The 64,546-nt window shown below is 36.2% G+C and overlaps 3 protein-coding genes across 3 annotated transcripts; 2 read left to right on the forward strand and 1 right to left on the reverse strand.

Annotated features, from left to right (window-relative positions):
* The first annotated feature begins 10,688 nt into the window (after positions 1-10,688).
* On the forward strand, positions 10,689-12,924 carry LOC117906417 (cytochrome P450 714C2-like). The gene is made up of 5 exons (XM_034819433.1): positions 10,689-11,115; positions 11,253-11,479; positions 11,558-11,802; positions 11,898-12,255; positions 12,365-12,924. The coding sequence occupies exons 1-5, from the start codon at positions 10,761-10,763 to the stop codon at positions 12,788-12,790; spliced, it is 1,611 nt and encodes a 536-aa protein (XP_034675324.1). The 5' UTR covers positions 10,689-10,760; the 3' UTR covers positions 12,791-12,924.
* A 7,840-nt stretch (positions 12,925-20,764) lies between these two features.
* On the reverse strand, positions 20,765-23,201 carry LOC117906358 (potassium channel SKOR-like). The gene is made up of 2 exons (XM_034819354.1): positions 22,672-23,201; positions 20,765-21,419 (listed from the first exon to the last, which is right to left on the reverse strand). Exons 1-2 carry the CDS (start codon positions 22,836-22,838, stop codon positions 21,251-21,253), a joined length of 336 nt encoding a protein of 111 aa, XP_034675245.1. The 5' UTR covers positions 22,839-23,201; the 3' UTR covers positions 20,765-21,250.
* Positions 23,202-32,950: 9,749 nt separating this feature from the next.
* LOC117905870 lies at positions 32,951-33,916 on the forward strand. Its single transcript, XM_034818728.1, has one exon. The coding sequence runs from the start codon at positions 32,951-32,953 to the stop codon at positions 33,914-33,916; it is 966 nt and encodes a 321-aa protein (XP_034674619.1).
* The last annotated feature ends 30,630 nt before the right edge of the window (positions 33,917-64,546 follow it).

A 64,546-nucleotide genomic window follows, 5' to 3' on the forward strand; every position in this document is an offset into this window, starting at 1 on the left:
ACCACATGGCTTTGTAAAAAAATATAAGATAAGGTTGGTTGCTAAAGAAAAAAAAATGGAAGAAACATATGTATTAAGGATTTCCTCCATTAGCATATTAATAGCTTTTTTAATAGGGAAAATCATCTAACCATAGATCAACTACAAAAAATATGAGATTTTGGAACTTTACTTTTTTCTTTTTAATTTTGATGTAAAATGGGAAAAAATATTGTCTATTCATGCACTCCAATAGTGCTTTCAAATTTGTTCCACAATTACCCTTAAAAGTAAAGGACAAAGTACACACCAATTTAATACCACTTGTTAACAAGTACATGTGTAATTTATTTTTATTATTTTTCTTACATCAATATATCTCCCTTGTCATGTTTCCATTTTTTTCTTTTTTTTTTCCTTTCCTGCCACCATAATCCATTGTCACCTATTATAGTTTTTATTATTATTATTATTTTTCCTTTATATTCTTTTTAATATGCTCGTGCATTTTCTCATAAAACTTCTTTAATTTAAATTTATTTTTACTCTATAATTTGTCTATATTTATTGATTTTAATTATTTTTTGACATATTAAACTTAAAATGATAATATATAATAAATAATTAATATAACAAATTAAATAAAAACAAAATATATAATGGACAAAAATGAAAATATTATCCCACAAATAATAATAATTTTAAATATTAATTATAATAATATATTTTATAAATTAAGGTTTAAATTTAAAAATTCTATTTTATTATTTAGAAGTTTATGATATAAGATTTTTTATATTAATACTAAACAAAAGATTTATTTATTTTGTAAATTCTATCACATGTAAAAGTAAAAATATCACTGTAATACTATTTTATTATTTACATTATTTTTCTTTTAATTTTCATTTTAAATTTATCGTATCAAAATCACAATAAGTGATGGTGCTTTTATCATTTTTCTTATGATTTTAAATTGATTATGGATCTAACTTTTTTTGGTTAAAATCTTTAATTTTTAATTAAAATAAAATATAAAAGAAAATATATTTTTCTTAAAAAAATTGTATTTAACCTTCTATATTAATTTCATAAAAAATAGGTGCATCCTTAAAAAAAAGGGTAAATTAATGCTTAGGAGAACCGAAAACACTATCATACTTATCATGGTGTATATATTCCTTTGGGACCCTCGATAAGTAATTGGATGTTTTTGCCTACCCCAAAAAGAACTTTGGGATCCTAGGTATATCCATTCTTAGAGGAACCAAGACCCCTATTTCATTTTCATGGTTCATATATTCCTTTGGGGACCCTTGAGAAGAAATTATAGGTTATTCCCCACCCTAAAACGGACATTGTAACCCAAGGTACATCCTACAGACAATTTGGTACATCATTTACAAAATTTGGTACATATTTCATAAAATTTGGCACATCCTTAAAACAATTTTATACATTCAATCCATGAGCTACCAGGACCTCTATATTATTACCTGTGGTTCGTTTATTTCTTTAAGGATCTTTAGGAACTAATTAGAGGTTGTTCCTTACTCCGAAAGGACTTTGGAACCCTAGGTACACCCTTAAGGAAATTTGGTACATTGTTAAGAAATTTTGGTACATCCAATCCCCGGGCTATCGAGACCCATATCTATCTTCCTATGGTTCATATTATCCTTTGAGGACCCTTAGGTAGTGATTGAAGGTCATTCCCCACATCGGAACGAACTTTGTCACTCTTGGTACATCCTTTAAAAAAATTGGTACATCCTTAAAAATATTTGGAACATACTTGAGCTATTGAAACCTTTATCTTATTGCCCATGGTTTGTTTATTCCTTTAGGGGTCTTTGGGTAGTGATTGGAGATCGTTCCCTATTCCGAAATGGACTTTGGAACTCTAGGTATATCATTGATAAAATTTGATACATCCAATCATTAAGCTAACGGAACACTTACTTCCATTTCCATAGTCCATTTCTTCCTTTGGAAACCCTTGGGAAGTTATTGAAGGTCATTCCCCACCTCATAACTGACTTTGGCAACATTGGTACATCCTTTACAAAATTTGGTACATTATGAAGGATGTACCAAATTTTGTGAAGGATGTACCAAGGGTTCCAAAGTGCATTCCGAGGGGGATTGACCCCCAATCACTTCCTTATGGGTTCCAAAATGAAATCATGTGTCATCCATGTTTAGATGGGGGACCCAGAAATAATAGGATCAAATGTACCAAATTTAATGAAGGATGTACCAAATTTTGTGAAGGATGCACCAAACGTTCCAAAGTGCATTCTAAGGTGGAGATCGGCCCCTAATCACTTTCTTATGGGTTCCAAAATGAAATCATGGACCATCCATGTTCAGATGGGGGTCCCATAAACAATAGGATCGGATGTACCATTTCTCTCATCTCCCCGCTCTCTCTCAATTGCTTTGGGAAGAATGATGTCTAAACTCTTCCTCTTTTGTTTTCTTTTCTTCCTCTCGTCATCTCAATTTCTTTCCTCATATTTCTCTTTCTCTAATTCCACCAAACTATGCCCGCATCACCAGGCCCTTGCTCTGCTCCACCTTAAGCAATCATTTTCTATTGATAATTCCAGTTCTTGGTATTGCGATTTCAATGGTGTCACTTCTTATCCCAAAATGGAGTCTTGGAAGAAGGGTAGTGATTGCTACTCATGGGATGGGGTCACATGTGATTGGGTGACAGACCATGTAATTGAGTTAGACCTTAGTTGTAGTTGGCTCTTTGACACCATCCATTCCAACACTACCATTTTCCTCGTTCCTCATCTACAAAGGCTCAACCTGGCTTTCAACAACTTCAATGGGCCCTCTATTTCAGCTAGGTTTGGTCGGTTCTCAAGCTTGATGCATCTCAATCTCTCTTGCTCTAGATTTTCAAGCCTAATTTCACCAGAAATCTCTCACCTCTCCAACTTGGTTTTCACTTGATCTCTCTTGGAATATTGACACATAATTTGCCCCGCATGGCTTCAATTCTCTGGTTCAAATTTTAACCAAATTGCAAAAGCTTCACCTTTGAGGTATTTCAATCTCTTCAGTTTTTCCTAATTCCTTGCTAAATTGTTCTTCTTTGATATCATTAGTTTTCTATGATTTTGGATTGCATGGGAGATTCCCTAACCATGGCATTCATCTTCCGAAACTTGAGGTTCTCGACTTATTGGAAAATAATGATCTCAGTGGGAACTTCCCACGATTCAGTGAGAACAATTCCCTTACCAAGTTGTATTTATCATCCAAAAATTTCAGTGGAGGGTTTCCTGCTTCAATTGACAATCTAAACTCTTTATAGACTTTGGATCTCGTCGATTGCGAATTCTCAAGGTCCATTCCTGCTTCGCTAGAGAACCTTACACAAATCACTTTCTCGTACCTCGGTTGGAATCATTTTAATGGTAAAATTCCAAATGTTTTTAATAACCTTAGAAATTTAGTTTCATTATACCTTTCTGGCAACAATTTCAGCAGTCAGCTTCTACCATCAATTGGAAATCTAACCAACCTTCAAGATTTAGACTTCTCTAATAATCAGCTAGAAGGAGTCATTCATTCTCATGTAAATGGGTTTTTAAGTCTATCATTTGTCAACTTAGGGTATAACTTGTTCAATGGGACAATACCATCTTGGTTGTGTACTCTACCATCATTGGTACAGTTAGATCTCAATCATAACAAACTCACTGGTCATATTGGTAAATTCCAATTTGATTCATTAAAGAAGATTGATTTGATTATGAATGAGTTACATGGGTCAATTCCAAGTTCGAGATTTAAGCTTGTAAACCTTGAAGTTCTTTCTCTTTATTCAAATAACTTTAGTGGCATTTTGGAGACAAACAAGTTTGGAAATCTTAGAAATCTTACTCAACTTGATCTCTCTAACAACATGCTCTCATTCACCACCTCCGACAATTCCAAGTCCATGTTACCGAACATTCAAAGACTAGACCTTTCAAACAATAAGATTAGTGGAGTGTGGTCATGGAATATGGGAAATGATGCAATGTGGTACTTGAATCTCTCTTATAACTTCATAAGTGTGTTTGAGATGCTTCCATGGAAAAATATAGAAATTCTAGATCTTCATTCCAACTTGCTGCAAGGACCACTTCTAACTTCCCCAAATTCAACATATTTCTTTTCAGTCTCCAATAATAAATTGAGTGGAGAAATCTCACCATTGATTTGCAAAGTGAGTTCCATGGAAATTCTTGATTTGTCTAGTAACAACTTGAGTGGCATGCTTCCTCATTGTTTGGGAAATTTTAGTAAAGATCTCTCTGTTTTGAATTTATGAAGAAATTGATTTCATGACACCATTCCTCAAACATTTTTAAAGGGTAATGTTATCAAGAATCTTGACTTCAATGGTAATCAATTGGAAGGCCTGGTACCTCGATCTTTGATCATTTGTAGAAAACTTGAAGTTCTAGACCTTAGGAATAATAAGATAAATGATACATTTCCCCATTGGTTGGGAACTCTTCTAGAGTTGCAAGTTCTTGTTTTACGCTCTAATAGTTTCCATGGTCGTATAGGGTGTTCCAAGATCAAATCCCCATTCATGAGCCTAAGAATCATTGATCTTGCTCACAATGATTTCGATGGTGACTTGCCTGAAATGTATTTGAGAAGTTTGAAAGTTATAATGAATATAGATGAACGCAACATGACAAGAAAATATATGGGGGACAGTTATTATCAAGATTCCATAATAGTGACAACAAAAGGGTTGGAGGTTGAACCTTTGAAAATCTTGAACACTTTCACAACAGTTGATTTATCAAGCAACAAATTCCAAGGAGAGATTCTAAAGTCCATTGGAAATCTTAATTCACTTTGAGGGCTTAATTTGTCTCATAATAACCTTACATGACATATTCCATCATCTTTAAGAAATTTGAAGTTGCTTGAATCATTAGACCTTTGTTCAAACAAGCTCATTAGGAGAATTCCTCGAAAATTAACAAGATTGATATTTCTTGAAGTTTTGAATCTTTCTGAAAACCATCTTACTAGATTTATACCTTGAGGTAATCAATTTGACACTTTTGGAAATGATTCATACAATGAGAACTCAAGGTTGTGTGGATTTCCATTGTCAAAGAAATGCATAGCTAATGAAACACCGGAGTCTTCAAAGGAAGCAGATGCAGAGTTTGATGGTGGATTTGATTGGAAAATCACATTGATGGGATATGGATGTGGATTGGTTATTGGGTTGTCTCTAGGGTGTCTCATTTTTTTAATTGGCAAAGCTAAACGGTTTGTCTGGCTTATTGAAAAGAACATTCACAAAAAGATCATAAGGTTTAAAAGGAGCACTTGCAGGCAAGGAACAAGAAGAAATTAATTTGTTCCACTCCCATTTTATTATGTGTTACATATTAAAAATGACTTTTACATTCTTATGTTAGCAAATAATCTACATTGTCATTATAGAAGTGCAATCTTGTTTATGAAGTTAAAATAATATCTTATTATTATTATTATTATTATTATTATTATTATTATTATTATTATTATTATTATTTTGGTTTTGTGATAATGCAATAGTCATTTGTTTAGTATTTTTCCAATCAACATGGTAACTTTAAACTCAACAAGCAATAGTCATATCTTGGAAACCATACACTAACAAATAAATATTAAAGAGTTATGAGGCATTTGGATACATTTCAATTTTTTATAAAATAGGCGTTAACATCATATGTTCTACTTTTAGTTGCCCTTGATCACTTTTTGGGATGACGGTCAGTCTTCTCACCATGGGTCTTCTCACCATAGGGATCTGGATGAGTGAGACCTCAAGTTCAAACCAATAAATGATTCAATTCCTCCAATTGATCCACTTGTTGTTTCTACCTTCCAATCCCTAACCAATGTAAGACAAAGATAAGGAGTGCCTTTTTTCTCAAGCCAACACTTGAATGTGATAATCCATAGGAAAGAAAGACTGATTTTTCTTATATGCCTAATCATGAACCCTTCTCTCTCTTTCTTTAATTAAATCCTTTGGTTCCTTCTTTTAAAAAGAGTTGTCCTCCATCCTTTTGCAAACAACTATACAACTATTTAGTCTTTTCATTGCATCCCAATTTATTTAAGAACCTTAATTAGGAAAAGAACAATAATCTTGTTTATATTTCAATATGTATAGAATGGATTATTTTCAACTAGTATTTGTTTTATTAAAACATGTATGGGAACCAATTTGTTCACGGCCCAAGTTTAGGCCACAACAAGATAGAATCAATGTTGCAATCAAAGAGCTGAAGCTAGCTTTAACTTTAGATCCATGAGTCAGGGCCCAAGCCCAATTGGTATTTTCTTTGGAAATCATTTTTTTAACTCCATCCTTAATTCAAAGGTGTTTTCTTTAAAACAGCTCTCTTCAAATTGAGAAATCTCAACTATTAGATCATTGAAAAAAGTAAAAAAGAATTAACTAGAACCAATTGTTTCATGGGCTACATTTGAAATCTTTTAATTTGAAAAGAAATTGAATGTACAATGTTAGCCCATGAAAGGTATTTGAAATAATAATAATAATAATAATTTAAAATATTTTTAAAATTATAGAAGGTATTTGAGAGCTATAATTTTAAAATATATTTTTTTAAATAATAATAATAATAATTTGGTGCATGGTATTTGAAAAAACAGTTAATGCAAATGTTTATCATTATATTATGCAAAGAAAATTGCACCCATTTTAATTGGTAAATAACTCTATTTTTCTAAGCTAGCAAAATATTTGATGGTATAGTGATGAAATAAAAAATATTAAAATTATTATTATTCTCCTTAGGAGGTGTAGCACAGGATGACAATTTCAATCAACAACTTTCTTAAATTTTTAAAAAAATTATTTTTATATATCAAAGTAATATTAATATTTCTTGAAAAGGAAAACTAATGATTTAAAAAATTAAAATTAAATACTAAAACCTATTTTAATAATATAAACATTCTGTTTTATCATGAAGTCTAACTCTTCTTTCAACATATATGTAAACATTTAAAATATTTGTGAATGATTATAATTGACAAATCATTGTACCTTATATTTCTCACATGAACATCATAGAAAATCATCCTTCTAATCAATTAGTTAATCAAGTTAATATAATTATAGTATTTTTATCCTTTTAGACATCTCAATCAAAGTTTGCATTCTTAAAACCTTTTGAATTATGCTAGAAGATAGGTTATTGAACTTTTTTCTCCTAAATTATATTTTTATTTATTTATTTATTTATCATTACTATTATAACAATCTATCTAACAAATTCTTTTTTTTTTTTATGTACATAAAAAGAAAATAAAATTAGTCACATAGTCTAGGCTACTTGTAGTTCCTAAAAAATTTCAAAGAAATAAAAGAAAAGAATAAATTTTTCTCTTATTTAATTATTTAAAGAAAAGTTCAAGATAAAAACAAAATTTAAAAAAATGTATTTATATATATATATATATATATAAAATTATGTATATGTACAAGTATGTAGTTGGAATTAGGAATGTGGATTTGGATTTGAAGACTCGGTCAAAAAGATCTGAGGTGGAAAATAGAAGTGGAAAACAAACTCATAAAGGGGTGAGGATTAAAAAAATTCTGTATGGTATATAAAAATCCAGTCAATGAAAATTGCAGCCACAAGCTCGTGTGACATCACACGCATGAAATGGAAAATGGAAAATGGAATGGTTTGAAATTCTCTAGAAGAAGAGGAAAATTTTGGCAAATGATTCCATTTTTCTAAGTCAGCAAAAATATTCTATGGCAAGTGGAATGAAAATTATTATAATATTAATTATTCTCCATATAGTGTAAGTGGAATGAAAAATATTAATTATCCTCCCTGGATGGGAATAGGAGGTATAAAATGACCATTTTAATCAAAAACATTCTACAAATTCTTCAGAGAAAAAAAATTATATATCATTATATAGAAATATTTATATTTAACAGTTTAAAAATTGAAATTGAATAGTCAAAATTCATAATTATAATATTAGCATTTTTTTTTCTATTATGAAGTTTGATCCTTTTTCCAAAAAAAACTATTTTTTGAGTCAATTAGTCAATCAAATTAATATAATTATTGTATTTTTATGGTGAGTCAAAGACACCGTAGTCAATATTATAATCCTAGAGGAAATGCTATAAACTATAATAATTAACATCTATATTTTTTTAAAAAAAATTATTAATAAATAATGATATTCTCAATTTTATATTTTAAACTAAGCTTAGAAATTCTAGTATTCTTGGGTGGTATACAATGAATTCCGTAGGAACTTCGACATTAAAAAACATATATTAGATTTGTTGGATCCTTTTAAATTGTGTTTGAAGATGGTAATTTTATTTTTATTTTTTTTTCTTTTAAGTCAATATTCTTAAATCTTTTTATTTATTTAGGGTCGTTTGATAGTAATTTTAGGAAATATTTTTAATTTAAAAATTATTTTTGAAGAAAAAAAAAGGTATATTATGTTTTCTAAAAAAGCATTTCATATATGATTTTTTTTTAAAAAAAAAAAAACCTTCCAAAGAAAACACTTCTATTAAAAACATTGTCAAACACACTCTTAGTTAATTAGTTATTTAGTCATATCATCTATCAAATTCTTTTTCTATTTTATTTCAAATTCACTAATGTCTAATATAATTTTTTATAATATTATTAAAAAAAATCATCCAAAGATGTAACATTACTCTTTTACTTGAAAAATCAATAAAATATTTATAAAATCAATTATTCTTTTATTAATTATAAAGTCTTACATTAATAATCTCATTAATTTTTTCAACATGCCATATATTTTCAATCTCCTTTTCGCTATATTTTTTTTTAAATGTTTATTTTTCTTCTTTCATTAAATAGTTAGGGCAGGAGCATGCAAAGTACCTAAGATTTGGATAAATTTTTCTTTCGTATGATCTTTAAGTGTCTCATTTTATATGGTGTTACACTATTTTGACAAGAACTCACAGATATAATAGGGTTATTTGATTAAAGAAAACAAAATAACCCCCCTATTTACAAGAATAACCCATCCCTTAAAATGTACAAAAAAAAAAAAAAAAAAAAAAAAAAAAAAAAAAAAAAGACAACAAAAGTATCCCTCATTTTTCCCTCCAAAACACCTTTACTTTTCCCTCTATTTTATTAAGGGTTATTTTGAGCCATTTAACCAAATAACCCAATATAATACTTTACAAGTCTAAGCCTATTTCAATCATTCACCCCCAAATATTTAAGTTTATTTTCAATCATTTATTTTAACAACTGAATTGACCAGGTTATTCCAAATTATTCCTAAATATTAACATCTCAAACCTCTGCATAATCAAGTGGCAATATGGTTTGTCTTTGACATGGGCAACCCACTAATCCCAATTCAGACAAAAATAAAATATGTCATGTCATACTTCCAATATGATTTTTCTCATGAGAATTTAATTGATTGCGGTCACTTTGGTTAAAATCTAGATGGCAAATTCAATTTAGACAACAACCATTATATATATACACACAGATCATATGATATGGTTCACTTGAAGAAAGGGGACAAAAGGATAGATTAATTTAAAGTCTTTGATTGGCTTATGTTGTCAATATGCATGGCACCAGCCAAAATACATATGGCATTTTCAAATACAAAAACAATGCTAAAAATGAACTAAATTTTATTTTTGTAATTCTTTACAGAAGTTGATGAAATAAGACTTTTTTTTTTAAAAAAAAAAAAAATAGAAACTCTTGTAAATTAACCTTATATCATTGAAAATTATTTTTAAAATATGAGGTAGTAAAAATTTTAATTCTGTAATTTTTTAATCAATTTTTAAACATTATTACATTTTTGTGTAGTCATTACTCTACATTTACTAGTTATATAATTTGCAATTTCCTAAATCTCGAGAACTTTTTGAATGAGAAATAGATTTTCTCAATGAGAATTTGTTCTTGTACAAACACAAAAAGAAATTGGGGATTTTTTTTTAAAAAAATATTATTAAAAGTAATTATTTTAAAAATAAATAAATAAGGTATTTTTCATTACTTATTTTATTTTTATATTTAATTTATTTTTTTAAAAGATGAATTCATTTTTTATAGTTTAAATTCACTTTTTGAAAAAATGAATTTGCTTGTAAATTTTTACATTGAATTAAGCAAAATAATTAATTTAGAATCAATTTTTATGCGTTTTTTAAAAAGCCCAAGAAAATGGCTAGTACCCATTGTAACAACCATGAGACAGAAAGTTGTAATGTCACCAAATCACATCTGTCACCAAAAGATTGAGAGGAATGATTAAGCTTAAAATAAAGTGTGTTAAAAAGCAAATAATATATCTCTAAACCCAGGAATGACAATTTGAACACAGTATTGTCATTACCGCAGTCCTATAGATCAGTCAGAAAAAGGAGGAAGATTCTATGAAAGAAACCCTAATTAGTTTGTTCAACTTCCGAACGTGACATCCACTTCATAGCTCTGTGCACTTTAATTTAAGTCGCACCAATAATTCATCTACTAGACCAAAAGTCACTACACATTTTTTCTCAATGTTTTCTATGTATAGAGGAAATTTAAGAAAAAAAAAATGCTAATTATCTGCTTTCCATGGTGACTGGAGTGGGCTGGTAGGCTCTCGCATGGAGTTGCCCTAGTCTTCAAGTCTTTATTGTTATGCCCAAAAAGTCCCACAGAATCCCTATATAAATGGCCTCCTTACTGAATGAAGAGGACACTCATATCCCCAAGGAAGCAGTAGGGAAGAGGAGAGTTGGGGTTTGGGAAATGGAGGGTTTTACAGTTAAGCCGTTTATATCTATAGCTTTGGTAGGTGTTCTTGGACTGTTCTTTCGCCTGTATAATGCCCTGGTGGTGAAGCCGAAGAAGCTGAGATCTATTCTGAGGAACCAAGGGATCAGTGGCCCGCCACCGTCTTTTCTGCTCGGTAACATAAGGGAGATCAAGGAGTCACAGTCCACGGCAGTGAAGGACTCCTGCACCGACACCCACAACTGTGCTGCTGCTCTATTCCCCTTTTTCGAGAAGTGGCGAAATAAATATGGTAGGATTCAAATTTCATCTTTCTTCATCATCCATCCATCATCTCCATTGTCGCACAAAGTTAATTATCGATAGCAAATTGATGACTATGGTCATCAACTTTGAACTTTGTTTGTCAAATAATGTGGTTTTTTACAGGTCAAGTGTTCATGTTTTCACTTGGTAACACACAAATATTACATGTGAATCAACCTGATATTGTTAAAGAAATTACTACATGCACATCCTTGGACTTTGGGAAGCCCTCATACCAACACAGAGAGCTCGGTCCTTTGCTCGGCCAGGGCATTCTAACCTCGAATGGAGCCGTCTGGGCTCATAATAGAAAAATCCTTGCTCCTGAATTGTACATGGATAAGGTCAAGGTATGATTATGTGATAATTTCTAGATCTTATAACTGTGTTGTTGCTTGATGGAAGCCTAATATGTGGATCGCTTGCAGGGAATGATAGGCCTAATTACCGAGTCGGTTGACACATTGTTGAAGACATGGAGGAGCATGATCGAGGCAGAGGGTGGAATTGCAGACATAAGAATCGACGAGCACATGAGAAGCTTCTCAGGAGATGTGATCTCAAGGGCTTGTTTTGGTAGCAGTTACACAAAAGGGGAAGAGATTTTCTTGAGGCTTAGAGCTCTCCAAGAGGCTATGTCCAAGAAAATTTTTTTGGATATTCCCGGAATGAGGTACCAAGCTTTCTCCTATATAACTTCATGGCTAAAATCATACCAAATTTTTCAAAAAAAAAAAAAAAAAGGCTGATTTTACGATATGATTACAGATATGTTCCCACCAAGCACAACAGAGATGTTTGGGAGCTAGAAAAGGATGTCCGGAATTTGATTCTAAAGGTGGTGAGCCGGAGAGAGGAGTTAGCTGCCCATGAAAAAGATCTACTGCAGATGGTCCTTGAGGGAGCTAAGAACAGCGACCTAAGCCAAGAAGCAATAGACAATTTCATTGTCGATAACTGCAAGAACATCTACTTGGCTGGCTATGAGACCACTGCAGTGTCTGCTGAGTGGTGCCTCATGCTCCTGGCTGCAAATCCAGATTGGCAGGCTCGGGTTCGCGAAGAAGTAGTCGAAATCTGTAAAGGTAGAACTCCAGATGTGGATATGATCCGCAAAATGAAACAGGTACTATAATTAAGTATACACCATTAGGTCACCAACCTAAACTCATTAGTTTATATGTTTTAAGTGTTTGGTTAATGAGTCAACAGTATATTTTAATTTGGATTTGCAGATGACGATGGTGATCCACGAGTCACTGCGACTCTACCCGCCAGTAGCGGTGGTGTCGAGGGAGGCCCTAGCGGACATGAAATTCGGAGGCATCCATGTGCCAAAGGGGGTGAATGTATGGAGCCTGGTGGTGACACTGCACACAGACCCTGAAAATTGGGGACCGGACGCGCTTAAGTTCAACCCTGAGAGGTTCGCAAATGGGATCACAGGTGCCTGCAAGCTCCCACACTTGTACATGCCGTTCGGGGTCGGTCCAAGGGTGTGCCTTGGCCAGAATTTGGCCATGGTTGAGCTCAAGATACTTATAAGTCTGATACTGTCCAATTTTTCATTCTCCCTTTCTCCTAATTATAAACACTCACCTGCACTCAGGCTGGTGATAGAGCCTGAGAATGGAGTCGATCTCTTGGTAAAGAAGTTGTGAAGGAGGTAGATGGGGTTGAGATGTGAAAAATAAGGGAGGAGATATTTACACTTACTATCATTATAATGTAGTTTAATGTTTATTTGGCTGGCTTCCTTGGTGTTTCAACCTAGAAGAGAAGCTTCTTTTTCCTACTTTTTTTCTTCTGTATTCAAGGTCGACCATTGGCCCTACATATGTAATAAAAAAATTTACTTCTTTTTTCAAAAATGAATCAAAGATTAAGTTGGGGAAAAATCATTCATTTTCCTTTGGGAAAAGTACTAACAGGTGGACTCATAATTCAAATGATGAGTCTATTTTTTTTAGTAAGAGTATGGTTTGGACGATTGAGAAAGAAAATGTTCTTATATTGGCAATGAGTTCACACCTTTAATTTTATGTCAATGGGTTAACTTTATTGGCTATCTTTTAATAACCCTTTTCTAACCCATTCTTTTAAGCTACTTCTTTTCAAGTTTTGTTGTTGTTTTATTCATTTATTTATTTATTAACTTTTCTTCCAAAATGATGCCATGAATGAGATATTGAAGTTCGAATCTATGGAGGAAGTGTTTTTTAAAATAGTCTGAAAAAAGTTTTTGATATTTTATAAAATAAATGCCCGTTTGTAACCTAAAATGTTCTTAATTTTTTTTATTTTTTTTTATGTTTCAAAACCTAAACTGTTCTTAAATTTTTTTTATGTTTTAAAAATAATTTTATATGTAGTATTTTATTTTTAATCTTTTTTTATTTTTATATAATTATTTTTAAAATAATTTTTAGAAAATAAATAAAAATAATTAAAAGTTATTCTCTCAAAACACTATGTACCTATTTGGGAATTGTTTTTTAAAACGGTTTTTTATTTTTCAGAACAAAAAGCATAGAAAATCTATTTGATAATAAAAAACTATTTTTTATTTTTTATTCTTATGAATAGAAAATAAGATATTTTTAGATAACATTTATTAATTATTTTCTTATGATTGTTTTAAGAAATAATTGTACAAACATATAAAATGATTAAAAATAAAATACTAGATATAAAATTATTTTTAAAACATATTTAAAAATATTAAAAACAAGTAAAAAAATATTTGGTTTCAAATAGACTTTTATTCTATAAAAATCATAAAACTATTTTCAAAAACTATTTTTCGTAATTGTTAAAAAATAATTACCAAATAGACCTTATATTTCCTATTTTTAAGAACAATTTTTTTTTTCTTCTAATAATTAAACATGTTTTTTTATTTATTTTAAAGAATAAAAAATTATTTTAAAAAATAGTTACCAAGACTTTAAATTTTTGTTAATTGAGAATTATTAAAAAAAGGAAATAGAAAAAAAAAAAATATATATATATATATATATATATATATATATATATATGTTATTCCAGTTATAATCTCATAATTACAAGAGTTTGATCATACTCCAAATAAATTAATATTTTTCCCAATTAAAGTAATCTCAAATTAATTTGTACATTGATGAGATCATAAAATGATAAAAAAAAAAAAACAATAATAATATAATAAAATAAAATACTAGGATTAACAAATGGAATACTAATACAATGTGAGCAACTTTGTCTCTGAAAACAACCAGCGTGATTTATCATGTGACCCTGAATAAAATTAAAGGTGGATTAATTTTCTTATCGCAATAATTAATTGAGTTAGATTAACCTAACTATGAATATTGGAAGACGGATGATGTAACCATGTGATGTGATTTTATATATCATTTACATGTAATTTTTTAATTAAAACCATGTGATGTGATTATCACTGACCTATAATTATTTATGATGAAACTTTACGAATACTAAAACTTAGAAAATATTTGTTAAAATATAGGCATGTAATGTCTTTTTGTTGTATTAATTATACTTTTTAATAAAATAATTATGTAATGGATTAAAGGTTAATATTATATAAATTTAACATTTGTATGTGATTTTTTTAATTAAAAAACATGCCCATGTGATTAACACCGGCCTATGATTAATTATAGTGATGCTTTATGAATACTAAAACTTTAAAACTATTTGGTAATTAAAAATTGGACATTATGACTATGTTTAGTTTTCAAAAAATTTAAGGAAAAATACAAGAGAAAGAAAATAAAGAGAAAAAATAGAAGAAAAGAAAAAAAAATGAAAGAAAAAAATAAATTTAAAGTTAATAAATTATTTTTATTTGCTATTTCAAACTAATTTCACTTATCTTAACTCATCGAAATAAAAATTAAATAATTTAAAAATGTATAAATTTTTAATCACTTTTAATTATATTTGATTTTCTTTATCATTTTTTATAGGACTATCAAACATAAAAAAATTATTTTTTTTAATATTTTTTTTCTTTAATATTTTTCAAAAACCAAACATATCCTATAACTTTTTATAAAATAGTTGAAAATTATTTGTAGGGATTAAAAGAAGTTACTTTCTATGTAAAGTAATTTTCATTTCTAAAATCTCTTTTTTGAAGACTCTTTCTCCAAAAGTCATTCACATTTAACTTTAATAGAAGTAGCTTTCACATTTAACTTTAATATAAGTAGCTTTTGATTTAAGTTTTAGTGCAAAATAAAATAATGGTATAGATATAATAATCTTTTTCTTTTTCCCACTTTTTTTTCTTAATGGGTTTTTGTTGTCACCTAATTTTGTCTAGAACAAACATTTTACTTTGGACGGGAGTTGAGAGCTTCAAACAAAGACTGGCAGTCAAAGATTAGGACTACCTAGAGTTTTGGTTTCTTCATATAATACCCTTCATTATTGTTCAACTTGACCAAGGGTTAGTATTTTCTATTGAATTCTCAACTATTTTATACCTCTAATATAAAATTAAAAAAACTGAAAATAAAAATAAAATAAAACTCTATTTGAAGAGTATTTTCAAACAATTTTGAAAAATATTTTTTAAAAGTAATTTTTGGTGTTTCGTAAAACATAAGTTTGTTTGGAAATTTAAAATATTATTAACCTATTTCCTATATTTTTAAATATGTTTTAAAATAATTTGAATATATGATGTTTTATTTTTTAATCATTCTTTATATCTATGTAATTATTTTTAAAAATAATCTTTAAAAAATAAATAGAAACAATTAAAAATATTCCTTAAAAACATCTTTTTTTTTTTATTTTTTTAAAGAATTTATTTTTTATTTTTAATATTAAATGTGTTTCACTATTTATTGTTTCGAATAATAAAAAAATGTTTTAAGAAACAATTGTTAAGGATATAACATGTCATTATATTCTCAAAATTGGATCATTTAATATACAATAGCTTCCAAAAACTATTTTAAAACTATTTTTGAAAACATTTTTCAAATCCTTAATTCATATAGCTTGGGAGTTTTTTTAATGGCTCATTTCTACAACCAACAAATGCCTATTTGTTCTTGTGTCTATATGGTTGTCCCATATGCCCCACTACCTCTTGACCGGGAACTTAAAATGTTCTTATGGTTCGCCCACATTTTATGCCTCATTAGTGGCCATGCCACCTTTGTCAAACTAGGCTAGCTAGCCAGATGAATTTGTGACCAGACATTTATACCACAAGTCTTGGTCCACCCATGCTTTGATAGGGTCATATCTCTATATATCTTGGTGTTTGCAATTGTCTAGGGGAAAATTGTGGGTGGACCCATTGATAATTATTTCCCTTGAAGTGATGAGATATATTAATATATTCTTTATACCTCTTGAGGGGCTTTAATTTCTTTCTCAAAGTACAATAAATTTCAAAACTCAAAAGGTGATTATCCATAAAGGAAGGAGGATTGTCAAAAGAGGGAATACGCTCATCCTAACTTATTAAAGTAGCCATTCATATGGCTTGTTTATATTGTGAACACAAATTCCTTGGACTATCTACATATGCAGTATACTTTTTTTAAGTCATCGTCAACGTAATAAATATTTGATATTCAAAGCTTTTGTGCAACACATGCCACAGATTCCACCATTAAATTTGTATCATCCAATAAAAACATACTTTATGATCATGAAGTTGAACCAAAACCTTTTATTCTTTATCCTTTAATATATATTTCTCAATATTTATCTCACACCTTGCTCACTAATTTAGAATAAAAATAAATGAGTTTGAATCAAATTTGAAAAATATTTTTAAAACTGATACTGTACCCTTATACCATACACCCCTCCCCCAATTATATATAATATTACATTAAAAAAGTATTTTAATTGATTTTATTTTTATTTTACCCTTTCAAATTATATAAAATAAGAGTTTTCTCTTTTTACAAAAATAAATTATAAAATTTTATAATATTTATTTATTTATAAATAATATTATTTAAATTTTAAAAAAACAAAAAATAAAAGGACATATATAAGAAAATTGCATAATAGATTATTTTATTTTATTTTTAATAAACATAAAAAAAAATATAAATAAACAAGATAGGGTGAAAATAAAAGTTACCTATCCTAAATATATTATATATTTTTGTTTCATTGCAATCCTTTTTTCGTTACTATTACCACGATTCATATCACTTATCTAAAACGATGTACATTCAAATCTTATTCTTCCCTTCAAAAATCAATGTCGGCCATATATAGCTAACTAGTTGGTGAAGATGCATGGAGCCCATGCTTATAAAAGTTGGTCAGTTTCGTCACCGTTCACTTCTATCGAGAGTGATCTCTCTTAAATTCAAGACCATTTATCTATCTTACCTACTTCCATCACTAATATTAGTCAAATCACTCATCTAAAATTCTATGTGTACATATATATATATATATATATATATATATATATGAGGGGCAAGGGGCCCTCCACTTGACTTCTCTTTCGTTTTCCACATCCATTGCCTCATCCACTAATATACCATTTCCCCATGCCACCTTACTTAGTCAAATTTGGTAATTAAGCAGCAGATTTGGATGCAAGTGTGGAATCTAGGGGAACCAGATGATAATTATGCCAGGTTCTATTCCATGGGGTTTCATTTCCACTATAATGTGAACAATCTTCCATGCTTTCTCAAAGGTGATTAGCCATTTAAAAGAAAGTTTTGTTTGAAAAATATTGAAGCACTTGAGAATTAGAAGTGTTAGGGTCGTGGGTTGTAAATTTAAGTTAAATATAATTATATTTAGATCAAATTTATGTCGATTTGTATAATTTTATTTAATAAATATATTTATTTTTTAGGTGAATCTATATAATATAAATTTGACTAAAATTAAACAATGATATAAATAAATGAGATTAAAATATAAAGGTATAATAAACAAATGTAAGAAGGATAGAAATAATAGGACTTGAAGGGAAAATTAAAGAGTTTCTCTTGTAAGTTGTAACACAAAGGAAGCCAGCCAAGTAAATATAATAGTACAGTACACATGATACGTGTGACCATCTCCTCCATTATTTAATTTATTTTCCAATCTCAACCCCATGTGGTTCCATCACAACTCATTTATCAAGAGATTGACTCCATGCTCAGGCTCTATCACCACCCCGAATGCAGCTGAGTGTTTATAATTGGGAGAGAGGGAGAATGAGAAATTGGACAGTATCAGACTTATCAGGATCTTGAGCTCAACCATGGCCAAGTTCTGGCCAAGGCACACCCTTGGACCGACCCCGAACGGCATGTACAAGTGTGGGAGCTTGCAGGCACCTGTGATCCCATTTGTGAACCTCTCAGGGTTGAACTTATGTGCGTCGGGTCCCTAGTTTTCACGGTCTGTGTGCAGTGTCACCACCAGGCTCCATACCTTCACCCCACTTTGGCACATGGATGCCTCCAATTTCGTGTCTGTTATGGCCTCCCTCGACACCACTTGTACTGGTGGGTAGAGCCGCAGTGATTCATGGATGACCACCATCAGCTGCAAATCCAAATCAAAATTTGCAGATACTTAGCAATAATTTGATATATATCGTTGACTCATGCACGAACCTAACACTTTGACATATAAACTAATAATTTAGGTTATTATCTGTTTCATCTTGAGGATCATATCAGCATTTGTTTTCCCAACTTAATGAGATCATGAGATGATAAAAAAAATAAAATAAAATAAAATATAATAATTAATCACTAAAAGAATACTTGGAACTATTATTAGGAGTTAAAATATGATTAAAGGATACTCGAACTCTTATATTATATTAAAAAAATTATTTATAATTACATAACCTAATATTTATCATTATTTTGATTTTTGGGATAATTTTTTTCTCACTCTTTTGACTTAATTTTGAATCATTCTACAATGAAATAGTTAGAAGTTCAAGGCACATGGGTACCATATTATAATAATCGCATTACCTTCCCATAGATGAGATTATTGATCCCAAAGTCAAATAATTTTTAATATTCGCAAATCATTGTCAAAATAATATGCAAGACAAATATTTGATGAATAAAATATTAAAGAATGATATTATATATTAGTTACTCTTAATTTTTTAATTACAACCGTGTGATGTGATTATGATTGAGCTATAATTAAGTATAATAATACTTTATGAACACTAAAACTTAAAAAACATTTGTTAAAATATACACATGTCATGTCTGTATGCTATAATTATAATTTTTAATAAAATAATTATGCATTGGATTACAGGTTAATATTATATAAATTCACTTGGAATGAACTCGCGATGAAGAGCTTGAAAGCGGCTTGACTGACACTCATTCATACTCAAAGAGATTGGACTTCAACCTTGCTACTAGGTTGTCATTCCCTCTTCTCGCGGGTGTACTAAGATTCTCTTTTTCATAAGCTTTTCCTTGTCGTTCTTCCCCTAGTTTAACTTCGGTGGTATTTTTTTTTTTACTTAATTCTAAATAAAACTTTAATACTTAATAGTGTTAAATATTAGGTTGTTTGTTTTTGTAATATTTTATTTCTATTAAATATTAAAAAGTAAAAAAAAACCAATATATAATTTTTTTTCTATTTAAAAAAAATTACAAGTCATAAAAAATTAGAAAAATAAACAATCTAAATTCTGAAAACAAATTACTTTCAGCAAAAAAACCAAAAAAACAAATATCACCTTCATCTTCCTTCATGGGTTGACTTACAAGATGTAGAGTTATTTAACATATATAAATGATTTTTTAATTAAAAACATGCCCATGTGATTATCACCGGCTTTCAATTAATTATAGTGATGCTTCATGAACACTAAAACTTTATAATTATTTGGTAATTAAAATTCAAAATTATAACTTTTTACAAAATGATTGAAAATTATGTGTAGGGTTCAAAGAAGTTACTTTAAAAGTAATTTTCATTTCTAAAATCTCTTCTTTTAAGATTCTTTCTACAAAAGCCGTTCGCATTTAACTTTAGTAGGACTAGCTTTTAATTTAAACTTCAAATTAATGGTTAAAGTTTTAATGCAAAATAAAAATAATGGTATAGATATATATATTTTTTTATCATTTTTTTCTTAATGGGTTTTTGTTGTCACCTAATTTCATCTAGAAACACATATTTTACTTTGGATGGGCAATTGAGAGCTTCAAACAAAGACTATGGCAGTCAAAGATGAGGACTACCTATAATTTCTATTTAAGATTTTTGGTTTCTTAATTGTCTTTCATACTGGTTCATTCACATGCCTAAGATGACTTCTATGTCATGTATTACCCTTCATTATTGTTCGACTTGATCAGGAGAGCATTTTCTGCTGAATTCTCAACTATTTGGTACATCTAACATGAATACAAAACAATTGAAATAAATAAATAAATAAAATTAAACCTCTTCTCTAATTTTGATGTTTTATAAAATAAAAATCTATTTAAGAATTTAAAATATTATTAAATTATTTTCTATACTTATAAATATATTTTTAAAATAACTTTTATATGTATTTTTAACTATTTTCCATATCTGTATAATTATTTTTTCAAAACTGTTCTTAGAAAATAAATAAAAATAACTTAAAACGATGAAAAAGATGTTCTTTAAATTTTTTTTTTCGTTGCCAAACCTGTTTTTGCAGAAAAATGAAGAATGATATAAAATAAAGAGGTAATCCAAGATAACGATCTCCACATCTATTGTCCTTTACAGTGCTGTGAAAGCATCCCATTCATATATTGCTTTCTGGTCTTCTTGTACTTCTCAAGCACCATCCCATAGCTGTCTATTACATCCTCAAATACCACCTCACACCAGAATTTTGACTTAGTGTGCATGAAAGCAACTTTTGCCTTGTCTTTGTGTAGACTAAATATAGAGCACGAATTTTCAAATCCTACTGAAGGAATGTCCCCACATTGTTCTTCAATCATTTCTCCCTCCCAGTTGAGAAGCTGGAGCCAGCTCATCAGTTGAAAGGGCTTCATTTTTCTGAATGACAGCTTTTACCAACCTGAGAGCTTCCAAGAACCCTGATTCACAATAAATCTTATCAATTAAATAGCTAAAAATGGTTTTCTGGTTCAAATCAAGCCAGCATTTGGAATCTGATGAGAAGGTAATTGCGGCCTTGCAGCAACCAAGCCAGACATAACACTCAGAATTTCAGACAAAAGATCAACATAAGAGTAGGGGATTGGTGTCAAGTTCTGGTTCCAACAATGGAGTGCAACATGAGCAAATCCCTCCCACCTGTGTTTCAAAATATAACATTCCTATATGAGAAATTAAGAACGCTAAAATGGTAAAGGTTTTCAAATTCATCAGTGTTTTAAATTTCAACAAACAGAGAAGTCTAGACATTTCATTTGATTTCAGATTTCAACTGACTTCTTTCACATACACTGGTATTTCACTAAAATTGCAAAATACTGTCAGATCATGAAGCCTGAATTAGCTTTATTGTGCTTCTGCAGGGGATGCCGGGGGTTGAGCTTAAAGGGGGCAATACCCTGGGGAATTTTTTTATTTTTTTATTTTTTTATGTAATGAATGATGAGTTTGCCCATATTATGTATTTAATGCCCAGGCTATGTGGTATTAACATCTTGTCCTTTCTCAATAAAGCCTTCCTTGGAAAATGGTATTGAAGATTTGTTTTGGAGAGGGGGTTACTTTGGAAATTGGTTATAGTGGGAAAGTTTGGGGGAGAACCTAGAGGATGGTGCTCTTTTGCAGGAAGGGAGGGGCCTTGGTGTTGGCTTGTGGAAGGCGATAAGAGGAGGTTTGGAAGCCTTTAAGGCAAGAACAAGTTGTAGGCAATGGAAGAAAAATGAAATTTTTGTATGATGTTTGGTGTGGAGTTGCTCCTTTAAAGGAGTCTTTTCTCTCCCTTTCCTCTTTTGCTTCTAATAAAGAGGTTTGGATGGTGAATGCTTGGGAGGTCGTAGGCAGGCAGGTTGTATGGAACCCAGGTTTCACGAGATAGTTTCAAGATTGGGAGCTACATGGCATTAAGGAGTAACTTAGGAGGCTTCAAGTCCTTAAAAAAAATAGCCCCATCTCTCAACAAATATGAATGTTTTGTCATCCATTACATTACATTTGTCAGCTTAGTCCTTAAAAAAAGACTCCATTTGGGACTCTTTCTCTAGTATTTTCATTCTTTATAAATGCTCTTTCTCTCTGCTTATTCCTAAGCTCTAGTGTGGTTCATTAATTCTATCATGAATAATAAGTAGTAAAACATTGCTAAACTGAGCACTACTAAATGTATGAATGCATTTAGATAGCAAATGGTAGAACCCACACATTTAAACAATGTCAACTGTCATTTGATGGAATGTTGGTAAACTGCACCATCTCTTCTCAATTTTAATTGCCAATTCTCCCAACAAGTAGTCTTTAGAACTTCGATCTCCCTTCATTTTCAAATCATCAGAATAAATTCTAAAATGTAGGATTTAAGACAAACAGAGCCCATTATAGGAGGGAATAAAAATACCTGTCTTTGGATAGAACATCTGCTCCAAATTTGATCAAGATATTTGCCACAAGGTGCAAACCTTCTGCTGCTGCAAAATGTAGAGGTGTTTGTAGGTCATAGTTCCTTGAGTTTGGGTTAACTCCATTCTCCAACAAACACTTTAACAAATCAATGTTGCTATCCATTACAGCCTTACAAAGGTACCATCCAGCATCTTCCAAATTCAAGGTTGAGCCATGTTTGATGAGAAGCAAAGCAATGCTATCATGCCCAGCCTTGACAGCCTCAAAAAGAGTTGAATTTTCAAAAATTATCTGCAATGCATGGGAACTGAACAAATGGGCAGCAAGAAACCAGAGCTTTCACTTTGAAGGGATTATCTAGTCGATCACCTATGCAGTTAGTGTTGGCTCTGTGTTGAATGAGAAACCTCATAATTTCTTCATTACGTTTCGCTGTAGCCAAGTGCTGTAAGAAACAATAAATTTGGGCAAAATATGCATTTTCTTGACGGTAGAAGAACTGTTAGATAGTGTACAGTTATTTAGGTTATTTACTTTTCCTTTTCCTTTTCTTTCCTTATTGTATTGTGGGTCTCACTAACATGTATATATATACCCAAGTCCAATGTGTATTATTTACAGTTTTTCAATAACAATAATTAGGGATTCTCCATTTTCTCTCTTTTCATATGGTATCAGAGCCTAGGGAGAAAAAAAACCCTAATTATTTTCGGTTTATCCGTGAATCCATTCTGGGAAATCTTTCATTGACCGTGTTTCATTCCGATCACCCTTCCCATCTCCTAAAGTTTTCCGATCAACCCTATCGCCGTTAGAAAACCTCACCGCCGTTAGAAAACTCTCACCGCCGATGACTTTTCCGGCGACCTTTTTCCAACGAAGTCCTTTTCCGACACCGACCATACCATCAGGTGCACAAAGAGGAAATCTTCAAGTTTTCTCAAAGCACCAGAGGGAGAATCTCAGCCACGCGCCAGCCACACGTGTTTCTTCTCCGGCGGCCTGAATCTCACGCACCGGTGCGTGAGGGCGCGTGGAGCATTTTTCGGCCATGCGCTTCCACTTCCAGCCTCGCCTGACGCCGTCTAGCCACCCTCCATCTGTGCTCGTGTCATCCGAGCCTTGAAAGTGCATTTTTTAGGGTTTTTTTGTCTCCGCCGACCCTTTAAACAGCCTTTCCGGCGACCTCCGGTGACTTCCTCTCCACCCCGAGCCCTGCACGTGTCTTAGGAAGTGTTCTTCTACCCTTCCAGTAGTGCCACATTTGTTTTTCTTTACTATTTGGTCTCTCACAGCCGCGGATCCTCGGTTTTTCTTCTTTCAGCCGCAATCTGAAGCCGTATTAGGGCTCTCTTCGATCCAAACATATTTCGTTCTCCAGATAAGTAGATATGGCTACTAAAAGTTCCACCTTTTCCTCTGTCATATCTGGATCTCCTATGATTACTTCGGAGAAATTGGTTGGCAGTGAAAATTATTTGTCCTGGTCTGCCTCTATGGAGCTTTGGTTTATGGGTCAAGGTTATGAGGATCACCTTGTTACACAGGAGGCGGATATCCCTTAGGTTGATAGAGTACAATGGAGGAAGATAGATGCACAGTTATGTAGTGTGTTACGGCAATCAGTTGATCCTAAGATTCTGCTTCATCTTCGGGCCTACAAAACATGCTTTAAATTTTGGAATCAGGCGAAAGGGTTATACACGAATGATATCCAACATCTTTATAAGGTGGCTTCTTCTATTGTCAATGTCAGACAACTAGACATGGATTTATCTACTTATATTGGCCAGATTGCCTCTCTTAAGGAGGAATTCTTGACCGTGATGCCTCTTACTACTAATGTTGGGGATCAACGAACACAGATTGACAAGTTCTTCATGGTTCTTACGCCTATTGGCCTCCGTCTAGATCTCGAGACCGTCTGCGATCAGATTCTTGGCAGTTCCTCCGTTCCATCCTTGGATGATGTGTTTGCTCGCCTTCTCCGTATCTCCTCCACTCAGACTTTGCCATCTGATAACACTTCAGATTCTTCTGTGTTAGTTTCTCAAACTAACTCTCGAGGAGGACACAGTGGTAACCGAGGTAGAGGCCAATGTCTTCATTGCACCTATTGCAATAAGCTTGGCCACACTCGTGATCGGTGTTATCAGTTACATGGGTGGCCTCCCCGCACTGCCCACGTGGCCCAGTCATCTGATCCTCAGTCGCCTCAGCCTCCCAGTTCCTCCACATCTCAGGGTATTTCCCTCACTGATAGTGAGTATGATGACTATCTCCGCTATCAGGCCACCAAGTCAGCTTCTGTTGCCCAGACTGGTAATGTTTTTGCTTGTCTTACCCACACATCTTCTCTTGGACCTTGGATTCTAGATTTTGGCGCTTCTAATCACATATCTGGTAATAAGGATCTTTTCTCTTCTATTACTACTATCTTTGCCTTACCTACTGTTACTTTAGCTAATGGTTCCCAAACTATGGCTAAAGGTTTTGGTTTCGCTCATCCTCTCTCTTCCCTACCTCTCCATTCTGTCCTTTATGCCCTTGAGTGTCCTTTTAATCTTATTTCCATCAGCAAAATAACTCACACTCTTAACTGTTCTATCACTTTCTCTGATAAATTTGTGACCTTGCAGGACCGGATTACGGGGAAGACGATTGGCATAGGATGTAAGTCTCAAGGCCTCTATCACCTCACCTCGCCTTCAACTCCTACAGTTTGCATTTCCACTGATGTTCCCCTCCTCATCCACAGTCGCCTGGGCCACCCTAGTCTATCCAAGTTCCAGAAAATGGTCCCTAGTTTTTCATCTTTGTCGTCGCTTGCGTGTGAGTCCTGTCAGCTTGGGAAACATACTCGTGTCTCATTCCCAAAGTGTTTGAATAATCGGGCAAAGTCTCATTTTGAACTTGTCCACACTGATGTTTGGGGTCCTTGTCGGACCGCGTCTACTTTAGGATTTTAGTATTTTGTCACTTTCATTGATGACTATTCTCGATGTACTTGGTTATTTTTAATGAAAAATCGAGTTGAGTTAGTCTCTATTTTTCAGAAATTTTATACTGAAATCCAAACCCAGTTCAATATTTCTATTTGTGTGTTGCGCAGTGACAATGCCAGAGAATATTTTTCTGCACCATTTACTTCATTTATGTCCCAACATGGGATCATTCATCAGTCTTTTTGTGCTCATACTCCTCAACAAAATGGGGTAGTTGAACGTAAGAATCGACATCTTGTTTAGACAGCTCATACTCTCCTTCTCCATAGTCATGTTCCTTTTCGTTTTTGGGGGGACGCTGTTCTTACAACATGTTATTTGATTAATCGTATGCCCTTATCTGTATTACACGATCAGATTCCTCATTCCCTTCTTTTCCCTGACCAACCACTTTATTTCCTTCCTCCTCGTGTTTTTGGTTGTACTTGCTTTGTTCATATTCTCACTCCTGGACAGGACAAACTTTCTGTCAAAGCCACAAAATGCATCTTCTTGGGATATTCCAGACTTCAAAAGGGTTATCGTTGTTATTCCTCTGAGACTCATTGCTATTTTCTCTCCACTGATGTCATTTTCTTTGAGGACTCACCGTTCTTCTCCACCTCTGAGTCTCTTCCTGTTTCTGAAGTCTTACCCCTTCCCATTATCTCCCCACCTGATGCAGTGCCTTCTCGCCCACTTCAGGTTTATCATCGCCGTCATCGTGTCGCTGTTCCTCCTTCTTTGGCCGAGGTACCTGCTCACTCACTTCCTATCATTTCGGCTTCTCCTGCCCCGGCTCTGCCTCCTTTTGCTGACTTACCCATTGCTCTTCGGAAATGTAAATGATCTACTCGTAATTCTCATCCCATTTACAATTTTTTGAGTTACCATCGATTATGTTCACCCTATTCTGCATTTGTTTCTGCTATATCTTCTATTTTTCTTCCCAAGAGCACCCGTGAGGCTCTTTCCCATCCAGGCTAGCGACAGACAATGGTAGATGAAATGGCTGCTTTACACTCCAATGGCACTTGGGATCTTGTTGTTTTACCCTCTGGTAAATCTACAGTTGGTTGTTGTTGGGTTTACACAGTTAAGGTTGGCCCTGATGGTCAGGTTGATCGCCTTAAGGCTCACTTAGTTGCTAAAGGCTATACTCAGGTTTATGGTTCTGATTATGGTGACACTTTCTCTCATGTTACCAAGATAGCTTCTGTTCGTCTATTGCTCTCCATGGCTACTATGCGTTCTTGGCCTCTTTATCAGTTAGATATTAAAAATGTTTTCCTTCATGGGGATCTTGCTGAGGAAGTTTATATGGAGCAACCACCTGGTTTTGTTGCTTAGGGGGAGTCTGGTTTAATGTGCAGGTTACGTCGTTCTTTATATGGCTTGAAACAATCTCCTCGAGCATGGTTTAGCCGTTTTAGTTCTGTTATTCAGGAGTTTGGCATGTTCCGTAGCACAGTAGACCATTCTGTTTTCTATCATCATAACTTTTCGGGGCAGTGTATTTATCTGGTAGTTTATGTGGACGACATCGTCATTACAGGCAGTGATCATAATGGTATTTAGAAACTAAGACAACACCTTTTCACCCACTTTCAGACTAAAGACTTGGGGAAACTCAAGTATTGGATTGAGATAGCTCAATCCAGTTCCGGTGTGGTTCTTTCCGAAGGAAGTATGCTTTAGACATCTTGGAAGAAACCGGTATGTCAGACTGTAAACCGGTAGACACTCCTATGGATCCAAATGTCAAACTTATACCAGGACAGGGGGAGCCTTTAGGAGATCCTGGGAGATATCGACGACTTGTAGGTAAACTGAACTACCTCACTATTACCCGTCTAGACATTTCTTTTCCTGTAAGTGTTGTTAGTCAATTCCTACAATCACCATGTGATAGCCATTGGGATGCTATAATCTGCATTCTTCGATATATCAAAAGCACACCAGGCCAAGGTGTGTTGTACGAGAACAGAGGTCATACCCGGGTTGTTGGTTACACAGATGCAGATTGGGCTGGCTCACCCACAGATAGACTTTCCACTTTCGGGTATTGTGTTTTTATTGGAGGTAACCTAATATCCTGGAAGAGTAAGAAACAAGATGTAGTGGCTAGATCTAATGCTGAAGCCGAGTATCGAGCTATGGCTCTGGCAACATGTGAACTCATATGGCTGAAACATCTTCTTCGGGAGTTGAGATTTGGAAAGGATGAACAGATGAAGCTCATCTGTGACAACCAAGCCGCTTTGCATATTGCATCCAATCCAGTCTTCCATGAAAGGACCAAACACATTGAAGTTGACTGTCACTTCATTAGAGAGAAGATCGCATCAGAATGTGTGGCGACTAGTTTTGTCAATTCAAATGATCAACTAGCAGATATTTTTACTAAATCTCTCAGAGGTCCTAGAATTAAATACATTTGTAACAAGCTTGGTGCATATAACATATATGCTCCAGCTTGAGGAGTGTTAGATAGTGTACAGTTATTTAGGTTATTTACTTTTCTTTTTCCTTTTCTTTCCTTATTGTATTGTGGGTCCCACTAACATATATATATATATACACCCAAGTCCAATGTGTATTCTTTACAGTTTTTCAATAACAATAATTAAGGATTCTCCCTTTTCTCTCTTTTCACAAGAACCTAAAGGAGGTGCACAATATGTATTGCTGCAGTTAAGCCTCTTGGACAAGAGAACACAAAGCGTCATGCCCAACAGAAATATTTAACCAAATTATGTCTGAATTTCTTCCATGATTATTCACTTTCTTTTTTCTTTTTCTTCTCTCACAAAGAACTATCTCTAATTAAATAGTTAGTCCCTTGCTATACAAATGAACAAATTGACAAACTTAAAGATCTTCAAGAATAAATAAGGCACTATAAGTTAGAGTCCAAGAATTAAGACAATACACCAACAGAGATGTAACAAACCTCCAAGATCAAATTAATAAGATCTTAAGTAATAAGAATCAAGATATTCCAGAATCTTCAAAGGTTAATGAAGAATTATAAGACTCATACATCAATGCTATAAACATGGTCATATTTCAAAAACGGAATGTTTCTCTAACAATTGTGATTAACAATGAATTTAGCATTAAAACTATTGCCTTCGTAGATTCAGGAGTAGCTTTAAATTCTATTCAAGAAGGATTAGTCCCAACTAAGAATTCAGTCTTCCAATGTCCAGTTTAGAAGAACGCATTTCATAATTACCCAAAATCGTGGCCAAGGTAAACCTGATTTCAATAATTTCTTATTGAGCCAAGCCACTCAGACATGAGAAGAACCCACATCAAAAGGCTAACACATGCATAAAAAGCTCAGTTCACTAAATTCTCCCCCTTTACAGTCACTCTCAACAAGATTATTTGATCATTACCATAATAAAAGGGATATTTTGGCCAACCTCTAATATTATCAAATATAGTTTTAACATACTATGAACCCCAAAACTAATGAACTGCCCTGATTTTGGTTATGCATGTTCATGGATGTATATAACACATTATCTAATTTGTTGACCAGAAGAAATCCATGGTTAGCTGACTCATATAGTCATATATAAATAAATTATTCAGAGGACAGCAAATTACCAGTGAGAGCAGCTAATGAGCTCATTAGCATTAGTGGATCTAACAGATCTAATTCAGCTTCTAGATTGAAGCAATCCCCACACTTCATCTATGCCATAAACACGAGCTTAACCTAGTCCTGGGACTTCTTGGGTTCCTTCTGCTGCTTGTTTGACCTCCAACCTAGATCCACATAACACATTCTATTTAGATCTATTTTAAGATAACATTCAATAATGCATAATGGTTAGGACCAAATTTGACCTTAAATTTAATTCAAACACTAATTTTTGTTGTTTGTTACTGAAAAAAACCACAAATAATTGAAACACTAGAACAAAACTCAATGAGCCAAGCCCTTGAGCGTGCTCACTAGGCCATCAATATGGGAGATTCAACTGAAGTTCAACTTTTCTATGTTTTAAGTGAAGCAAGGATATGTACACATAGGCCAAATGCGATCCCGCATTTTCATATGCATTCCCACTTAATGTGTGAAAAACTAATTTTTTAAATAATGGAGTCGCCACTTATTTTTGTTTTATTTTTTAAAGGGAAAAAAAATAAGAAAGAAAAACCTTAAATATGACTCTTGAAAGAAAAGATAGGTCTGTGAAAATCAAGTTGGGTCCAGGGGTCAGGTTACTTATTGGGAAGGTACGGAGAAGAACCGTAGCACTCCTCTAAGCACTAAAAGCTAGGTTTCTACTAAGTAAGTTGAAGCAATTATGGAAATTAATGGGTAAATTAGTGGATACCATGGATCAAAGTATATGTTAAAACATGCACTCTCAATAAGAAATAATCATAGAAAGTGAAGAACATACCTTTATAGTTTGTTAAGCACCTTCACAAAACAAAAAGATTACTTCACAAGCAACAATGTCATAACATATACAATTTGCATGTGAGATTTAAAATATTCATTCTTAGACACACGCAAAATGCCCTTTCAATAATAGCAAATACTAGTGTATTTGAACATGGGAGAGAGAGTGAGAGAGTGCGATGGTGAGGAGGGAGAAGATAGTGCAGCGATTCGAAGAAGAAGGAAGGAGAGCAGCTTTGCAGTGGAGTCCAAGGTATTTGAGATCGTATTAAATGAAAGGAAAGGAAAACCCCAAGTACTCATTGTGGAGAAAAAGCGAGGGGTTTCGTCATGGGTCCGGTTGGGACGGGAGAGTCTAGGGTTCTTCATGGAGGGCCTAATCCATTGCATTAAGGACGAGAAAGAAGGAAAATGGGGAATGGAGTGGAAGGACAAGAGGAGATCGTACTCCCTGATGCGAGGGATAAACAGAGCGGGGTGGTTTCTTCGGCTAAGGGTTGTCGATTCGAAAATGAAGAGTTTCAGTATCTTCATTCCGAGAGGCAGAGGGGACAAAGGGGGATGGGTGACTATGGCGGAGAAACTAAATCAAATGGAAGGAGCTATTGGCAGAAAAACAAGTAAGCAAGAAGTAAGGGTCGAGGGGAAATCTGCCGTGGAGAGATCGTATGCGGAAGTAGTGAAGAGACCAAGTTGGAGAATTACAGACTCAATCAGAGTGAAGGTTAAAAGGAAGGAAACACTAGGAAGATTATGGGCAAACTCTTAGGGCTTGAAAGGAAAATTAGGGCTGGCTAGATTGGAGAAAGATAAGGTTTTGCTGGAGTTGGAAGATCTGGAAGAAGCAAGATGCGTCGTATCCTCAGGGAATCGATCGTTGGGATGGCTCCAGTTGGGGCTGGAGCAATGGAACCCTAGGATTAGCTGCTGGGTAGAGGAGGAGGTAAAAAATGAAGTCTAAGTCAAAATCGTTGGGCTTCCAATCTCGCTGTGGAGCCCGACGATTTTGAGAAGAGTGGAGGAAGAGTATAGGGTTTCGTTGCAGTCGATCATCAGATGAAGACCTTGGGGAGATTCAGTGGGCTCGAATCTTAGTTAAAACGAGAGAAGATTTTATGCCGAGTGTGTTGGAAATCAAAGTGGAGGAGAACGTCTATTTCCTATCACTCTGGTGGGAGTTCAGACCGGTGGTGAGGAAGAAACATATGGTTTGTAGTGAAGCGTCTGGACGAAAGAGTGATGAGGTTAGGGGTGATGTCGTTTCACGCCTGGGGCTACGCGTGGAGGAAGAGTTGGTAAGCACGAGGCTCAAGACGCTAAACCTATCAGTTGAAGTGAAGGGTGCGCAGGAGAGTGGGTCAGGCCAGGAGATGGTAAACCGGGCCCAAGGTCCGACGATTCGGGACTGGGCCTCCACCGATGCGCTGGTGTCTGGGTCGACTACATCAGGCCCAATCGTGGGCCCTAAAGATGCGATGAGGGCTGGTGGGCCTGTCTTGCTTAATAGATCTTTGGGCTCAAAGTTAAAAGAAGTGGCGACTGGTGATGATGGATCAGAAGCAGGCCCATCATTTAGGAGGTGGGCTGTAGAAATGGATTGCCAAAAGCTGATTGGGCTTGAAGGTATGGAAAGGGCCGACCCAGTCACATTAATAACCCAAGCCTTAAGCAAAGGCCCTCAGGAGAAGGCCTGCCTTCTGGATTGCAATATTTCTAGAAGAGTGAACTTTTCAGAGACGGAGCCCTTTGTTGCCTGGGAAACAGAGGATTTCAGGAAACAGCAAACGAATGTTAGCTACTCAGCGACAGACCGGGCTCTTGAAGAGGAAGCTCTAAGGTATGGGTCGGTTTTCTACTCTCGGGGAAAAAGGGCTTTGGGGGCTTCTCATCTTAATTCTTTTTATTTTGATCGGGCTCCGGATGGGGAGTTTTACGATCATTTTAGGGTTATAGAGGAGGAATTCCAAGTTGAGAACACAACGTGGTTAACAGTGGATGAGGGGTCCAATGAGAATGACAATGGCTGCTGGGACTTGGGAGAAGCTAATAGAATCAATGATAAAGTCAGGGGTACGAAGGGGGATTTTGGCACGCCTGAGACTCAAGCTATGAGAAATGAGAATGAGGAAAAATGGGAAGAAAGTAGTTTGGCAAAATTCAGCCACTTTTTGGGATTCTCGACGGAGGGATTGGAAAAGGAAATCCTGAGCTTTTTGTTTAAAATCAGAAAGAGAAAGGAGAAGATACATAGCAAGGAGCTACTGGAGAAGTCAAAATTTGAAAGGGAGTTCAAGAGGTTAGAGTGTTCTGTAAACTATGAGGAGGGGAATAAGCAGAAAGGCCCATCACAGGGCAAAGGGAATCAAATCGTAGTTGCCCAATGAAGCTAAAAGTCCTGAGTTGGAATGTGAGGGGAGCAATGATAGCTCCAAAAGGAAAATTATTAAGTCTTTTATAAGGAACCAGAGTGTGGATTTACTTTGTATCTAGGAGACAAAAATTCAACCTATGTCGGAGAATGTTGTGAGAAGTTTAGGCTTTGGGAGATTTTTAGATTAGAGAGCTCTGGATGCGAATGGGGCTGCGGGAGGTATTCTGATTTGCTGGGACAAGAGGTCTCTGGACATTCTAGATTGGGAGGAAGGCCATTTCACCCTATCCTACAGATTTAGGAATGTAGAAAATGGGGTTGTTTGAGTGTTCGCGGGAGTTTATGGTCCATTCACCAAAGTGGAAAGGGATGGTCTGTGGGAAGAATTTGGGGTGATTAAAGGCCTTTGGGAAGACCCTGGTGCCTAGGAGTGGATTTTAACATCACCCTCCTCCAAAGTGAAAGGAGCAGTTAGAGGAAAATAAATTCAACGATGAGGAGATTTGCTGAGATTGTTGATAAACTAAGGCTGGTGGATCTTCCTTTACAGGGGAGAGAGTTCACTTGGAATGGGGGCCTCAATAACCAGTCATGGGCTAGACTAGACAGATTTCTTGTGTCCCCTATCTGGTTAGACCAATTTAGGGGAGTTTTCCAAAGCAGGCTGCCTCGCCCGGTTTCTGATCACTTCCCAGTCCTTCTAGTGGGGGGTGGGATAAGAAGAGGTCTTTCTCCTTTTAGGTTCGAAAACATGTGGCTTAAGGTTGAGGGATTCAAAGACCTTATTCGAAGCTGGTGGCGGGGGATTGAGGTAAGGGGCAGTGCTAGCTTTAGATTGGCTGTTAAAATGAAGGAAATCAAACAAAAGTTGAAAGTATGGAATAAAGAGGTGTTTAGGAGGTTGGACTGTAACAAATCTTCAGCCCTGCAGCAAGTGGATTTCTGGGACCGGGTGGAAAGCGAGAGAAACCTGAATGTGGAGAAAAGAGAGTTAAAAAAAGAAGCAAAAGAAAGTTATAAAAAGTGGGTGCTTCTAGAGGAAATTCATTGGAGACGACTTTCAAGGGAGATCGGGCTAAGGGAGGAGGACAAAAACACGAGCTTTTTCCATCGTATGGCAAGTGCCTATCGTAGAAACAACTCCCTGGACATAGTTAAGATTAATGGGGAGTGGCTTTCAGAGGAGCAGAAAGTGAGAAAAGGAATTGCTAATGCTTTCCAGCAGCTGCTCTCAAAAGATACGGGATGGAAGGCGGATATTGGGAGGCTTCAGCTTGATCAAATTAGTCAGCAAGAAGTGGAGAACCTAGAGATTCCTTTTTCAGAGACTGAGGTACATTCGGCTTTGATGGAGATGAACAGGGACAAAGCCCCTGGTCCGGATGGCTTTACTGTGGCCTTTTGGCAAAGCTGTTGGGACTTTATTAAGACCTATCAGCATTTTGGGAGGGCTTTATAAATTGTTGGATAAAGTGCTAGCTAACAGGCTTAAGAAAGTGGTAGGAAAGGTGGTTTCCACTGTCCAGAATGCCTTTGTGACTGGAAGACAAATTCTTAATGCATCCTTAATTGCAAATGAGGTGATAGACTCGTGGGAGAAAAGAAAAGAGAAAGGGCTTATCTGCAAATTGGACATTGAGAAAGCTTATGATAACATCAACTGGAAGTTTTTGTTGAAGGTCATGCAAAAAATGGGCTCTGGTTCTAAATGGTTGGGGTGGATGTGGAGTTGCTTGTCTTTAGCCAAATTCTCAGTTCTAGTTAATGGGGTTTCAACTGACTTTTTCCCAAGCACTAAGAGGCTTAGACAAGGAGATCCCCTATTTCCCTACCTCTTTGTTATGGGAATGGAAGTGCTGAATGTTCTCATTAGGAGAGCTGTGGAGGGGGGATTCTTATCAGGGTGTAGCATTAAGGGTGGTAGTAGATCCACTTTGAACATCTCCCATTTATTCGTTGCTGATGACACAATTGTGTTCTGTGAGGCAAGCAAAGAGCACCTAACTCACTTAAGTTGGATTCTCCTCTAGTTTGAAGCTACTTCAGGTCTAAAGATTAACTTAGCCAAAAGTGAAATTATCCCAATTGGTGAGGTGGATGAGATTGAAGAGTTGGCAGTAGAGTTAGGCTGCAGGGTGGGATCCTTGCCCTCTCAGTATTTGGTCTTCCTCTAGGGGCTCCTAGTAGGGCTCCTTCTATGTGGGATGGGGTGGAAGAGAGAGTAAGAAAGAGACTTGCGCTTTGGAAACAACAGTATATTTCCAAAGAGGGGAGAATCACCCTTATAAAAAACACTTTGGCTAGCATGCCAATTTATCAAATGTCTATTTTCTGAATGCCCAAGATTGTTACTAGAAGGCTAAAGAAAGTGCAAAGGGACTTCCTGTTGGGGGGGGGAAGGGGAACTTAGAGGGGAAAACTCATCTAGTTAAATGGGAGGTGGTTTGTACAGACAAGAACAAGGGTGGGCTATGGCTAAGGAAGCTAGCCCTGTTGAACAAAGCCTTACTTGGTAAGTGGATATGGAAGTATGCTTGCAACAAAGATAATCTTCGGAAACAAGTGATGACGACGAAGTATGGGCAAGAGGGCCTTGGATGGAGGTCAAATAAGGCTAATGGGGCGATTAGAGTAGGGGTTTGGAAGGAGATCTTGAAAGAATCTGTTTGGTGCTGGGATAACATGGTGTTTCTAGTTGGGAAGGGCACCAAAATCAGATTTTGGACATATATTTGGTGTACTGGTACAACACTGTCCCACTGCTTCCCTCACCTCTTTGTCATGATTGTTCATAGGAATGCAACAGTTGAGGAAATGTGGGATCAAAATTCTGGTCAAGGAGGTTGGAATCTAAATTTTTTGAGAGACTTTAATGATTGGAAGTTGGATATGATTGGGGATTTGCTCTATGTTTTGAGGGGTCATAAGCCTTCTTTGGAGGAAGACTCAGTTCTTTGGAAGGAAGGAAGAAATGGTCAGTTCAGGGTCAAGGAAGCTTATAGTTTGCTGGCCAATCCTAATGACACCGTTTTTCCTTCAAGGTGCATTTGAGTGGATAGGGTGCCAACTAAAGTCGTTTTCTTCGCTTGGGAGGCGACGTGGGGGAAGGTGCTTACTTTGGATAGGCTCCAGATAAGAGGGATGTAACTTCTTAATTGTTGTTTTTTGTGTGGTTGTGAAGAAGAAAATGTAAATCATATTCTTATACATCGTATAGTGATTAGAGCCTTGTGGGATATTGTTCTTAGGTTAGTAGATGTAAAATGGGTCTTTCCAGAAACTGTAAAGGAGGTCTTAACTAGTTGGAGGGGCCCCTTTGTGGGGAAGAAAAGGAAAAAGGTTTGGAAATCCATCCCGTTGTATATTTTTTAGACGGTTAGGAAGGAGAGGAATAGATTAGCTTTTAGGGGGGGGGGGGGGGGGGGGGTGTGTTGAATATCCAGAAACTAAAAAAAAAATTTGTTTGTAATTTATGGAGCTTTGCCAAATTGTATTTAGGTAAGGAGTCTCTCTCCCTTATAGGCTTTTTGGAGTGGGTAGCATCCACTTAAGGGGAGGTGAATCCTTTCTGGTTTTGTTGTTTTTATAAGCCTTAGCCGCCTTGTATATGCTTTGTGGCTTTTTGCCTCTTTTTTAATGCATTTCTTTTTTACTTATCAAAAAAAAAAAAAACATATACAATTTGCATTCTACTCAAGATCATTAAGCAAGGTTATCAACACAAAGATCAAACAGAGTGAAGCTAACCAATCATAGAAAATAAGCATAGATTCCAATGCACACAAAGAGGTAAAGGAAGGAAGCGTACCTTGATAGCATTTAAAAGCGTTTTCATAAAAATAAGGTTAATTCACAAATAATCATAATGAGTTTAAAGAGGAATAAAAAGCTAAACCTATATTTATGTACTTAGCATGTTTCAAATCAAAGAAGGTTCACAGGCATGTTCAAAAGTGACCAAATTATCAAAAGCATTACAGGGTAGAATATTGATTCATAAAATAAACTCCAAATAAATATCAAGAAGTAATAAAAATTAGGTAACATCTTTAACATATCCAGATCACTATCCAAAATGCCAAATTAATTAATTATATTCCAACTAATATCAAATTTATTCACAAGTGGGTTGTTTGACAAAAAAATCAAAAAATGATCAGAATAGAGGACTCTACAACTAAAACAAACATCTAGAAGTCAAGTTTTATCATGAAAATTTTCAGAGAACATCTCCTATATGTCTAGTTTATCATCCAAGTGATCAAATTAATTAACTAGCTCTCATTTAGCACTAGATTTCATAATGATGATACTAGGTCCAAAACAAGGCATTTTCTTAAGGTATTCAACAATTGATTTTTTTTAAATTAATTTAGAGATATCCTAAAATCATACAAAAATTCATAAAACTAGCTTAATATGTCTATTTAAAATGAAAAATAATCATAGGGCAATATCACATTTATAACATATTAAAAAAAAAGTAAATATCTCTCAGCTCCAGAAAAGCACTTGTGCTGTGGGTGCAAGAAAAAAAAAATCTCTCTCATATTAGAAATTGCTTCTTAATATTTTAGGTATCAAAAATTAAATTCGGGAAGTCTAGATTAAGGTAAAAATTCCTAAAGGAATTAAAGAGGATCATTTAGTAATTTAATTTTGCAAAACAAAAAGCTTAATGTCCTCCATGATGGGTTAGATCTCAAGATCACAGTATGCAAGTGAAAAGATGGCTTAATTCTAAAAGTCTAATACAACACATGATGTGTGATCCTATGATGATAATCAAAATCTAGATGTATGATAGAGACTTTAGTGCCATAAGGGTGTCTACTGTGAGATGGCTACAAATGTGACTAAAGAATTTCTATCAATAATCTAAAAAATGAGTGAGGTGTGAAGAACAACACTATCACGGGACCAATACTCTATCTATAACAAGACATTTGATTCACTTTCAACCCAAGCTCCATAAAGAAAATGATAAGGTGATCAAGACGAAACCCTCAAAAAAGGTGTGAATATGAAAACGAGCCTTTTACCTTTCTATAATGAAAATGATAAGCATCGGTTTAAAAATAGAATCAAGTGAATCAATCAAAGGATAAAGAATCAGGCCTATGATAGGTGTAGGATGTACAAAGGTGATCATGATCAATGAGCATATCCTAAAGTATCAAGCGGAGTGAAAACAAACTGAAGAATGCTAACTCAAGAAGGAGAGAAATGAATAAGATACAACACAAGGGAAGCACAAAAAAAGTACTTTGATCCGAACAAGAGGCAAAAAACCAATGCAACACAACAAAGTGGTCCACTAAAACTCAAAAAACCACTAAACTCTGAACATTCTAGAAAGAAACCAAATGGAGGGAGTATTGGATCCTAATTATGAGTAGAGTGACCTCTGAAGACCCTCAAATGCACCCATGTGTAGGATGGAAAGTCCTAATAAAAGGATCTAAGCACAACCTATAAGGACAAGGTGGCTCTAAAAAATAAGTGGGTGGGTTAAGCGAATCCCTAGCAGAAGCGATCGAACTCTTCGGTGATACGCAACCCTCTGCACGCCTCCGAAATAATGGGGTGTGTAGTCCCGCATTTTTCATGTGCGTCCCCACTCGTCGATGAGACTCATTTTTAATGGTGAAAAAAAATAATTTTGGAAAAGTCGAAGTGACCACTTATTTTATTTTAAAAAGTGGAAAATAAAATAAGAAAGAAAACCCTAAAAAAGTGACTCCATAGTTTTGGAAAAGCATGTCTTGAAAAACCTGAGTCTTGGTTTAAGGATCAGGTTACCTATTGGGAAGGTACCTTTAGAGGTAACACCCCTCTAAGCCCTAAAAAGGTCTCTACTAGCTAAGTTGAGGAAAATGTGGCAATTAATCAGTTGATTATGGATACCTAGGTAGGATAAGCTAATTTCGAAACTAGCATGCCAAATAAGAAATCAAATCACAATCATAAAGGAGGGTTAGGGTGTACTTGGACTGCTTTTCAAGCGCTTTTATAAGACATCAAAGTTAGCTCAGGAATATGACACGCAACATGCATTTCGTCAGAGCAAATCAGACAAACATCTAAGCACTCAAGGATAGAATCTAACATAGATGTAGCTCTTAATAACATGCATATTCATAGAATTCTAGAAAGTAGGTGATAGAGAGCATACCTGAGTAGCCAGCTAAGCGCTTCAATGGGAAACAAGGTTAGCTCAACAATAGGTATAAACAATCTCATATATATATATCATAGAGAGGAATCAAAATCAATCAAATATCAAACAATCTCCTCATTTAAATCAATATCAAAGAAGATATCATGGATGTCGGGCTCTCACCAAGGCCCAATTAATTTTGCATGAATTGATTTTATGAGTTCCATCATTTGGAACCATGAAATTTATTCATGCTTGTTGAAAATGGAGAAAATCAAGAAAATAGTTGAAAATTAAAGAAAATAGTGAAAATGCATGCTAGAAGGAAAATGACAGCAAATTTACTAAAATCTGGGTTTATTATCTAAAAGGGATTTAAAGATGGATTTTTCAAAGTTGGAAATGTTTAGTTGAAAAAGGATTTGAAAAATCAATTTAAAACAGTGAATTCCCAATCAAAGAAACAAACAGAGGAGGAGGTGTGCACCGAGGTGGCCACACGGAGAAGAGCCTGCGAGTGCACTTGAGACTGGAATTGCATTGCTGATGCTGGATCCTTAACTGCGCTCTGCTCTCTTTGGTGCCCAAATCAAAATTTCAAGTCTTTTTCCAAGCATTTTAGTCTGACAAGTTTTGCTGTGCCTGAGGAAATTGTTGCTGCAAATGAAGTTGATGAAAGGCTGAGGAGACTGCCCAAAGACTTCTGCAACTGCAGAATCCTGGAGTTTGATAACCACTCTGCAATCTGGAGGTTCTATTTCATCTGTAGTTTTTCTATCTTCCTTGGTTGTAACTCTTGCTCAAAAGAATAAATGACACATAGAAATCAATTTTTTTGTGCTTGATAGAACCATATCCTTCTCTCTTCAGGCGCATTGGAAATCCTAATTCTGGTTGTTAACACGGTACAATGATTGACCAAGGTGTACCATAGGCATGATATGCAAGATTCACAGGGGCGGCCTTATTGAGAGCTTTGGAATTTTTACAGTCTTATATTTCAGCTTCAGAAAATTATCTATAACAGACAATGCTTCAATACACTGGAAAGAGTTCAAGACAGATCTGCATGTGCACCCCTGAGTGGCTCAAAGATGACCCCATCCGCAACTCAAAGCCTGTGGAATTCTCCTGCAGCATCCTCTGCTTCTCAGCTGCAATGAGAGGAGATATTGTCCTGGACAGACACTTCCAGCCTCAGAACTGCAATTTCCTAGATCAGATTCTCAGCAGGCTCGGGCACTAAGCTTGCATTTTTGGTATCATGTTCATAATTATGATTCATGAAAGACCTGACAGTATTCAGCTCATTCTCTGACTTCTCCAATGAGTCTTTAGGATGAAAATTCCCCATTTCTGTCATTCTCAAACCTCAACAAAAATTGGACAAATGTAGCTCTTTGATTCTGATTGGATCCTGATATTATGAATGATCTACCTTCACCTTTCTTCAGAGGGAGTGGTTCCATATTGTCTTCTTGAGTTCTCTTTCTCCAAGGCTATCTCCCAAATAGAAGTCCAGCTGACGTTGTTTCACTATCTGTCAACTCGGCTTTACAGTTCTCTCTATTGGACTCACCAAACTGCACTTCACCCTGACAAGTGTCATGAACTTCTAACTGAGTTTCTTATTCTGAAAAACTCAGTACAGCTCCATTAGCAATCTGATCTTCTGAAGAAGGTCGATTCATAGAGACAAAGTTCTCAGGACCATTACTGGAATTGCCTGATGCGTTGCGCTACTCAAATTCGATAACTGATGCTTTCTCTGTAGCCTCGGTAGTCGACCCATCATCATCACCACTGACAATTATTGGAAGAGTTAGAAATTCAATGAGAGGAATGTTTTGAGACTGAGCTATTGGGAACAGTTTCATGAATTCCAGACTGTCCCTTATTGACTCTGACAGAATGAAATGCTGCAGAACTCGGTTTGACACCTCCAAGGTAAACCTCATCAGAAGCATCCCACTTTCTGGTCCATTACTGATCTGGACTGCCTCTTTAGCCACCATTTCTCTTTCACCTCTCTTCTTATCCTTGAGTCAAGTCTAATTTTTGGTAATTCATGGCAAGTTCGTCTTCGTCAGGCCTTTTCAGATCTTTGCGCTGAACTATGAAGCATAAGTGAGAAATCCACCACAATGTCCTTTTAATATGTAGATCTGGAATCAGGTGGAGGCCTAAGGTAGTGTCTCAAGCAAGTGCCGTAGGTGGGAAACAGAACAGTATGCAAAGCTGGGTATTTTCTGTACTTGTAGTATTTTAAATCTGGAAGATCAGAATTCTTAATTCCACACCTAGCAGTTTTCCGAGATGAAGTAGCAGGCAAATGGCCTTACTGAAATGCGTTGAAGTGCTATTCCAGCGGTTGGTTTAGACTCTTCTGTGGTTTCTGGTATTTTAGAGGCCACTAAATTCTGTTCACACAAAAAATAAAAAAAAAATCAACATTAGATGCGTCGATCAATCTTTCATCACAATTTGCCCCACTCAGAATCTAGGATTGAAGCATCTACTGGATTATTCTGAACTATGTCTTTGCTGGAGAATGAACAAGACTGATTCTTAATTTCACCTCAAATAACTAGAAATTCTGAACCTTTAAAATTTGGATGGCAAGTGGACTCTGAAGGGATCTAATTTTCTAACCAGATTGCAGAGTCTTCAAATTGTGGTTTTTGCTATAAGAAGCAAGTGAAACGGATTCACCACAGGATGCAAGTCTTTGACCCAGCTTTAGTGCAGAATTACTGGAACCAGCCATTGTCGAACTTCAGAGAAACAAGCTCTGCTTTAAGTTGATTTGACTCCTTCTATTTCCTCATGTTCCAAAGCTTGCTGCCCATTAAGATTATCATCACCTGCATGATCTGGGGAACTACCACTAGCTTCAGCGAGATCGGTCTTAGTTCTTCCTTTAGAATAGCCATCCAAGTTCATGATAACCTCCTGCCTGAGATGCTCTTTCTGCAGTTTCACCTTAAGCTCCGACCCAGTATTTGATTCACTTTCTAAAGAAAAAGCCGAATAATCATTCTTCTTTATTTGCCACCTGGATTCTGACTGATTCCTCTTAGAACACTTCTGAATTCATCTTACCAAATGAAGAATTTTGTAAAGATGTTGTAACAGGACCTCCAGAATTGATACCAGAGCTGTCGTTAATCCATAAGCCCATCCATGGTTTTTGAGATGATCTCTTTCTTACGTACAAGGCTGTTAGTCTGATCCAGGTTTTTTACAAGTTGCATTGCCGAAGGTAGAGTTAAGAAAATCCCCAACTGTAGCGTCTGTATGGAATGCAAGCTGCTCAGTCAAAACTCCCATGTACATCACTGCAACAAGTCTTAAAATAGTTGAGGACGTCAGCAATCCGGTCTACCAAATCATCAATAGGAAGTGCGGCTTCATAAAAGCTTTTATGGATTTCAGTGTCTGCTTTACTGCCCTTTCTGAAGTGGTTGTTTGAAGGTTCTTGAGATGGAGTTTCTAGTGCAATCCTGCCATTAGAAATAGCCTCTTTGAGTTTCAATGATTTGAATGGGGTTTTTGCCAGGTAAATTCAATGGTTTATCATAATCAATCATCTCTTTCAATGTTGAACAGAATCAGAATGAAGGACAGATTCCATCTTGGCCTGGCAGGTGGCTCTTTGCTTGGTCTATTCTCTTGGCATTATCGTCTGCTGCTTCTGAACTTGACTTCTGAACCCACACTTATTTCTCATGAGTTTCTAGACACGCTGAATAATCTCCATAACCCCATCCCATCTGTCTACTTTTTTCAATAAAGTAATGGAGAAGCACCAACGTGGTCATACATGTGAAGAAGAGAACCAACAGCAAGGTAATCTTGAATTTGACCAGAAGAGGGATAGCCATAGGGTTGTCCACATGAAGGTTCAGAAGGATGGCTAACTTGTGGAGGAATTGGCTGTTCTACATGTGGCATCTGCTGAGTGAGAGATACTGTCATTGCTGGTTGAGCGAGGGTGCCCATGGTCCAAAAGATTCAAGAGATACTGAAATAGGCCTTATATCATCATCATCATATGTAATTTTCCTATCCAGATCAGCTTTCAAGGGAAACATAAGTATATCAGCTTTATCCTGTGAAGGCCTTAGCAACTGCATACAAAAAAAAAGCACCAAATATTTCCCCTCTAAAACCATATGAGACTGAAGACTGCTCTCTATAATGGTGTCAATGCCATGAAGACTGATCTCCCAGTTTCTATGGGGCTTCATTGCCATCAGTGGCATGCCAACCTGACCACTAGTCACTTCCAACCCATCCTCAACACTCAGAATGGTATGCTTTTCAGAACCATGTAAATTTTCTAAAGAACAAATTGCTTTTGTTGAATGGGAAGCATTGCCGTCTATTGGAAAACACATCCATTTCAATTAGGAGCCTCATTCCCGTATGGGGACTCCACAATAAAGCCTTTAGCCTGAACCGAGAAACCACCACAGCTTGTTTTCAGGATTAGGTGAACTAAAGACACATCCAGCAGAGATCCCCATGCCAATGGAGGTGATGTTTGTTATGATTTGAAGAATACTAATGGTAGGTTTATCTGAGCTATTTTGTAGTTCATCAGGCAACTATTCACTTTCTGATGGACTGTTTTCCGAAGATGACGATGGAAAGCCAAAACCTCCTCATTCCTGAATATGCTGATAGTTGCTGTGATGTAAAGGATGAATAACTTCCAGAAAAACTTTAACCATCCCTGCTCTTACTAGATATAAAATCACTGTATTCCCTGCATTTTCTTTCCATCTCGTTCTTCCAAATTTAAATTCCATGCTCCTACAGTATTCGGAAGAATCCTCATAGATAAGTATCAGAAACGGGGAAAGGTATCCAAAAACAGAGCACAAAAAAATAGAGACAGAATGAACCAAGAAAAGCCGAATTTCATGTTTCGAATCAACGGGCTATGAACAGGTGAGACAGGCATGGAAGCAGATATATGATCACCAAGTACCAGACTCAAGAATGAATCCGGCTGCTTACAGAGGGAAAAACAAAGAATCCAAGAATAGGACTAAAACAGAGCAAGCTTACAAGCAATCAGATTCAGCAAACAAACAAGTGATCGTGATGTCCATACCAATACAAACGATGTCTAGGAATTAGCAAGAGAATAAAGAGGAACAGAATGTGAATGAGAGCATAGTAAATGACAAGAACCATACCTGGGAAAACTCTACTCAAACCATGCTCACACTTGGCTTCAAGTGGGATCCATCTTCTCCAAAAAATCCACAAGCCAGCACAGCCTCACCTCTTCTCTGCTCCTTCACAGTTCGGCTTACTCCCTCAAAAAAGTCCCTAATACTCCTCCCCTCCTGGTTTTCTTTTGTTGTCTCTCCAACCTTGTGGAGGCTTTTTCCTCTCCCCCTCTTCTCTGTTTTTGTCTCAAGCTGTTCTTCTCTCTGCCTCCCTGCGCCATGTGGCCTCCCAATTTCTTGGCAGCAGTTGTGTTGAATCATATGCATGATCCTTCTCAAAGAAATCCTTTTCTTCCTTTTTTGCTCCATGATCCGTGGTGGCCTCCTTCCTTATGGATGCATGGACACTTTCCTTACATTTACTATAAGAATCTCTTCCCAAATTGCAGCTGTGTGAGTTTTCATATATTGCTAAAATACCCTCTCAAAGTCAATCTGAATCTGTGTATCTCTGTCTATCCAATATTAGCCCGGATTTATTCTTTTGAGCCTAAAAATGGTATGAATATCCTCCTTCCCCAATAGGGAGTACGTAGAAACCCATGCAAAACAAAAAAAGGCGTAACGAAGAAGTAAAAATCCAAAATATGTAATTTTAAAAGAAATTAAAAATATAGATCACATGCATATTTAGAATGAATTATCGACTCAAGCAATTCTCTATCAAAATAAATTCATAAATAGATAAGTGAAAATGAGATGAAGATAATTATTTAACTCATGTAATTTTATAAATTGAATAAAACTAACAAATAATAAATAAATAAAAAATGAAGCACAAACAAGTCATACAAGCCATGCAAGTCATGCAACTATGCAAACCATACAAATCACTTAAAGAATGCTTAAAAGGTCACCTAATTGTGCTTAAAATGGGCCTAGAAGACTCTAAATGGGCCAAGGTGAACCTAAGAAATGTCTAAATGTGTCTAAAGAGTGTACTTAAACATGTCTAAGTATGTTATCCTAAAGATATACCTAAATGAGCTATCCTAAAAAAGGAAGGAAAATCCTAAGGCTAATTTGAGGCTGCCAAGGGTCACAATGGGGGGGCTAGATAAATTCCTCAACCAAAGTCTCCAAGATGGCTCGAAGAAGATAGGCAATAAGAGTAACAATGGGCCACCAGAGAGTTGTTGTAGAGTATTGAAAGAACACCTAATAGAGCACGTGTTAAAAGGACAAAATAGAGGGTCTACAGGGTGTTTCCATGCAAGGTAGTCATCACCTCCACACATGCACTTCTTCACAACCCAAGCGGTTTCCTATGGTGAAAGCTCTCCTACTAGTTAGTGCATCTAACAACTCTCAATCACTCAAAGACGATCTAATGTGCACAGTGAAAGGTCTGGGTGCATCCGAAAAACCTATCATCTAAAGCAAGAAAATAAAACATAGACAAACAATCATGCACCAAACAGGAAAAAGATAGTCATGCAACAATCAATCATGCCATATAGTTATAAATCACCCATCTATATATTTGAATTAAGGAAAGATACGATAATCTAATAAAACATATAACTAGATCAGTTATCATGCTATGGAATAATAATCATGCGATAACAGTATAACCAAATCATGTCAAGAAAAACACAATAGACAAAAGAGGCAATCATAAGTAAACATTATAATCTAATTTGCATCATAGATACTTATAGTATCAAAAAATCTTTAATGTGTCATTAATCACTCAATCATACAAAGGCACAAAGAAGGGGTATCCACTAATCGACCAATCAAATCCTACACTTACCTCAACCTAAGTTCAAGTTTGACCCTCTATGATCCCCAACGGAGTCACCACTTCGTGATCCCGCATTTTCACATGTGTTCCCACTTGATGACAATAGTTGCTTTTTATTTGTGAAAAATTAATTTTTTAAATAATGGAATCGCCACTTATTTTTGTTTTATTTTTTAAAGGACAAACAAAATAAGAGAGAAAAACCCTAAATGTGACTCCTAAAAGAAAAGATAGGTTTATGAAAACCAAGTTAAGTCCGAGGGTCAGGTTACTTATTGGGAAGGTACAATGAAGAATCGTAGCACCCTCTAAGCCCTAAAAGTTAGGTTTCTACTAAGTAAGTTGAAGGAATTATGGTAATTAATAGGTAAATCAGTGGATACCATGGATCAAAGTATATGTTAAAACATGCACTCTTAATAAGCAATAATCATCGAAAATGAAGAATGTACCTTTATAGTTTGTTAGGCACTTCCATAAAACAAGAAGATTAGTTCACATGCAACAATGTCATAGCATGTACAATCTGCATTCGATCATTAAGCAAGGTCATCAACGCAAAGAGCTAATAGAGCGAAGCTAACCAATCATAGAAAATAAGCATAGATGCTAATGCACACAAAGAGGTAAAGGAAGGAAACATACCTTGATAGCATTTAAAAGCGCTTTCATAAAAATAAGGTTAATTCACAAATAATAATAATTAGTTTAAAAATGAATAAAAAACTAAACCTATATTTATATACTTAGCATGTCTCAAATCAAAGAAGGTTCACGAGCACGTTCAAAAGTGACCAAATTATCAAAAGCAAAGGAATTATCATTAACAGGGTAGAATATTGATTTATAAAATAAACTCCAAATAAATATCAAGAAGTGTTATCTCATCAAAATAAAAATTAGGTAACATCTTTAACATATCCAGATCACTGTCCAAAATGCCCAATTAATTCATTATATTCCAACTCATATCAAATTTATTCACAAGTGGGTTGCTTCACAAAAAAATCAGCAAATGATCATAACAAAGGACTCTACAAAATAAATCTAAAACAAATATCTACTAGTCAAGTTTTATCATGAAAATTTTTAGAAAACATCTCCTATATGTCTAGTTTATCATCCAAGTGATCAAATTAGTTAACTAACTCTCAATTAGTACCAGATTTCATAATGATGATAATAGGTCCAAAACAGGGCATCTTTTTAAGGTATTCAACAATTGATTTTTTTTTAATTAATTTAGAGATATCCTAAAATCATACAAAAATTCATAAAACTAGCTTGATATGTCTATTTAAAATGAAAAATAATCACAGGGCACTATCACATTTACAACATATTTAAAAATAAGTAAACATCTCTTAGCTCCAAAAGAGCACTTGTGCAGTGGGTGCAAGAAAAAAAGTTATGTCTCTCATTTTAGAAATCGTTTCTTAATATTTTAGGTATCAAAAATTAAGTTAGGGAAGTCTAGATTAAGGTAAAAATGCCTAAAGGAATTAAAGAGGATCGTTTAGTAATTTAATTTTGCAAAACAAAACTGAGTGTCAAAAACAGAGTGAAAACCATACCTTCTGAAAGATTGATTTATATCTTCTAATTGGGGAATTATTTTGGCCTCAAACAAAAACCTAAAATCAAATTCAAGAAGTTTACAAGACCATGGAATAATTAAAAAAATTTTAAAGGGTTTCTAAATGGTCGGATTCTAATTTACAAGTTCAAGGGTAGAATGAACTATCAACAGTTAGAAAACCATATTTTGGAAAACTTTGTATGTAGGGATCCATCAAATCCCATTTTAATTTCCATAAATTCATCCATAAAGACTCTGTTGATTGGAGTTATGAATTTTAATTCGTGTGTAATCAAAACCAAAATTCATTTTTAAAACTTCTGAAAGTTTCATACCGAATAAAATAGGTAGCATGTGTCTTTTTGTACATTAACATAGCAAAAACCATAGGCTAGCCATGTATCTCTTTTGAAGTGGAGAGAAAGGCTTTCCAAGTAAAGTTCGAAGGCTCTAATGGGGGAACGTGATCTCAATAACAGAGAGAAGTCAAGGTTTTGTTGTATCGATAGGCTTAGGAGAGGAGGAGTTGGATTGGTTGTCGGAGCATTTGAAGAAAGCTGTGGAGTTGGAGACTTCCAGGGGTTTTATTCGAAAGATTAGGGGCAAGACTAGGACTCATTTGATGGAGATTTGTTTCAATAGTAGAGGGAGATTTATGAAAATTACAGAATTTGTTACAAAGAGGAAACCTCTAGTTCTAGTCGTTCCTGAGGGTGTTAAAGGTAATGGGTGGGAAGCCCTTAAGAAGGCGATTTCTTCAATACAAGACTTGTCTAATCAAGCTGTAAGAGCCTCGAAGGAGATGATTAAAGATTCTCAAGTGAGCAAGGGCATTTACTAAGAAGGTCGGTCCTATGCAGATGTGGTTGCAGAGGAAGGACCTAGGAATGGAGCTCTGCTGCCAGTGGAAAAATGGGTCAGAGTTGTAATTTGTGAAAGTAAAGGAAAATTACTAGATTGGTTTTATGTAGGAATAGCTATTACGAGGATGATGGGTACGAAAGGAATGGTGTCTGTAACCCCTATTTCCACTTACAAGGGGTGCTTTTTCATGGATTCTGCAAGGAGAGCTAATTGGTTTCAAGAACAGGGGATTTTAACAGTGAGAGGAGGGACTGTTGTTCTAAGGAGATGGTCGCCAAGAGAAAATACTGTTGTATCCGGAAAATTTAGAAAGGGTTGGTTAGAACTAAGAGGCTTCCTTTTCATTTGTGGGACGAGGTTCAACTGAGATACATTCTGCAAAAGTGGGGAAAGGTGACGAAGGTGGCACGGGAATCTTTGAAGCTTGTAGACTTGTCGAAGGTAAAGTTGTGGGTGGAGATGTTTCCAAATGTGGTGCTACCTGCATTGCTAGAGGTGGAAGATGGGACCTGGTCTTTTACGGTTACGGTTTCAGTTGTCGGAGAAGTTGAAGGAGACGACCTTCTCAGGCCTGAGTCAACTCGCAGCAAGGACAAGTTGATGTCAGTGGGAGGTTACGTCTCTCAGAGGCCAAAGAACGCTGCGGGGCTACGGGCTACTGCTAGGGACAATGAGTGGTACAGCAGGAGGCCTCGTCATCGTTCCCGTTCTCGTTCCTTAGTTTCAAATATGGCTTCCACAGCGAAGAAAGAAGGGGGAGGAAGTCTCTTGGGCCCAGTAATGGGAAGAGGTATCGGGCCAACAAAGCCAGATGCCTCGTTTAAAGCCCGATCTGCTAAGGCCCAATTTGGGGCGATGAGTTTGGGGCCTCTTGCTAGTCCAGTCCATGAAACAGAGGCAGGATCTTCTAATGGCGGCCCTGTAGCACCTTCGTCCTCAAAGTTCCAGTGCTCAGGATCCTCCGCAAAAGAGGTTCCGTCGATTGATCACTCTCAAGAGTTGTCAAAGTTAAAAGGCCCCCCAATCTCTGCAAGGTGCAAAGCGAGAAGTTGGCCTCCGAGCCTAAAGGTGTTGCCTTCTGCTTCGAAGTATAACCTAGATGGGGTGGCTTTGCGGAAGCAAATCTAGCCATTTTTCGGGGCAAACCAGTCTCCAATAAGGGTGTTCTTCCTCCTGTTCCAGAAACCTTTCAAGTTTTCACCGGCGAGACAGAGGGAGGTGATAGGTTTTCGCATTACGGTTTGGCAAACAAGGTGTGTCCTCCTTTCTCAGCTTCCTCTGAGCAGGGCCATCCTTTGGCTGGGGCTTTTGCTCCAAAATCTCTTTCCATCTCCTCTGTTTCTACTGTTCATCCGTTTTGGTGTCAGCTTTTTTTTTCGTTTCCGATGGAGTTAGTCCTTCCTTCTCAGGGTGTTCCCTTTTCGATTCCTCCTGGTGGTGAGCTTAGTCGTCATGTTGACGTGTCCTGTTCTGAAGGTGCGACGTCTCCCGTAGAAGCCTCTAACCGAATTTTTAAAGACCGTCCAGTCCTTAGGGAATCACTCAGTAACCCTAAGGAGCTTTGCGTCTCAGGTAAGGCTTCATCCCCAGAGCCAAAACCTCCCACCCTCCCGTTGGAAGGTTTTCAGATTGAGGGCCTCACGCCTAGGAAGATGGTCAAGGTTCAATCTGTTTTGAAGAGTTTGAGGATTAGAATTGTCAGAGATAGTGGAAAAGGTGTGGAAATAGAGAGCAAGAGTACTCTTTCTGCGAACAAGGTCTATTTCAAAAGGAAGAGGAAAAATGATTGTGGAACCCAGGGAGAGGCTTAGTTTCGGTTGCAGTTTGTGCTGGGTTTCTTTTGTTTACATGAAGATCTTAAGTTGGAATACAAGAGGATTAGGTTCCAAGAAGAAAATGAGGATTGTCAGAAGGTTTTTAAGTTCTCAAAGTTCAGATGTTGTGATGCTTCAAGAAACAAAGAGAGAATTTGGGATAGGAGGTTTGTAAGTAGTGTCTGGAAAGGTAAGTATGAAGTAAGCTGCTCTTCTTGCTAAAAAGTTCAAGTGTGAAGTTGAACTTTCTCTGAGGGGATTGTGATTATGTGGGATTCAAATAAGTTCAAGTGTACAGAGAAGGTGTTAGGATCTTTCTCTGTAACTGTGAAGTTGAACTCTAGTGAGGAAGGGTCTTTTTGGTTAACTTCAGTGTATGACCCGAATAAGCCTTTGTGGAGGAAGGACTTTTGGCTGGAGCTTCAAGACTTGTATGGTCTGACCTTCCCAATGTGGTGTGTAAGAGGGGATTTTAATGTAATCAGGAGGATCTCTGAGAAACTGGGTGATTCTAGGTTAACTTTCAACATGAGGTGTTTTGACGAGTTTATAAGGGAGAGTGGTTTGTTGGATCTCCGTCTAAGAAATACGGCTTTTACTTGGTCAAACATGCAAGTTGATCCTATTTGCAAGAGGTTGGATAGGTTCTTGTTTTCTTCTGAGTGGGATCCTTTTTCTCTCAAAGTCTTCAAGAGGCGTTTCCTAGATGGACCTCAGATCATAGCCCAATTTGCTTGGAAACTAATCTTTTAAAATGGGTCCGACTCCTTTGAGGTTTGAGAATATGTGGTTGCTCCATCCTGAGTTTAAGGAGAAGTTAAGTGATTGGTGGCAAGAGTGTACGGTTGAAGGTTGGGAAGGTCACAAGTTCATGAGGAAATTAAAGTTTGTTAAATCAAAGTTGAAAGATTGGAATAAAATGGCCTTTGGAGATTTAAGAGAGAGAAAAAAACTCATTCGTTCGGACTTAGGTAGAATTGATCTAATTGAACAAGAAAGGAATTTGAATCTTGATTTGGTATCAGAAAGGACCTTAAGAAGAAGGGAGCTAAAGGATTTGTTATTAAAGGAAGAAGTTCATTGGAGACAAAAATCTAGGGTCAAGTGGATTAAAGAAGGGGATTGCAATTCTAAGTTTTTTCACAGAATGGCCAACGGAAGGCGAAGCAAGAAGTTCATTAAGTCTTTGATTTCTGAGAGGGAGGTGACTCTAAGCAACATTGAGATTATCTCTAAGGAGATTGTAAATTTCTTTGGGAAACTCTATTCCAAACCCGAATGTGCTTCTTGGAGGGTTGAAGGAGTAGATTAGGTCCCTATTCATGGTGAGAGTGCGGTTTGGTTGGACAAACCTTTTTCTGAAAAGGAGGTACGAATGACACTTTTCCATTTGAATAAGGAGAAGGCCCCTGGTCCCAATGGTTTTACTATTGCAGTATATCAAGAGTGTTGGGATGTAATCAAAGAGGATCTTATGAGGGTGTTTCTTGAGTTCCACACCAATGGGATAATAAATCAAAGTACAAATGCGACCTTCATTGCTTTGGTGCCTAAGAAAAGCCAAACTTTTAAAATCTCAGATTATAGACCTATTAGCTTGGTTACAAGTTTATATAAGATAATTGCTAAGGTCTTATCAGGGTGTTTACGCAAAGTCCTCCATGAAATAGTCTTTGGCTCTCAAGGAGCCTTTGTTGAAGGGAGACACATTTTGGATGCTATGTTGATAGCCAATGAAGTGGTGGATGAGAAAAGAAGGTCAAGGGAGGAAGGGGTAGTGTTCAAAATCAATTTTGAGAAGGCCTATGATCATGTGGATTGGGGCTTTTTAGATCATGTGCTAGAAAGGACGGGGTTCAGTTCGAAATGGAGATCTTGGATAAGGGGATGTTTGTCTTCATCAAGTTTTGCAATCCTAGTTAATGGGAATGCAAAGGGTTGGGTTAAGGCCTCTAGAGGTTTGAGACAAGGAGACCCCCTTTCTCATTTCCTTTTTACTTTAGTAGCAGATGTTCTAAGTAAGTTGATGATCAGAGCAGAGGAAACTTGGCTAACTGAGGGTTTCTTTATGGGGAGGGATAGGATGGGGTTTAGTTCGAAATGGAGATCTTGGATAAGGGATGTTTGTCTTCATCAAGTTTTGCAATCCTAGTTAATGGGAATGCAAAGGGTTGGGTTAAGGCCTCTAGAGGTTTGAGACAAGGAGACCCCCTTTCTCATTTCCTTTTTACTTTAGTAACAGATGTTCTAAGTAGGTTGATGATCAGAGCAGAGGAAACTTGGCTAACTGAGGGTTTCTTTATGGGGAGGGATAGGACTAAAGTGTCTTTGTTACAGTTTGCAGATGATACCATCTTTTTCTCTAAAGCCTCTCTGGAACATCTTCAAAACCTAAAGATTATCCTTTTGGTTTTTGGGCAAGTATTAGGTTTAAAAATCAACCTAGAAAAAAGCACCATTTTAGGTATTAATACTGGGCAAGAGTTATTGTCTAGTTTGGCCTCGGTTTTTGAGAGAATTTCGAGGAGGTTGGATGGTTGGAAAAAGGACTTTTTGTCTCTGGGAGGGAGGATTACTTTAATTCAATCAAGTCTGTCTCACATCCCTAGCTACTTCCTCTCCCTCTTCAAAATCCCAGCATCAATAGCCTCAAAGATTGAGGAGTTGCAAAGAGATTTTCTTTGGTCTTGGGTGGTGGAAGGGAAGAAAGATCATCTTATCAGATGGGATGTTGTTAATAGACCAAAGGAGTTGGGAGGTTGGGTTTTGGGAACACTTCTCCAAGAAACATTGCTCTCTTAGGGAAATGGTTTTGGAGGTTCCCTAGAGAAATGAGTGGTCTTTGGCATAAGGTTATTGCGAGTATTTATGGGACACATCCTAATGGATGGGACGCCAACATGGTGATTAGATGGTCACACAGATGTCCTTGGAAGGCTATTGCTCAAGTTTTCCAAGATTTTTCCCCTTTTGTCCGCCTAGTGGTGGGGAATGGGGAGAGAATTCGTTTTTGGGAAGATCATTGGTAGGGTAACCAATCTTTGTGCTCTCAATTTATTGGTCTTTATAGAGTTATTTCTGTGAAAAACCTCACTGTCTCAAATGTCCTTGGCAATTCCTTTCCACTGTCTTGGAATTTTAATTTTCGCCGCAATCTCACTGATTCAGAAATTGATCTCCTTCAGAGTTTAATGTTTTCCCTTAGCTCAATGCTTTTGTCTCCTTCTTTGGCAGATTCAAGAGAGTGGTCTTTGTCATCATCAGGCCTGTTTTCAGTGAAATCTTTTTTCTTGGCCTTGTCAAAAGTCTCAAATCCTATCTTGTTCCTTCCGGCCAAGTTCTTGTGGAGTTCAAAAACCCAATCAAAGGTTAAGGCCCTTGCTTGGTTAGTAGCACATGGGAAGGTAAACACCAATGACAAGTTGCAATTGAGAAGACCCTACAAATCCCTCTGTCCTCATTGGTGCATTCTTTGCAAAGGAAATGGAGAATCGATAGACCACCTTTTTCTTCATTGCCCTATTACCATTGGACTTTGGCACAAGTTGTTCAATCTAGCAGGGTTGGCTTGGGTTCCTCCAAGGAGTATTAAGGACATGTTGGTTATTGCTTTTAAAGGCTTGGGAAACTCTTTAATTTTGCCTTACTTTGTTATGGATGGTATGGCAAGAGAGAAACAATAAGATCTTTGAAGATAAGGGGAGAACGGAAGAGATGTTATGGGACTTGATTCTGTTCTTTTCCTCTTTTTGGGCCTCGTGTACTGCAGCTTTTAGAGGAGTTCCTCTAAGTGTTTTACAACTCAACTAGACTGCGGTTTGCACTTCAAAAGTTTGAGAGTGTTGGGTTTTTTTTGTGTTTTTAATTTTCTTTAGTTGAGTGTTTTCTCTTTTGTTCAGTTTTTGTTTTGTGGGAAGGACCTCTCATCATTCTTTTGGTTTCTTCTCTTTCTCTTGTATCACTTCTTTCTCTTGTATCTTTTCCTCTATTAATATACTTTTCTTTGTTTCTGATAAAAAAAATAAAATAAAATAGGTAGCATTGTCTTTTAGAAAGTAAACTTTTCATTACTTAATTGATCTAAGATTAATTTAAATATAGAACTTTGAGGATTCATTTTGTTTTAGGAGCAGTCGAAAACATTTTTCTAAAATCATTAAAACACATGGGAATCAAGAACCACTAGAAAACACCTAAAGACAAGTGTGTGTGTGTGTGCTAGAATTAGGCGGTCCGATGTATGAATTATGACTTATTGTATGAACTAAGCTTGCAGCCATTTAAGTGGTTTATTGTGTCCTATTTTGATTTCAAATCCCAATATCGAAAGACTCCTAAATAAAGGTTTAAATAAAACCAATATAAGATCAACTATTTAAATGTTATATGTATATCAAATCATAGAGAAAAAGTGTTCTAAACATAAGCTAATTGTAATCTAACATGGAACAAATTTACAGCTGTATAGATGATTAATTATGCCTGAATTAAACGCTAAAATAAATGCCTAAAGAGCCCTAAGTGAGTATCCAATTAAATCATACAATTTCCTATTTAAGTAACATGCATGTATGTGAATTATGAAATGTGGATTCCCAAGAATCAACTAAACAAAAATACATAAAATCAAATCCTCATAAATCAAAATAAAAATGATGATTTCAAAGCCAGTTATCATAGGATTATCAAACGGCTTTATTAGGTAAAAACTTAGGTTAAATCAAATCAAAATTCCATTCTAAACCATGAAACAACAAAGATCATTCACACATTGACCTAAACAATGGATTCTAGCAACACTCATGTGTGGCCCAATTTGTCCACACCCAATCCTAATCTAGAATAATTAAAACCAAAGAGAGTTAATAAAAGAAAAGGAGCAAAACCAAGATTAAAATTCAGCAAACTTACCTCAACCTTCCTCCAAAGATGATAAGGTATTTTCATTAAAATTTCAGCTCTCATCTTCCATTAAAGCCACCGAGTTCAGCCACATTTCCTTTGAATTTTAACCATACATTCAGCTCTATATTATGCTCCATAAATCACCATATGTACAATCACTTTCAGCTTGTTTCTTCACTTGAGTTTCAGCACAATTCAGCCATGAAAATACCCACAAAACTTAACTTGAATTTCAGCTTGAATTTCAACACAGCTGCCACTTTCCTTCTTGCACTGAGCTGCTGCAACTCCATTTCAAGGATGATTTAAGGATGGTTGCAAGCTTCTATCTATCTCCAAACCGTAATCTGATGCATTCTCCACTCGGATTCCGATCTGGTTATTCTCTATGTCACCAATGATGAGAGAACTGATGGTGTGGTCAATTGATGATAGTGCTTTAATTTGGTCGATCCGGATCTGCTGTCAGTTTGTGCACGGTGCTGGTGCATTCTGTAACAGACATGAGTTGGTGTGATGATGGCCTGCTAATGGACGAGGTGCTGGTGGTGATGAAACCCACTGATACGCCCGATTATGCACCAAAGCGACTCCAAAACATCATAATATTATTCAAACGCACTGTTCTCTAATTCGCCTGTACAAGATTATCATATAACCCTGCCTCACAGTATGCCATAAAGAGCAGTGTATGCTTTGAAATTTGTTGCCGACTTTGTTCATTGACTGATAGAACAAAACGACCCAGGGCTTCCAGATGATGTTACAGTCTGCTGCTCCATTACTTCGTGAATTGCTGTACAATCTGATTCATCCATCTTGTCAACTGATTATTCTTTTCCTTCACATACCAATCACCGTTTGGCTTATGAATTTGATCGCAGTCATATTTCAGGCATCGCAAGACACCAGTGTATAAAGCTGTTCCACGATGCTGTCTCTTCGGTCTTTGAATTCTACTAAGCAGCACTGTCCTTGATTCACTAGATTTCGCGATTTTTGAACCCAACATTGTCACGTTTTCCTTCCTGGGTGATAGTGGAGTGACAAAGGGTAGAGCAGGAGTGGAATCGGAGTTGTCCATGAAAGAGTTCTAGGGTTTTGGAATCTTCGAGAGAGTTTTCCAAATCCGTTGAGGTGGAAGCCTGCAGCAGCGTCGATCTCCATGAATAAAAATGCAAACTTCAATGGTGATCTCTGATGGTGGTGATGAATTCTCCAGCAGCGATGAACTTTCATTCTCCTGAGGTGATAAACTATCAGATGTTGGTGATCTTTCCTCAAATCCATATGAAGCTTTCAAAGAAAAATCCTTGCTCCCATTTCTTGATTTTCCCTTAATCCTCTTAACCTCCCTAGCTAAACCCACACCAACCACCTTCACCTCTCTGTTTCTTTCCCTTCCCGCTGAAAGATTCCCCCTAAAGATGAAAGCTCCCCACCTCCAGAAAGGTCTCCCTCCTCTCTCTATCTGTGGTGAACTCTGCTCCTCTGAGAATGCCAAAAAAAGTCCTCTTTGTCGGTGATGAACTCTCTTTTATCAGCATGAGAAATCTCTGGAACTCCAACTGTCACTCATCCCCAGGCGTGATGTGCATGCTCCCTCAACAGAAAGATTCTTCTTCTGGAGACTTCTCCGAAAAGGGCCTCACCGAATGCATGTCGGTTGAGAAACGTAACTGGCAGTAGCTTCCTTGCATGGCCTGTGGTTATGCTTCCCCAAAGGATGAATACTGAAAACTTCTTGAAAAGTCTTCATGATTCAGAACCGAAGCCTTTTCTTCCCTCCAATGCTCTCCACGTGATCTCCTCATCACCTCATAAAGAATCCATGCATCCATTAAAAAGGTGATCGCATGTGAAAGAAAAAAAGACAAAACTAAAGTTAGTGCACCAGCGATACAAAATTAAAAAGGACTACATAAAAAAATAAATAAATAAATAAAATGATTTTATGTCAACCAAAAATTAAAGTTCAAATTCATGAAACTAAGATCAAAATATTAGTCACATGCAATCAAACATAAAAAATGTCAATTTCATGCAAATCAAGATCAAATCCTAGAACCATGCAATAGAAAAACAAACCTAAACCTAAATGCATTAGAAATAAAAAAAAAATTAAACAAAAATCTTAAACTAAAAAAAAAAAAGGTCACTGTGCAAGCACATTAGGGATCCCTAAAAAGTCCCCAAAGGTATCTCCAAAGAAAATCCAAAGGTAGTGACCGAAAGAGTTGCAGTGAACCACCAAAAAGAGCTTAAAAATAACTCGTAAAAGGACCATAAGATCATAAACAAGTAACAAATGATGAATGAGGGCAGACTTGGGCATCACGTGCCAAGAGCACAAAATGGAGGGTCTACAAATATGTCTTTCTTCGATAGAGAGTAATGAATGAATCACGGATACGTGAGTAATAAATGAAATGAAGTCAACTACACCAAAGAATAGAAAAGACCCCGAAATTTTGTCCTTGGACAAGACATAACAAACTCAATCAATCGGAGTCACATACTAGAGCAGAGAAACTTTGGATTAGGAGAAACAGGGAAATCAAAACACTAAAAAAAACTGACAAAGAATGATTCTGAAAGCCAAATTGAAAAGATAGCTCTAAAAACTAAGTGGGTCTATAGGAAAACCTGATCCCTGAAAACTAACAAAAATGACTCTGAAAGTCAAACAAAAAAGACAGCTCTAAACACAAAAAGGGTCTACAAGAAAACCCAATCACTAAGAAAAAACCGATAAAGAATGACTCCGATAGCCAAACCGAAAAAACCACTCTAAAACCTAAGTGACACAGAAAGCTAATCTAAGATAAATGGCTCTGAAAGCTAAGGAATCGGCCAGGAAGGAGAAAGTGATACACAAACCCCTGATCAATCATATGATCTGTACCCTAAATGATGACACTGAATGCCTCTGCTTTGAAAACTAGTAAATCAACTATGAAGGAGAATGCCCATAGATATCAAATCTACGGTGGTGAGAAACTACATTGAATGCCTATAGATGTCCAATCTATGGTGGTGAAAATCTTAATCGAATACCCATGGATATCAAATCTATGGTGGTGAGAATATGATTGAATGCCCATAGATATCAAATCCATGGTGGTAAGAATCTGATCAAATGCCCATAGACGTCAAATCTATGACGGTGAGAATCCGAATCGAATGCCCATTGATGTCAAATCTATGGTGGTGAAAATCTAATCGAATGCCCATAGATGTCAGATCTATGGTGATGAAAATCTGATCGAATGCCCATAGATGTCAAATCTATGGTGGTGAAAATCTAAATGGAAGAGGGATGCCCTAAACAACTCAACGAATGGGGGATTCCCTAAACAACTCAAAAAAAAAGGAGATGCCCCTAAACAAACTGATGAATAATGCCCATAGATGTCAAATCTATGGTGGTAAGAATCTAAATCGAAGGGGGATGCCCTAAACAACTCAATGAAAGGGGAATGCCCTAAACAAAAAAGGGGGATATGCTCCAATATAGCAACTGATGCGAACTTACTAAGAAAATGTTCCACTAGAATAGGTACTATCTAAAAAATACTCCACTGGGGACTCTAATAAGTGAAAATGTCCAACCTCAAAGAAAACGCTCTCCTGGGGAGGGGACTGACCTCAACAAAGGAAAGGGGAATATGCCCCAGTATAACAACCAATGCATAGTCACAAGGATAACCAAATGATACAAACCTGTCATCTCTGTCTCCAATGATGAAATGATCAAACGAGTCAAGGTACATGTACATCATCAACCAATCCTGCTAGCTCAAGGAAACTCCACTAAGGATAAAAATGATCATGCTAAACTACTCCACTGGAAATATGGATGAAAACCTATCTCGCTAAGGTGACTCCCATAAAAATCCCGATGATATCTAAAAATGCAAACCTGAGTCAATGGCCTAGGAAAGGCTCGACTAGAAAACTAGGGTAAATGGATTGTCAAAACGATGATCTACATCATGAACTAAAGTGACTAGGATAACAACCAAGTGAAAAATCTCGATAAAAAAGGTACACCCTAGTATAAAAACTCTCAAGTAACAACAAGCAAACCGAGTAACTAGGATATCGGTAGAGGATCCTATAAATCCTAAGAGGAGATATGCCCCATTATGTGATGGCAACCGATAAGAGACAAAATGTCAAGACACGAGACACTCTAGGATATGCTCAATGATAATGCAATGGAAAAGTCTAACCTCAATCATCAAATGCTCAAATAGGACCATGCATCACAAAAATTGTGCTAATAAAGACAAACCAAAATGATGGACAAAACAAATGTCCAAAAAAACGTATAAGTCTATAATGCAAGCAGGTCAAGACACAACATATCAACTGTCAGTATGAAGACACCATCTCAAATACAACATCGATCTAATAGGCCTTACCATCATGGAAGATACTGAACCTAATGTCCAAAGGTATGCGAACACTCAACCAAAAAACTCAAAACCGACCTACATCCTCTCCTCTGATCGAGAAAGTGGGATAAGATCCTATAGGATGATAAAAAAAGGTAGACTCAAAGTGAAATATCAGTAGAGCTCTAGCAAAATGAGATAGATGTAGGTATAGTGGTGTGAAAGGTAGAATGTACATGTGTGTAATTTGGGTAAAATGGATATCCACGTCGAACCAGGTGAGCTGAGGAGACTGATCCCAAAATATCATCATCTTTATAATCCATCGAAAGCAACATTCATAAACAAGAGGTCAAGTCTCAACGTCAAAAATCAGAGAAGTGGCTATGCCCCAGTATGAATACATCATCTCAAAATGGGGGAGCTCCGAATAGAAAAAAACACCTCCAAAATCAATCACGGATGAGAGAAATATGGCCCCACAGGGCGAAGATGCAAAATGGTCAAACTCATATAAGATAACCTCTGGAAAGTGTACATCTGGCATAACTGTCATCTCAAAATCCATCACTAATGAATGGGTTATGCCCCAGTATAAGCTTATACCTCCGAACTCTGACATGATCATGTCTCAATGTAACTCCAAGGTCAATAGCCGATGAGAGGGCTATGCCCTAGTGTAGGGCAATCTCTGAAATGACTAAAATCCACTATGAACCCTCACAAGTGTACGCCCTGATCAAATCATCTCAAAAATCAATCAATACCAATGAGAAGTCTATGCTCCAGTGTAGTCACATCAAAGAAAATCACCCAGTCATATCTCGTACCCCAATGTGAAAGGAAAATCTCATCATCTCTAAAAGAATGACTATGCCTCAAAAATTCATCATCAATCTAAGAGGAGTATGCCTTTGTGTAGAGTACATCATATGAAATATGCCAAACACATCTCATACTCCAATGTGAAAAGAATGCCCGATCTCCTCTGAAGAATGGCTATAACTCATAAATCCATCATCATCTAAGAGGAATATGCCCCAGTGTAAGCACATCAAATGAAATCTCCTATCCAAGTCTCATACTCCAATACGAAGGGAAGTCTAATCACCTCTAAAGAATGTACATGACTCATAATCCGCCATCGACTGAGAGAAACACGCCCCTATATAAGGCTCACCATATCAAACCATCCAACCATATCTCATACTCAAATGTGAAAGAAATGTCAACTACCTCCAAAGAATGGCTATGACTCAATGTAAACTATCACCTCAAAAATCCATCATCGTTTGAGAAGGTATGACCCTGTGTAAACATATCGAATCAATCAACACCAATGAGGGGGTACGTCCCAACATAGTCATATCAAATGAAATCATCCATCTCATACTCCAATATGAAGGGGGTGTCTAATCTCCTCTAACGAATGAGCACCTCTCGATGTAAACTATCATCTCAAAAATCCATCACTAGCTGAAAAGGGCATGCCCCAGTGTAATACATCGGACAAAGTGGCTACATATCCAACAAAACTCTCTAATGTGGCTATGCCCCAGTGTGAGGTCATGCCATATCTAATGATCCATCATAATCCGAGCAATCTCTAATCAATCTCAAGTATCGCTCATGTGTGAACTATCAAACACAATGAGGGGGTATGTCCCAACATAGTCATATCAAATGAAATCATCCATCTCATACTCCAATATGAAGGGGGTGTCTAATCTCCTCTAACGAATGAGCACCTCTCGATGTAAACTATCATCTCAAAAATCCATCACTAGCTGAAAGGGCATGCCCCAGTGTAATACATCGGACAAAGTGGCTACATATCCAACAAAACTCTCTAAGTGGCTATGCCCTAGTGTGAGGTCATGCCATATCTAATGATCCATCATAATCCGACCAATCTCTAATCAATCTCAAGTATCACTCATGTGTGAACTATCAAACACAATGTATGATCTCGTAGCCTCAAGGTGGACGTAAGACACGGGACGTAATGTAGGCTAGGGTGATAAGGTGAAGAAATGAAGGGAAACTAGGCTCAAATACCCAATGACCAAACCCATACCCTCGTGTATCAAAATGCAATGTGCAGAAAATCTCATAAACCATGAACCTAAGGACGTCGAACATGGATGTATCAATGAGGAATAAAGATATTTAATGTGAATGTATCGATAATGAAATGAAAGAAATAAATAACATCAGGCTGCAAAGGAATAGCGATGATGTAATAGAAATATCAAATAGAGGATGTGGATGGATATGAATGAAAAACGATGAAGACAAGGTGAATGAAATAGAGTGTGAAGAATAATGGGTCGGAAAGAAATCAAACGAGCATTGATTTGCTCAAATCAAGACATGGAGAATGATCAAATCACCAATGGATGAATGATAAAGAGACAATAATCCAGAGTCCTTAGAAAGGTCATTCGTCTCTCTCATGCACAAAGTGTACAAGACAAACCCCAAGAGGTGAGGGATTAGAGAGCTCACATACGAACTCTCATCAATAAATGAACTCAATAAAACAATCCTCAATGACTACCACATGAATACACCCCCACCATATATACACCCCCACCATTTTTTTATTTTTTTTTTTCACATAATTCCAATGTCAATACATGGACTCCAATGAGAATGCATAATGACAAGGTAACTTTTTCTTTTTTCTTTTTTTTTTTTGTGAATAATTTGAATATCAATACACGAGCTCCAATGAGAATACATAGTGACACGGATAAGGTTTTTTTTTTTTTTTTTTTTGCGCATAATCTGGATATCAATACATGGGCTCTAATGAGAATACATGATGACATGGATAATTCTCTAACAATGATGTAAACTCTCACTGACAAGATAACCTTCTCAACTAAGGATCTCCGGACCAATCTCCATAGGATGGGATGTAAGTGGTGATATGACTGTACTCCATGCAATGAAATGTGAAAAATCGGCACTCGAGGAATGAAAAGAAACGAAGTAAATCAAATGATAAGGAAGTCAACAAGATGGAACAAAGGACACAAATAGTGGGAATAATGAAACATGGATATCATGGGGATAACAAAATAGTGAAGAAAATATGTTAGTAAGTCCAAGGCTCCTGAAACTCTTGAACAAAGCATATGTACATCAGAGGGCCCCTATCCCGGTGTAAAGGTGAGCAAGCTATAAGAAGAAAAAGGCCAAGATGCTCATGCGAGGCTCAAAGGCTAGCAACGGTTTAAATGTCAATAAAGGTGATAAGGTATAAGCTGACCGAAATGATGGCCACCCATCCTGCGACCACGATTCCAAACATTGTGCTCTCAAACTATCACATGATCAACACTAAAGATCAATGTCCATCCAATGTAACTGTGTCAACCCTTTAAATCATATAAAAAAATCTCACTCTGAATGCACCGTAGTAGTGTAAAAAATAATCCTCTCAACAATAGAATAGTCAACAATGTCATCTAGTAAACATGAGTCACTCATCATCCCCTCATAATGTCGACTGCTATAACCATGCCAATCCACTGGAGTCATGTGTAAAAGCTCAATCTGAATACTCAACAATGATCTCAAAGATGATCCTCTCAATGACAGAATAGACACAGATCTCATCAACCACAACCTCTCATCACAATCCAACGGTCATCATGGAAGATCGACCTCTATAGTCACGCCAGCCTCCTGAAATCATGCATATGGGTCGAATCTAGATGCTCCATAATGATCTCAAAGATGATCCTCTCACCCAAATAGTAATAAGTGATCTCATAAAGCGAACTAAATACTCTCGTCATAATCCACTGATTATTCCCTCATTGTGCAAAGTTCATCTCCAATCTGGTCTCCTCAAACTCTACCTGGTTGAATCAGAAAAGGGATAAAAGGAACAGATAATGGTGTTATGCAAGGATATGTAGGGATGGAAAGGTCGAGTGATAACGGGTTGAGGGGTGATGCTACATAAGGCTCAGAATAAGTGGGCACACAAGAATAGAAGATGTGGAAATGGGTAGGTACTACTCTCATCATAAGATAGATGAGTCACAATCTTGAATTTTTTGGGTCAGGCTCTTGGTCCGAGGTCAAAAAGCTCAATGTCCTCCATGATGGGTCAAACCTCAAGATCACAATATGCAAGTGAAGAGATGGCTTATGTCTAAAGATCTAACACAACACACGTAGTGTGGTTCTGTGATGATAATCAAAATCTGGATGTATGATAAAGACTCTAGAGTCATAAGGGTGTCCATTATGAGATGGCTACAAATCTAATTAAAGAATTTCTATCAATAAACCAAAAAATGAGTGAGGTGTGAAGAACAACACTATCACGGGACCAATACTCTATCTATAACAAGGCATACCTGATTCACTTTCAACCCAAGCTCCATAAAGAAAATGATAAGGTGATAAAGGCAAACCCTCAAAAAAGGTATGAATGTGAAAATAAGCCTTTTACCTTTCTCCAATGAAAATGATAAGCATCAGGGTAAAAATAGAATCAAGTGAATCAATCAAAGATAAAGTATCAGGCCCATGATAGGTGTAAGATGTAAAAAAGTGATCATAATTGATAAGCATAACACAAAGTGTCAAGCGCGGTGACAACAAACTAATGAATGCTAACTCAAGAAGGAGAGAACTGAATAAGATACGACACAAGGGAAGCACGAAAAAAGTACTCTAATCCGAACAATAGGCAAAAAACCAATACGGCACGATAAAGTGATCCACTGAAACTCAAAAAACCACTAAACTCTGAACAATTCTAGAAAGAAACCAAATGGAGGGAGTATTGGATCCTAACTGTAATTAGAGTGACCTCTAAAGCTCCTCAAATGCACCCATGTGTAGGATGGAAATTCCTAATAAAAGGATCTAAGCACAACCTATAAGGACAAAGTGGGCTCTAAAAAATAAGTGGGTGGGTTAAGGGAATCCCTAGCATAATTGATCGTACCCTTCGGCGGTACGCAACCCTCTGCACGCTACCGAAGAGACAGGGTGCTTCCATGCAAGGTGGTCATCACCTTCACACATGCACTTCGTCACATCCCAAGGGATTTCCTATGGTGAAGGTTCTCCTACTGGTTAGCGCATCTCACAACTCTCAATCACTCAATCACTCAAAGACAATCTAATGTGCACAGTGAAAGGTTTGGGTGCATCCGAAAAACCTATCATCTAAAGCAAGAAAATAAAACATAAACAAACAATCAAGCATCAAACAGAAGAAAGATAGTCATGCAACAATCAGTCAGGCAATACAGGTATAAATCATCCATCTATAGATTTCAAATTAACCAAAGATACGATAATCTAATAAAAAAATATGGCTAGATCATTCATCATGCTATGGTAT

This window comes from Vitis riparia, chromosome 18 (assembly GCF_004353265.1).
Source record: "Vitis riparia cultivar Riparia Gloire de Montpellier isolate 1030 chromosome 18, EGFV_Vit.rip_1.0, whole genome shotgun sequence".
Classification (NCBI taxonomy): Eukaryota; Viridiplantae; Streptophyta; class Magnoliopsida; order Vitales; family Vitaceae; genus Vitis; species Vitis riparia.

Bases quoted from the DNA above. Each gene is read 5' to 3' on its own strand.
- LOC117906417 (XM_034819433.1), top strand. From the start codon at position 10,761: ATGGCCTCCTTACTGAATGAAGAGGACACTCATATCCCCAAGGAAGCA. The intron at 11,480-11,557 runs GTATGATTATGT...GATCGCTTGCAG, and splicing joins TGTACATGGATAAGGTCAAG to GGAATGATAGGCCTAATTAC. The intron at 11,803-11,897 runs GTACCAAGCTTT...ATATGATTACAG, and splicing joins TTGGATATTCCCGGAATGAG to ATATGTTCCCACCAAGCACA.
- LOC117906358 (XM_034819354.1), bottom strand. From the start codon at position 22,838: ATGGATAGCAACATTGATTTGTTAAAGTGTTTGTTGGAGAATGGAGTT. The intron at 21,420-22,671 runs GTATTTTTATTC...TTTGAAACACAG, and splicing joins GATGTTCTATCCAAAGACAG to GTGGGAGGGATTTGCTCATG.
- LOC117905870 (XM_034818728.1), top strand. From the start codon at position 32,951: ATGAGGAGATTTGCTGAGATTGTTGATAAACTAAGGCTGGTGGATCTT.